Source organism: Tamandua tetradactyla, chromosome 9 (genome assembly GCF_023851605.1).
Source record: "Tamandua tetradactyla isolate mTamTet1 chromosome 9, mTamTet1.pri, whole genome shotgun sequence".
NCBI lineage: Eukaryota > Metazoa > Chordata > Mammalia > Pilosa > Myrmecophagidae > Tamandua > Tamandua tetradactyla.
This window is the reverse complement of record NC_135335.1, coordinates 73,121,256-73,193,344: the sequence shown is the minus strand read 5'-3', so window position 1 is coordinate 73,193,344 and position 72,089 is coordinate 73,121,256. Positions and strand designations below refer to the sequence as shown.

Here is a 72,089-nt window from a genome sequence, read left to right as displayed (position 1 = left end):
AACATGACTTTCTTTGATTTTATGTTCTCTATTATATTATTAAAGGAGTGAAATGTCCATTAGCCAGAAACTGCCTGGGAAACTCTTGAGGTGAGGGGCTGTGCTAGTTTGAAAGGATGTATGTTCCCTAGAAAAGCCACATTTTGATCAAAATCCCATTTCATAAAGGCAGAATAATTCTTAATCAATACTGTATGTTTGAAACTGTAATCAGATCATCTCCCTGGAGATGTGATTTAATCAAGAGTGGTTGTTAAGCTGGATTAAGTGACAACATGTCTCCACCTATTTGGGTATGTCTTGATAAGTTTCTGGAGTCCTATAAAAGAAGAAACATTTTGGAGAATGAGAAAGCAATTCAGAGAGAACAGAGAATGCTACAGCATCATGAAGCAGAGTCTGCTAGCCAGCACTTTGGAGATGAAAACAGAATACACCTCCCAGGGAGCTTCATGAAACAAGAAGCCAGAAGAGAAAGCTAGTAGATGACACCATGCTTGCCATGTGCACTTCCAGCTGACAGAGAAACAGTTACTGTGTTCACCATGTGCCTTCACACTTGAGAGAGAGACCCTGAACTTCATTTGCCTTCTTGAACCAAGGTATCTTTCCCTGGATGCCTTTGATTGGACATTTCTATTGACTTGCTTTAATTGGGACATTTTCTCGGCCTTAGAACTGTAAACTTGCAACTTATTAAATTTCCCTTTTTAAAAGCCATTCCATTTCTGGTATATTGCTTTCTGGCAGCTAGCAAACTACAACAGGGATGCTGAGACTTTTAATTCTTGTTTCAAAAAATAAATAAATAAAAAGAACCACAAATCATAGGGATTCATAGAATGTTTAGATACCTGGGTGTAATGAGAGGATTACTAAGAATTTAGATTATTTTTAGTGAATTTTGAAGAGTACACAAGAAAGTAATTTGTTCTGGATAGAATACCATAAGAAGTAGGAAGTATTTTGTGACTTAATACCTTATTTTTGTTTTTCAGTAGACTGTGGGAGGAACTGACTGAAGATAAATCTTTAATTGGTAAAGAAGCAACAGCCAACTGTGATAGCAAAGAGTGTGATTATTTTTGTAGTTTGGGTAGTGTTTTTGTTTTGGTCTGTCTCTAGATGTGATTATGAGTGGTTTTCTGATAAATGCCAATGACTACTTTTCCTGTTTCTCAGAAAACTCAATACAACACAAAAAGTTATCGAATAAGAAGTCTCAATTTAAGGGTAGGAGGGTATTTAGATGAGCAGGACCATACTCCATGAAAAGAAACTGTGACCAAGATCTTAGGGAAAAATGAAACTGCCTAGGTGACAAGTTGGCAATCAAACCAATGACCAAACCATTTCTGAAGATTTAGTTATGCCTGCTGTGATGTGAACACACAAGACTACATGAGCTGATTCAGCAGTACCGAATTCTGAGTTCAGTCATCTATATATAAAACACAGAGAAAGTGAGTAGGAATGAAGAATCCTGCGTAACCAGGGTCTGAGATAAAGTGGCTTACTTCAAAACTCTACTACTGATGAAACTAGGATTTATTTTTTTAGGTACTGTGCTGGTTTGAAAGAATGTATGTCCCCTAGAAAAGCTCTGCATTCATCAAAATGCCATTTTATAAAGGTAGGATAATTCCTATTCATACTGCATGTTTGAAGCTGTAATCAGATCATCTCCTTGGATGATGTGATTTAGTCAAGAGTGGTTGTTAAACTGGATTAGGTGACAACATGCCTCCACCCATTTGGGTGGGCCTTGATTGGTTTACTGGAGTCCTATAAAAGAGGAAGCATTTTGGAGAATAGAAGAGCCGGAAAGAGCAGAGAATGCTGCAGCACCATGAAGCAGAGAGTCCACCAGCCAGCGCTTTGGAGATGAATAAGGAAAACGCCTCCCGGGAAACTTCATGAAACCGGAGAAAAGCTAGTAGATGACACCTTGCTGGCCATGTGCCCTTCCAGCTGAGACAGAAACTGTGACTGTGTTTGCCATGTGCCTTCTTACTCGAGAGAGAAACCCTGAACTCCATCGGCCTTCTTGAACCAAGGTATCTTTCCCTAGATAGATGCCTTGGATTGGACATTTCTATAGACTTGTTTTAATTGGGACATTTTTCTCCATCTTAGAACTGTCTAAGCCATTTATTAAATTTATTAAATTCCGCTTTTTTAAAGCCATTCCATTCCTAGTAAATTGCATTCTGGCAGCTAGCAAACTAGAACAGGTACTGTTAGAAAAATTCCAGTAGTTGGTTGAATTTTTCCTAAACATGGAACAGATTTGTATCACTGACACTTTATGTATGTTAAGATACTAAATATAACATGCTTTTATGATCAATTAGACATTCTTCCATCCTTTATAGGTGAAGGAACAGGCTCAAATAAGTAAGACAATTTGTCTAAAGAAGCACAACTTTTAAATAATGGAGCCTAATTATTTAGTAAGTCAAATTCTTTACTGTTGTACAAATTCCGAAATAAGCCCCATCCAAATCATATGCTTGCTTTCCATATTGTACTCTTTATTACCTCTGACTCCATAACCTAATACATTCATATTCATATTATTAGCTTCTTTCCAAAGGAATGACCTCGATATGGACTTTTCCCACATATATAAGAATCTTTTTATTATATTAGAAAAACTGTGGGTTTACAGAACCTGCATAAAATAAGATTCCCACATACCACCATATTATTAACACCTTGCATTGGTGTGATACATTTGCTACAATTGATGAAAACACATCTTTATAATTGTACTATTAACTATATTCCATGGTTTAAATTAGATTTCATTGTTTGTGTAGTATAGTTCCATTGATTTTATTTTCTACCTTGTATTCAAGTACCCTATGTAAAACCTAACATTTCCCCTTTTAATCACAGCACCCAATATTTTCCCTTTGAGATTATGATCACAATTGTAATTAAATAAGTTTTAAGTATTTAATTATTTAATGAATGTTTCCTAAGAAAATTATAAAAAGGGACTTCAAAAATCTGGAGTGTGAAAAAATACTTGGTAATATTAAAATTTAGTACAAATCATAAAAACCAAAACTCACTGTTGAATTACCACCTTCTAATATTAGTTATACATTAAAATGACAATGCATAGAGATCTAGTTACAATGAATAATGTACTATTATTATGACTTATAACTAATATTTGCTTAGCATTAATTTGAATTATTAAAATATAAGTATCCCAATATCCTACAGCTTGTTTAACATAAGTCTTGCCATTGACGGGATACTAAGGCAGAGAATGAAATGATCCTCTCTCTCTCTTTTGTATATCTTAGGAAATAAACTTAAAATACATTTAAAGGCAGAGAATGAAATGATCCTCTCTCTCTCTTTTGTATATCTTAGGAAATAAACTTAAAATACATTTAAAAGAAATAATAGTTCATTGACTGTGGGATTAAATGTCATAATATCTTAAACAATGCAGACATTTCTATATTCCTTGCCAATGGTTTCATGAAACAGTTGAAATTTAATTTGTGCCTTGAAGTCATTATATTTCTTTAGTGATCTATATGCTTTGTAATGTGAAATAATTACAAATCTAAAAGCCTTACACCTCTGTATTTCTTATTATTACTAATCAGCTTCACATGTGTTTGGTTATCCAATTATCTTATTTATAACTATATAGCTACATTCCATCCTGCACATTACTAAACCCTACCAGAGTAGCTTATTTAGAAAAGGTATTACCATCAAATTCTTATTATTCCTCGGAGGAGAGACACTGACTCTCAATATTATATACATTAACAATGAAAGAGCACACTAGTTTAAAGTATACAATGAAATTTTAAATGACTTTAAAAGTTGGGAGGAACTGAAAGTCATATTTGAAAATTGCATAATTATTTTCCAAAAAAGGGAGACCTGAATATTTTCTAATGAATCAATAAAGACACATTATTTTAAAGTCGTTAATGTGTCATAATACTACACCATTTTTAGTGTTTCAAAAGAAATCTGAATAAATATGGTTGAATATAAATGAGGAATTTTACAATTTCTGTTCAGATTTTAGCCTTGCTCTGACTTAAGACACAGGATTTTAAATATAAAAATTTAATTAGACTATTATTTTCTTCATGATTTGATTTAATTTCCTAATATAGCCAACATATACTCTCCTCTAAAATCCTTTACTTACATTAAGGGATTCCTAGGTTATATATTTTGGTATAATTTGATTCTATCTTCTCCAAGCTTCCTACTATAGGAACATTAGATTAGCTTCTAAAAGAGAAGTTTTGGCAATATTTTCTGTCAGTGTGCTTGCTGTGTTGATTGCCTTTGCTTTTACATGAGAAATACTATAATGTAGAGTCTAAGCACAAGGAATCTGGAGGCAGATAGACCTGCTTAATAACTAATATCCGTGGCTTACTATTTTGTGTGATCTCAAATTATTAAACCTTTCTTTTAAAATTATGCTTCCTCATTAGTAAAATTAGATTAATACTGAAAAACTCAGATAATTATTTTGAGTTTTATATGAGTTGTTAACTAAAAGTATGTAAAAGGGAGTCTGTTCCATAGTAAGAATGCAACACACTTTGGACATTATATTGTTATTCCATTACTTTCTGCCATTTTATTTGTTTTCTTATCACTGCTTTTCCATTTCATCATTCCTATCTTCTGTCAACAGGGCTATGCTGAATATTGCAAAATGTCACATCTGTAGGCTACTATTCTAAGCTTTCAAAAATCCTGCTGTATTATGTTTGGAACAAGTAGAAGGGCCAAGATCGCAGGAAAAAAAAAAGCTGTAAGTAAAATTTCCTGAACTGTAGATGCCAGTGCCCTTCACCCACTAGCATTGCAGGCTGTTCAGTAGATACTCTCCTGTGGGAAAACGAAGCAGTCTCTACTAGAAGCAAGGGAAGAAGAAATCTAGCAAACTCAAATTTTGGATTTAATTAACAAATTCAGATTTTGGATTTAATTAACAAATTCAGACTGCTGCATACATGCTGCGAGCACAGATAACCCTGGAATAAGTGCAAAAAGAACCTTGAGGAGTTTCCAGCAGGGAAGAGGCAGGAATGAGGAAAGAAAAAAAACAGAGACTTTTGGAGCTGAGCAAGCTCAGGATACTGGAAAAGGGCTGTGACCCAAGAAAAAGGGTACACAGAGCCAAGTAGTAACTATAGCTTTTAATTGGCAAAACAAGGGGACTGGGGACCAGTTCTGAAAAGGTTTTTTTTTTTTAATTAAAGAATGTCTCAGGCATTTACAATTGTTAGCACTGATGTAGGAAAGTATGTCTGAGAGATAAAATAACTAGTCAAGGGAAGAAGCTACTTCCCTAAAAGGCATATCTTCTTCAAGAAAAGGTGGTCAGGGCCCAGTGAAAGTGGCAGTTGTCATCTTGAGAATTAAGACCTCATAGGCCAAAAACAAAAACAATTTAAGTCCATTTTCTACCTCACTTTCTGTCTCAACCACGCCTCTGGCAGGGACAGGGTCTCATGAGAATTAAAGGCATTGCACGACTATACTGATGGGAAACTGTGAACTAACAAATGCCACCTCTGGGCAAGACAGAAAAAATCACAGAGGCAAGAGGCTTTTCTGGAAAGATTGGCAACCTGCTGGATCTCATTCTCAGTGAAACTTGATACTGATTACACCTTCATCTTGAGACCTAGGCCTGTTTTGTCTTGGGAAATCTGGTTGGAGTCAATCATATCTGGGGACATCTTCTTCAAAGAAAGATTTCATATAAGCTGAGCAGGAACCAGAAAAACAAGAGCTGAAAAATTCTGATCAGTTAAGCAGAAGCTATACTACAGGTCTAGAATAAGTTGAAATGAATGTCAAAGAATATATGGACAACAAAGCTAACCAACAAGAAAACTCTCAGCTAAAAGAGAAAAAATATTACTTCCAGAATAAACTAATCAAGGAAATCAAGATGCCTAGACACCTGCAAAAAATTTTTCGATTCATGCTAGGAATCATGAACCTATGGCGTAGTCAAAGGGACAACCCAATACTTCAAATAAGATACAGGAGTGGAAACAACTGATTAAAGATGTTCAAATATTTTCTAAATCAAATAAATGAGTTGAAGGGAGATGTGATCAAAGAGATGAAGATTATAAAGAAGATATCGGGCAATGATAAAGAACTCAAAAGCTTGTAAAATCAAATGGCAGAACTTATAGAAATGAAAGTAATGATAGGAGAGATGAAAGATGCAATGGAGGCATAAAAACATATTTGAAGATGAAGAGGCAGAAGAAGGGATTAATGAACTAGAACATATGAAATCCTACATGCAAAAGGACAGATAGGAAAAAGAATGAAAAAATATGAGCAAAGTCCCAGAAATTGAATGAAAATATGAAGCACATGAGTGTACATGTTATTGGTGTCTCAGAATGAGAAGAGAAGGAAAAAGGGGCAGAAAGAAAAATGGAGAAATAATCATTGAAAATTTTCTATCTCTTATGAAAAGCAAAAAGTATAGATCCAAGAAGTGCAGCATATCCAAAACAGAACAGATCTGAATAGAACTTCTCCAAGACACTTACTAATCAGGTGGTTAAACGTCAAAGACAAAAAAAGAATTCTGAAATCAGCAAGAGAAAAAAGATCCATCTCATGCAAAGTAGCTTACAAAGACTATGTGTGGATTTCTCAGCAGGAACTATGGAGGGAGGAAGGCAATGGTATGAAATATTTAAGTTACTGAGAGAGAAAAACTGCAAACCAAGAATTCTATATCCTACCAAACTATCATTAAAAAATGAGAGAGTTTTAAATATTTTCCAGCAAACAGACCCTGAGAGACATTGTAAATAAGAAACCTGCACTACAACAAATGCAAATGTGAACACTACAAGAAGATAGGAAAAGACAAGAGAGAGAGGTATGAAGAAGAGTGAAGAAATTAAGATGATCGGTAAGGGTATAAAAAGAGATAAAAAATACAATATGACATATAAATTCTGAAAGACAATATGGTAGAAAAATTGTTGCCTTCATACGGATAGCATTAAATGTCAATGGATTAAACTCTCCAATCAAGGATTTAATCAAAGATTTAAAAAGCAGGACTCATCTGTTATTTGCTGTCTCCAAGAGACTCACATTAGATCCAAGGATAAAAACAGGTTGAAAATTTAAGGTTGGAAAAATATGTTTTATGCAAACACCAACCAGAAATAAAGCATCTAGACAGAGGATCAGTAAGGAAAAGAGATTTTGAATAGTATGAAAATTGAACTAAATTTAACTGACATTTACAGAACATTGCACTCCACAACAACAGGATGCATATTTTCTCAAGTGCTCATGGATCATCCTCCAGGACAGACCACTGTTGGGTAGCAAAGCAAGACTCAATAAATTTAAAAAAATTGCAATTATACAAAACCCTTTCTCAGATAATAATACAATGAAGTTGGAAATCAATAACAGGTGGAGAACTGGAAAATTCACAAATATATGAGGCTAAATAACACAAGCTTAAACAAGCAGTGGATCAAGGAAGAAATGACAAAAGAAATGAGTAAATATCTCAAGGAAAATGAAAATGAAAACACAACATATGAAAACTTACAGAATGCAACAAAGGAGGTGCCCTATATGCCTATTGAAAATAAAAAGAAAGAGTAAAAATCTAGGAATTAATCATTCACCTGGAGAAACTAGAGAAAGAACAGCAAACTAACTCCAAAGCAAACAGAAGGAAAGGAAAAAACAATGATTAGAGCAATAATAAAGAAAATTGAGAACATGAAAATAATAGAGAGAATCAATAAAACTAAATGTTGGCTCTTTAATAAAGTCAGTAAAATTGATGGACCTTTAGCTAGGCTGAAAAAAAGAGAGAGGATGGAAACAAAATCAGAAATGGAAAAGGGAGCATAACTATTCACCCTGAAGAAATAAAGAGATAGTGAGAGGATACTGTGAGCAACTATATGCTAACAAACTAGAGAACTTAGAGGAAATGGGCAACTTCTCAGAAAACCATGAACAGCCAGCATTAAATCAAGAAGAAATATAAGAGTTCAACAAGCCATTAATAAGTAACATTTCAAATCAGTCATCAAAAACCTCCCAAAAGAAATACCTAGGGCCAGATGACGTCACATGTGAATTCTACCCAGCAATGAAAAAAGAATTAGTACAAATCTATAAATTCTTCAAAAAAATGTAGAGGAGGGAAAGCCACCTAATTCTAAGGAGACAACAACAACCCAATACCAAGGTCAGAGAAAGGTAACGGAAGAAAAGAAAAGTACAGACCCATCTTTTTAATGAATATCGATGCAAAAATCCTCAATAAAATACTTGCAAATCAAATCCAGCAGAATATTAAAAGAACTATACATCATAACCAAGTTGTTTTAATTTCAGGAATTCAAGTCTGGAAAAACAACTCATGTAATGCACCACATCAAATAAATCAAAGCAAAAAAAAAAAAAACAACAACACATGATTCTGATTGATGCAGAAGAGGCATTCGACAAAATTAAACATCTTCTCTTGCTCTTGATGAAAACATTTCAAAGGCTAGGAACAGAAGGAAAGTTCCTTAACACGATAAAGGAACTGTTTGAAAAACCTACAGCGAATATCATATTCAATGGTAAAAACCTCAAAGCTTTCCCTCAGATCCGGTATAAGACAAGGATGCTCACTGTCACCATTGTCATTCAACATTGTGCTGGAAGTTCTAGCTAGAGCAAATAGGGAAGAAAAAGGAGTAAAAGTCTTCCAAATTGGAAAGGAGGAAGTAAAACTTGCACTGTTTGCAGATGACATGATCCTATATGAAGAAAATCCTGAAAAGTCTACAACAAACCACTAGAGCTCATAAATGACTGCAGCAAAGTGGGAGGATACAATATCAACACTCAAAAATTGGTAGTATTTCTATACACTGTAATGAGCTAACTGAGGAGGATATGAAGAAAAAAATTCCATGTACAATAACAATAAAAAGAATAAAATATTTAGGAATAAATTTAACCAAGTTCATAAAAGATCTATACATAGAAAACTACAAAAAACAAATTGCTAAAAGAAATTAAGTAAGCCTAAATGAATGGAAGGACATACTGTGTTGATTGACTTTAATACTAAATATAGCTAAGATGTCAATTTACCCAAATTAATTCATAAATTCAATGCAATACCAATTAAAATCCAAAAGAACATATTTCTTAGAAGTAGAAACACCAATAATCAAATTTATTTGGAAGTGTAGGGTGCCTCAAAGAGTGAAAAATATCTTGAGAAAGAGGAGTGTGGTGAACAGTGGTCAAAACAGCATGCTACTGGCATGAAGATAGATATCTGACCAATGGAATTGCATTGAGTGTTCAGAAATAGACCCTATTATTTACAGACAAGACCCCTATCACACACTGTTCTAGTTTGCAACCTGCTGGAATGGCTTTTAAAAAGCGAAACTTATTAAGTTGCAAGTTTACATCTTCTAAGGCCATAAAAATGTCCAAATTAAAGCAAGGCTAAATAAATGTCCAATCTAAGGCATACAGGGAAAGATACCTTTGTTCAAGAAGGCCAATGATGTTCAGGGTTTCTCTCTCAACTGGAAAGGAACGTGGCAAATACAACAATATCTGCTAGCTTTCTTTCCAGGCTTCTTGTTGTATGAAGTTCCCCTGGGGATGTTTTCCTTCTGTTTTTTTTGGGTGCATGGTCCAGGAATCGAACCCAGGTCTCCCCACATGAAAGGCGGGCATTCTAACCACTGGATGTATTCCTTCTTCATCTCCAAACAGCATAATTACATGAAACCTTGACTAGAGAATGAGATCTTTTATATTGTACAGGTTAGTATAATGCCCTGATAATCAGGGAATAATTTGGACAGAAAATAAAATGTACTGGCAAAGTCTGCTTGAGGCACAGGGGACAAATTTGGAAATACTAAACTTCCACACCTAGGGAATTTCTGATATTCTTAGAAACATTGGGGATTCCTAGTTTAGTAAGCCAAACTCTCAATCTTGGAGCTTACCATTGTGAAACTTATTCCTGCAAAGGGAAGAGACTAGGCCCACTTATAATTATGCCTGAGTGACTCCCAAAGAACCTCTTTTGTTATTCAGATATTGTCTCTCTAAGTCAACTCTGCAAATAAACTCACTACTCTCTCCTGCAAATGGGATGTGACTCCCAAGAGTGCAAATCTCCCAGGCTACTTGGGACATGATCTTGGGGTGATGCCTTGGCATCATGGGATTGAGAAAGCCTTTTTGACCAAAAAAGGGATAAAAACTGAAACAAAATAAGGTTTCAGTGGCTAAGAGATTTCAAAGTTGAGAGTTCATTCTGCAGATTATTCGTATGCATTATATAGATATCCCTTTTTAGTTTCTCATGTATTCAAATAGCTAGAAGGAAATACCTGAAGTTGTTGAACAGTAATCCAGTAGCCTTGATTCTTAATTATGACTGTATAACTAAATAGCTTTATGGTGTAACCATGTGATTGTGAAACCTGACGGACACTCCCTTTGTCCAGTGTATGGGCAGATGAATAAGAAAATATATAAATAAACAATAGGGGGAATAAGGGATAAGGGATGTTTTTAATGTTCTTATTAATTATTTAATCAATTTTTTTTGAGTAATGAAAGTGTTCTAAATTTGATTGTGGTGATGAACGCACATCTTATGATAATACTATGATCCATTGATTGTATACTTGTGATTATATGGTATATGAATTTTTTCAGTAAAATTGTATTAAAATTTCATAGGGTTCAATAAATGATTGTTGCTTGTTTGATTAATATGAATTAGAATTTACCAGGTATTGTAATAAACTTTTTAGAAATCTTTTAGTACATAAACCAATGAAAAGTATGGATAACACTTTATTTCTTAAAGAATAAATCACTTTCTCATTAAAAAATAAAATCTTCCCTAAAAACTACATTATAGGATTAAATGCATAGATAAATTTGACAGAGAATGCCTTTTATTGAAAAAAAAATATCAAAAATGGACATATAATTTTCAAATTTAAATCTTTTTGATTCATCTGAATAATGTAAGCTGTATTAACTTGCATATTTTATATTATTAAAAAATGGCTGCAATCCAAAGGAACTTCCTATATCTTTCCCCCATCCCATTTTATTTGGTTTATTTTTCCTCATTTCTAATTACTAAATGTTATCACAGCAGATATGAAAAATGTATATCTTGCATAAAACTATACAATATTTACATTTGCTAAAATCATTCTCTCATTGTATTTATAAATAGTCAAAACTTTGTGCAAGTACATAATAATGACCTAAGGACAAAGTGAGAAGAGAATAAATGAGAAAATAAAGAAACTGCTGACTAGCTCATTTCTCTTTAACTAAGGGCGAGAGGAGAATATATGAAGAGGAATTTCAGCGTGAAGGATTTGGAATTACTTCCTGTCAACAGGGGCACTAAAATATATGTTTTTTTGATTGAACAATAAACTGAGGCAATAAAGCAGTAAAAAATCCAATAATGTCTGATTACACAAATATTTTATATGCCATAAGTAAGTCACATAAGTAAGTCCATACACAATTTAAAGCAAACACAAGCCCACAAAAATTTACTGTACCTGAGGCTAAATATTTTGACCATTACACTTTGCCATGAATTATACATAAATAATTGTTAATCACCATATAATGTAGTCTTTGACAAAATATTTAAACTATTTCATTTGCTATTTGGGCACACATTGTGTTTAACTGAATCTAATTTATCTCAGGATTCTTCCATAAAAATTTATTGAAGTTGATACCAAATCTGTATCAGAGATAGAATTCATAACACTATATATCCATTTACTACATGATAATTCGTTATAACAATTAAAAAATTGAAAAGTACTTTCCACAATTATCTGATTGTTTGATGTATATTATGATATTACTCACACTGTGTCTCATGAGAAGAAATGAGCCTATTTGTATTTAGTGGCTTCTGAAGGATATACTAATCTAATGAAATTAAAGCAGGGAAGAAAATAGGCTAAAGTACAATATTTGTCCTAACCTGTGCTAAGAAGAAAAAATATCATATAATTAATTTGTTAAAACCATCTTCATGGTGCTGGATCAAAAGAAGCATTAAAATGCAATTAAGGGGGGGTGCAAGGATAGTGCAGTGGTAGAATTTTCACCTGCCATGTGGGAGACCTGGGTATGATTACTGGCACATGCACTTCCCAAACAAACAAACAAACCAACAAATAAATGAAAAACCACAGAAACGAAAATTCAACTAATGGGCTACGATAAGGGGATACTTACATGGAAAAAAAAATAAATTGTGACCCCCACCATGCAGCATACAAAAAGAACCTGCAATTAAAGGACTTGATATTCTTTATGGTAATCAGGGAGATTATTGATTAAACTACTCAATGTCAACACACATTAATATGAAACTGGAAATAATCAAAGGCTCATTGCACTGTAAATTTGAACTTACATTTTAAGACTAAATAATCGGCTAAAGCCTTATGAAGTTTTTAAATTTATTTTTCATGGATCAAGCAAACTGGTTATATTTGTCTTAAGTGTTTTTCAGTTAAAAAATAAAGATGCATTATAGTCACTTATTTTCCTGCTAGATTTTTGACAGAAACTGGAAAGGCTTCATTTTAATAGAATATATATAAATATATTCTATTGTTATGTTACATACATTATATATTGTATATTTTCTATTGTTGCATTATATAAACCAATTGGGTTACTAAATATACAAATTTAAATTTTTTTGGAGTAATGAAAGTGTTAAAAAATCTATTGTGATGATGAACACACATCTATATAATGATACTGTGAATCATTGATTGTACACTTTGGATGATTATATGGTATGCGAATATATATCTCATTAAAATTGCATAAAAATGATCCCATCCACAATAGGTCTGCACCCATAGGAATGGATTAAAAGAACATGACATATTCTGGGGTACCTAAGGGTCTCAAACCAGCACAGACAGACAAACTTATTCCTGACAAAATAAGAAAGAAATATTCCTAAACATTACCTTGTTTCTGGAACTGTTCAGTTGGTTATGGCTGCTGGTTTTTATAACCACCACCTTCCACTAAACCTTCCGTAGTCCCTTCACACTCAATAAGCACCTCAGCTGGTTGTGGCTCTCTGCCTGGTAGAGTGAATCAAAAGGGCTGGATCATTAGTTGTCCTACAAGAATTGTGTTGTTGGAGTTATCTATTGATCTTAATCACAGGGCATGGCGATACTATGAAACATCCTAAAAAATTTGCTGAATTCCAGGCAAACTCCTCTTTACTGCCATTTTTAGTTGGAGTTCTAATTTGTCCTTGGTAATCAGGATCCTTGATTATCAAGGATTACAATCAATGCTTGGTAATCAATATAGTAACTCCTTTGTTTTTTTTTTTTTTATTTTTATGTATTTTTTTTTTACATGGGCAGGCACCGGGAATCGAACCCGGGTCCTCAGGCATGGCAGGCAAGCACTCTTACCTGCTGAGCCACCATGGCCCGCCCAGTAACTCCTTTCTTTGCTGGGTGTCAGTTTTAACATCCTCAATGGAATCTTTGCATGTCTCCTAGTGGAAGCATGCCTTTCTTTAGAAATAACAACTTTAGTGGAGCATAAAACCATGGCCTCACAAAGCAAAATTTGTGTGTGTGTGTGTGTGTGTATGTGTGCATGTATCAATAAGAGGTAGTAATGGGTAGTGCCATTTCAATTTCCAAACTTTGATTCCTAGATCCATAAATCCTGGCAGTGGGGGGAACACCACTATTTATTGGATACTGATTTGGAACATAGTCAATTCCCTGAAGAAAATTGTTCAAGTCCTGCAAGGTTTTGGAGTGTTCAAAAGGGCATAATACATTTCTATCTATCAAGATGCTACAGGATGATGGGTAGCATGGTATGACCATGGAATTCCGTGAGTCTGGGTCCATTGATGTACTTCATTTGCTGTGAAATGAGTTCCTTGATAAGAAGCAAGTCTGTGTAGTATATCACAATGATGGGTAGGTAGTCTATCAATTCAGGGATGGTAGTTTTGGCAGAAGCATTGCATTCAGGGAAGGCAAATCCATATATAGAGTTGATGTCTATGCTAGTCAGAACTAAATACCATGCTTTCCATGATGGAAGTGGTCCAATAAAAATTTTGTTTCCCCTTGCAAAAAAAATGAGCAACCACATGTACTGCTTGGAGTTCTGCCCACTGGGAGGATTTCCCTTCACCGCTGCCCTGCAGATATGTCACAAAAAGGATCAAAAGTGCTTCATCTGTTCACTTTCAAGTGATGCCTTCAGATCATGCAGAACTGTCTTAAAACAGCCTGACTTTTTTTTTTTCCTAGGTAATCTAACCTTAGGGAACTCCCCAAGAGGACATAGTAGGGGCTGGGAGAGAGAAGGTAATGCATCAAAAGTTAGTGATGCCATTTGGGCTGCTCCCTGGTGTAATTTCCTTGTACCTTCAGGACCTACTCAAACCCAATCTTGTATCCACCACTTCCATTTGGTAGTGGAGTGCTGCTATACACATCACACTTTTTGGATTGGTGGGTCAGAAAACACCAAGTATATGATAGGCATCTCAGGTTTCATGGTAACTTGCTGGCCCATTATTATCATTCAGTCTCTTCTAAGGCTCAACTGCAGGTCAAAAGCTTCTTCCAGAAGAAGAGTAGTTAACTGCAGAGAATAGCAAGTCTTTGATCCAAATTCCTAAGGGTTCCCACCATAATTCACCTACAGAGGCCTACCAAAGGCACTAAACAGTATCTCTGTCACTGATGCTTCATGTACCATTGGATCTGCTGGACTATATGGCCAAGGTGGCTGAGCAGCTTTGCATGACGCCCTGGACCCATTGAAAGATTTTCTTTGTTTTGGGCCCCATTCAATAAATAGGCCAGAGAAGCACATCCAAATTAGGAATACATTGCCTTCAAAGTCAAACTTTGTGCTTCTATTTTGGTTGTATTACTGGACAAATGCAAAAGCTTATTTTCCCATTTGAAATGATACCTTGGCATGCCCCATATCATATGATTCCTACATAAAATTAAGGACCTTAGAATTTTGTTGGATTTATTTCCTACCATCTGATATACAAATGTTTATAAATAAGCCTGAGTTGTTGCTAACTTCTTATTCACTAGACCTAATCAGCATAATGTCATCAGTGAAATGGACCAGTGTCATGTCTCATAGAAGGGAAACGTAATCAATTTCCCTGCAGACTAAATTATTACATAAGGCTGGAGAGTTGAAGTAAGACTGTGAAAGTGTATTGCTGGCTTTGGAGCTGCAAGCAAAATGTTTGCAGTGGCTTTTACAAACAGGTATCAGGAAAAAGAAAAAAAAATCCAGATCAATACCTGTATACCAGTTACCAGCGGATATAATAATTTGCTCAAGTAGTGATAATAGATCTGGAACTGCAATTGTAATTGGAGTCAATTCCCTATCACATTTTCAATAATCCGCTATTATCTGTAAAGACCCATCTCTTTTCTGCACACTGAAATAAGACAGTTGAATGGGGATGTGGTGGCATCAGCACCCCTGCAAATTTCAACTACTTGATAGTACTTGGTGGCACTAATATCTGTCATCCCTACAGGAGGGTTTAATATAGACACTTTGATTTGGCATCTGCTTGACCTCTCTTACCATTATAGCCCTCATTCCAAGGAGTAAAACCAATGTGCAGATTCTGCTAGTTGTTGAAGATGTCTATTACAATTGTGCATTTTGCAATTCGAGAAATAACCACAGAATGAGTTTGGAGACACACAGGACAGAACCAATCTAAAATTTCAGTGACCTCCCTAAGCCCCTACTTTGACTAGGGGACTACAGTGACATTTTGGGTCTCCTGTTATGAGTGTCAGTTCAGAGGCAGGGGTCAATAATAGCCTTAAAAGTTTGATTATTTCCTTTTCCCAAATGCATAATCATCTGTGAAGATTCTTTGGGGAAAATTAGGGAAAAGTTAAACAGTATAAATTTTTAGTAGTACAACAGCGTCTTTCCTCAAGGGTACTTAGCCTCCCATTTAAAAAAACCCTGAGTCTTCAAACTTCATAAAGTCTGGGAATTAACTACTCTGCTTTCCTGCTTCAAGTAAGATTGTTGTTCCCTTGACTGTTTTGCTTATTCTGGTCAAGTAAGAGTTTAGTAGACAGGTGTCTCAGTTTGCCAAAGCTGCTATTGCAAATACCATACAGTGCACCAGCTTAAACAACAAGCATTTATTGGGTCACAGTTTTGAGACTAGAAGAAGTTCAAAATCAAGACATTGGCAAGATCATTTTTTCTCTCTGAAAACTACAGTTCTGGTGCTGGTTTGCTGCAATCTTTGGTATTACTTGGTTTACATCACTGCCTCCTGTCACATGACAATTCTCTATCCACTGACTCCATGCTTCTCCTTATGGTCTTCTCTAACTTCTGGCTTCCAGTTTCTTCTCTTTAAAAACCTGTGAGTAATCTGGATTATGACCCAACCTCATTCAATTGAGCCACACCTTACCAGAAATAATATCCCCAAGAGATCTCATTTGCAATTGGTTCACATCCACAGGAATAAAGATTAAAATTAAGAACTCATCTGTGTTGTGGTAAATGATGAAATCTACCACATCTGCCCTATCTAATTTGCATCTAGGTACCCCATAATCAATTAGCCAAACCATAGGTCACTGTGAGTCAGACATTGTGAATACTGTTTTGACTTTGCTGTCCATCATGGTAACAATGTCCACAGTGTCTTTGGTCATTAAATGCTGTTATTTGACTCCTGCCACCCGAAGTTCTGACCGTTCCCATTGCATTTAAGGATTCCAGTACAGTGGCAGCAAGTTCTCACTCTAAAATCTGACGTACAGAGAAGAATAAACAGAGAGCTCATCAAGGATGCTAAGGATTGTCTCACAAATTCTTACAATTGTGGTGAAAGGTGTAACCTCTTGATACTCCCAGGCTGGTTGAGCATGTCTTGTATGAAAAACTCACTGCAGCATTCCAATATGGCTATGGTTTTCTGTACCTTTTCTAAATGATACCAAAGCAGTTCTGGCATTTCAAGCTCATTTAATGTAAACCACTTCTGGGTTCATCTTTCAGCCAACAAACCAAACATACTGTTAGAGCCCTTTCTAACCACTTAAACTATAATTTTGGTTCCACAAGGTCTGTCTACTGGGCCCATGTCAATAAATTTGACTTGGTCCATCTTTGTCTATATTCCACCATTATCCCACACCACTGTATCCATTTTCATATATATTCCCCAGATTTCTCTGAATAGATTAGAAAAACCACAGTTCTTTTCAATTATTTTGCATATTGCATGGGTCCTACTTTTCACCTTACCTTTGGAGTCCTGCTTCCATTTGAGTCTAGATTCTCATCTAGTAGCAATGAGTTATAGCAGAGGTAAGTCTTGATAAGAATAAGCAGTGTCTTCAAAAGCAACTACTGCAGAGGAAGCTATTGTCTATTCTTCGGAGAAAGCAGGTTAACTTCTCTAGATAGGGATGGAAGGGCTGCTGTCATAGCAGTGTCCAGATTATTTAGGCAGAGCTTCACCAGCAACTTTAAGCCCTGAATTAATCCATTTCTTTTTCCACTTTTGCTAGCACAGTTGTGGGTAACCAAGCATTTTAGTTCAATTAAAATGCTCTACTATATCAAAAACATTGCAACCCAGAATCTTTTCAGCTATAAGTATTTCTTCTGGGACATGCAAGGGTGATATTTTGCTTAGCTCTATTGCCACATCACACAATGGTCTAGCATTGCTGTCTTCACCAACTGAATAGAATGACTTTAAACCTCATCAGTTTATAGAAACAATTTCAGAAAAATCCAGAACCAAATCTTCCTTAAGATTCTGTTCCTCCAGGAACAGGTATATAAATCATGAGGCAAAGAAATCGAATTAGCAGGATATGTGGAGATAGATAGACATTTATTGCAAGGAATGTGATGCATTATGTGATGTGATTCTGGGGCTTGGATAAGCAAGCCAGAAAATCACAGGGCAGGCTGGAACTCTAGCATTCTTCTTCAGGAAAGCTCCTTTTGCTGTTAAAACATTTTAACTGATTGAATCAGATCCATCCCAATTATCGAGAATAATTGCTCTTAAATACAACTGATGATAGATTTCAAAGTGTAAAAGACACAAAGTGAGATGAGAGAGAAACAGCCAAGAAGCTTGGGTTGTGACTTATTCCCTTCATTAAAATCCTTTAAATCTTAAAATACTTGGTGAAACTATCCTTAAATATATAGTAAAGAGGTTGAATTCCTTAATTAAAGCACAAATGCAGTAGAGTTAGCTCATGGAAACACTAGCATTGGAAACAAAACAGACTCAAACTCTGAAGGTTCACAGAAATCTTGGGGAAAGTTGGGACTTGCTGAGATTAACAAAACAGACATTTCAAAGAAGTTTCACCTGGAGAGCAAATACAATTCTTTATTTCTTTTATTTGTTAAGGATTTCTAACCTATATAATCTTTAGCAGATAAAATATGTTCTTGCACATTCTAAAGACAGATTCTAATCTAAAAATCACTATGCTTCCCAGTATACCAGAGGGATTAAAACTCTACTAAAAAAAAAGTTTTTTTAAAACTTTTTTTAAAAAAGAGTTTTACAGGATTGGAAGGATGAAAAATATTATACAAGTAATTACAGTAAAGTGTTACGAATGATGTGATAAAGCTAAGTGCAACATTATGGACAGCAGGAAAACTAATTAAGATGAGATATCGAGAAGACTTCCCAGAAAAAGTGATTTTTTATAACAAAGACCTGAAAGACGAGTGAATTATTCAGTATAAGAACTGGTATGGGGTATGGGAAATTGCAAAATAGTAAGATTGGTGTTATTTGGAGGACAGAGTCAATGACTAAATTTACTTTGATATGGATCCATTGATCTGACTTATCCTTGTAGTTTTCTTTTTTTCTCTTTAATGAGGCTCAGAGACCGTGGTTCAATAAAATAGGCAGAGAGTAGGAATCATCAAGAATCTCAGAATTTCTACTGAAAGAAATATAGTAAGGAGGTGAAGCATTTTTAAAATTGAGAGAAAACTATATTCAAACTATAATTTCTGCTGAGATTTTATGAACACTGCTTTGGAAGGAAGGAAGTTAGCAAGCTTGAGGAAAGGTCATTATGATCATAAAATGGAAAGTCATAGTTTATTTTAATTTTCATTGGTGAAGGATTTCTGGTTGATGCGTTGCCTTGACTTTGGCTTGCAGATTGACTTCTGATATATGAAAGAAGAGGTCACTGAAGTTCTGTTCAAGGAACTAGAAAACCAAGCCATTCAATAGATTGCCATATGGATTGGCATGTGAAAGCAGGCCACTGGAAAGAAACAAAAGAAATTTTGGAGTAAAGTTTTCAATGTTTCAGGATATAATTTACTGGATGTTGAAGCAAGGGTAGGGTTGGGTGTGGGAGATTTTTTTTTTCCCAGTAGGTGTGTTTATGTGAAGAAGGGATAGGGGAAAAGAGAAGATTAAAGATTTAGAAACTTAAATCTCAAAGATACAGCTGTTTTTAGGAGACAGAAAGAGGTTAAAGCTTCAGAATCAACATTCACCATGTAAATAAGACCATTTGGACAGATCCTGGCATGTGTGGGGTATGGGAGGACAATAGATCTCCCCTATTGTTGTTTTCTATAGGCACTGCATTAATTAAGGTTTTCTAGAGAAACAGCATCATAAGGTATATGGGAATATATATTGACAGATTCACTTTAAGGAATTGGATTACTCAATTCTGGTACAAATCTGAATTCCCTAGGGTGGGCCAACAGGGTGGAAGTTACAATAAATGCTGACATTGAAGTCTCGAGTCTGAAATCTTTAGGGAATCCCAGCAGGCTGGGAACTCACAGAAGAGGAGAGGGTGTAGAACTTGAAGCAGATTTACCTCTTCTGGAAAATTAAATCCACTCTATTAATGGTTTCTACTGATGGGTTGGGGCCCACCCACATTAATGAACATAATCAAGTTTACTTAAAGTCATTTGATTATAGAAGCTAATCACATCTATAAAATACATTCATGGCAACACTCAGGCCAGTGTTTGGCCAAATAACTGAACGTCATAGCCTACCTACGTTGACAACTAAAATTAACCATCGCAGGCAGCATAGATACTCATTTTCCGAACGAATCAGTTTTATCCTGCTTCCATGTTTTTATTATTACTGTTCCCTCTGCCAAGAATACCTGACATTTACTGACAAATGACTAGTCATTTCTGGATGTCTGGAGTAAAGAAGAGACCTTCAAACTCTACACGATCCTGAAAAGACCTTCTTCCTTCCCAAGTCGTCCAAAACCTCAGCCCAAGAACCATCAACATCATTCATTATGCTATTTATCTTTGTTTACATTTATCAAAAGAAACTCAGCATTCCTAGATATTCTTTATCCACAGGCTCCAGTTCTTATGAAACTCATTGAGTAAGCATTGAGGTAAACATACCACTACATCCCAGTCCTTGTGCTCTTCTCATATATATTTAGCTTTAGATATTTATTATCCGATATTTTATACATTTTACTTATTTATTAACCTACCTTCTTTTGAAAATATGTGTTAGGAGGGCAGGATTTTGTTAGCTTTATACACTGTTGTATCCTCAGGATTTAAATTAATAAGTAAACATTTGCTGTATGAAATTAAGTTAACATTTCTTGCATGGAAACAGAAAATTTTAGAATACAATAGGTTTTTCTTTATTATTAATTAGTAAAACAATGTCAAAGCATTGTGAAATAATGTCAAAACCCTTATCTTATACATGATGATAAAATAGTCACAAGTTGATTCATATTAAATATAAATTGGCATAATAAAGTAAAACTTTCAAGTTTAGATTTTATTCTAATGAAAGCACATAAAAATCAGTTGTATTGAATATGCTGAACTGATTGAAAACATCTGTAGATTGCCTAAAGATTGACTTATACTATTCTTCTGAGGTAATAAGAAAACTTATCATGAGGTGTCAGTCATTTTCTTAATTTCTCCCTGCTTACTTCCAAGCAAGTATCTTTCATGGATATAGTTAATTAATACAAGGTCTTCTTTATATGGAATTTTTAAAATTTTCGTGTTTTCTTCTTCGTATCTTTATCTTTTGTATTGATAATTCAGTTTCTTTTAACAATATTAAAATATTTATTAAATATTAACTGATAATTTAGTTGTCTTTAAAGATATTAATAAATATTTATTAATATATCAATAAAACTTACTATTTCTCCCAATATTCTCAAAAATTCTGGCTATAATATTCTACAATGCAGCATAACAACTTACAATAATCTACCACTTTCAGTCTCAGCTATTAAAACATAGGCCGAAGCCTTGAAGTTGATGCGAAGAATCTAGACATGCCCTATTTGTCTACATGAAGATGAAGTTTCTTTTCAATTGTTTTTATTAGCAATGAAATGATTTGTATTTTGGAGATTGTATTTATTTATATAAGAAATAGAGACTCAAAATCTTTACCAGATGTTATCTTTTAATAAGTACTCCTCCTAGAAAGAATTTCCTTTATATAATGTTTGTTTCCTATGCTTTGTGTTTATATTGGTGCCTTTTATTTCTTCCCTCTAACAGAACCCACCATTTAAAGCAATATGAGAGTATTAGAATGTGGCAAGATTGTGGATTTTTTACTATAGAAAACATATCCTTGATAGATAACTTATGAATTAACATCCTTTTCAATGTAAATTTGCAAGGCTAGTACCACGAAAATCTCTTCCTACTGTGATCCCGAAAATTATGAGAGGCTTTTATACTATAACTCAGGTCTATTTCAGAAAGCATGTGAAGAATATAATGCATAGTAAATGAAAAATATAATGATAATTTCTTGTTAGCCAATAAATAAAGCAATAAATGTTCCCACGTAGAAAATTTACCACCCTCTAATGTTGGCATCACATGTTTTAACTCTTATTCACATCAGGAAACTAAAATTTGAACAGGAAGAGTATCTCAGTATGAGAATAAAATCTTGGCATGTCTTACAAAAAACTTTAAAACCAAATTAAATAAACCAGTAAAATAAAGCAAAAGGCAACAACAACCCAAGAGTTTGACTTTATTGTTTATAATGATTCAATTTTAAGGACACTGATGATTTTTCCCAGGAAAAAAATAAAAAACACAAAAATACTTGCAAGTGTCTTCTTCCAGAAAAAAACGGCAAAATAATCTTCTGCAGATAGATAGCTTAGTATGTATTACTTTGTATATGGGAAGGTTTCATCAATTTTTCAATTTTCATCAAATTTATTATTAAAATCTAACTCAAGTGACCAAAATTAAAAACAAAATAGCATATTAAATGAGACATAAATTCCCTTTCTTACTTATCTATTACAATATAAGTTAACTATATGGAAATAGTACATTTTTCTTGTCTATTCCTTCACATTATGAGAAAAAGTGAGGCCAAATAGAGCTTAAACTATTTAACAACATCAAATAATATAGCACTGTTCAAAGGATTCATAAAGCAGCAGTTTTTGGACCCAAGGTCAATCAAAGCTCTTTCTCATGGGCCATTCTAACAGCTTCAACATCTTGCCAAGTGGGTGCTAAGCTCTTTTGACATGTTTGAGGTGTGTTTTACAAAATATATTAATGTATTTATATATGCATTCATTCAGCATTCATTTACTGAGAATATGACCTGTATCTCAATCTCTCTACATTTAAAATAGATAGCATATATAAACATTTGAAATATAATGTAATCAGCAACTATTGAGCTATGTGAATCATACATTGGTATAACTACAATGGATAAGGTCAATTTACAGGTGTTAAGGGATTTTTCCTGAAGAATGGTGAATTCACCAGAGAGTTGGTAAATGAAGGACACTCTAGCGAAGGTGAGAGGCATAGCTGGGACACAGGTGTTGAAATGAATTGTATGCTTAAGGAGTTTTAAACATATGCTGCTGAAGGTTCATTGAGTTAGCTAAAAGTTAAAAAAATGTTTAAAAACACAAACCTGGAGTTGGATGTAGATGTCATAATTTATTTTATTCATTCAGTTATCATCCCCTAAGTACCTATGCTGAGCCATTGGGAAAGGTTGGGAGAGGAGCAATTCTAATCATTAATAAGATGAGCATGAATTACTGCCACAAAACTTAGAGTCCAATGAAGAAAGACATTATTAATCAAAACACATACAAATGTGAAAAGGCTATTGTGGATAGGGTGACCTCTGGTTATTTATTGCTGCATAATAAACTACCTCCAAATTTGGTGGCTTAAAAAACAAAGCATTATAATCTTTCATGGTGAGGTACTGTTGCTGTTATTTTGTGTTTGATGACTCAAGTCGGTGGTTCGCTCAGGAAGTTGCAGACAGATGGCGGGGGCTGCAGGTAACTGAAGACCCACTATGACGTGGCCACCTGGTTTCCATTGGATACCAGTTGCTGTCTGAGAGGTTAGCTGGATCTTTGGATGAGAGCACCTACTGGTGGCCTCCCCGTGTAGCTTGAGCTTCTCACAGCAGGGAGGCTGGATTCTGAGAACGACCATTCCAAGATTCAGGAAGCACAACTTGCCAGGAGAGTTATGTCAAGAACCCTCATATTCTAGGTGTCAAAGCAGTCAGGCAGCTTCCCTGGAGTCAACAGGATGGAGACATAGCTATTTAAAAAAAATAAAATCTGCTCCAGAGATCCTTTTGTTTAATACTCAAACTGGGATATGTTTAATAATTAAAAAGAGCATTATTCCCTACATATTTAAATATGACACATATTTATAGTTTTCCATATTCTGTACTCACCTGCCTGTCTAGTGGCTCTGTGGCCTCTTGGATCTGTAGGATGTGGCATGGGCAACAGTAAGCAGCCAGCAACAAGCCAGAAGATTTTTCCACCACCACCCTTACTGGAAAGAGTTAGATGTCCTTAACTATTCATAACTCTGAGCATTTTGCTTTAATAACATGCCTTACATAATGGCTTTGAAAAGAAGGCGTTACTTATGTTGCTTCTAGAAAGGGTTAGGGAAAAGGAATTATCGTTAGTCATTTTCTATATTCAATCTGTTAATTGATCATGCATCTCACACAGTATTAGATGAACACATGGAAGAAATCAGAAATAAAATTAGATGTTGGTCACATATGTTCTGGCTTACTTTAATGCAACTATTAAAATGATACTTAATTTAAAAAGAACAAACCAAGGTTATTGCTAAACCAGACATGGAGCTGGGATTAGGTCTATTCTGGCCAACCCACAGGAAAAGGGGCACATGAGAGTAAAGTGGCAAAAATTGAATGGAGAACAGAAAAGAATTTTCTGCCCAACTGAGCTTTTTAAACTTCATTCTTAGGCTATAGACAGTAATTAAAGAGATGAAGCATGAAAACGCAAAATCAGATCGACATTGGTATCATATCACTTTTAAAATAATTTTGATATTAAGGTAGTTTTTCAACTAAATGAATGACTGGTATTAGAAATTCCAGTTTTTCTTCACCAGAGAATATAGAACCAAATGTCTTGCATGATCTCTTTACTGATTGTTAATATTTGAAATACTCCAATAAATATCTGTACGAAAAACTGCAATAATTCCAGTACAAGCTCTAGCAAAAGAAAATGGTGGGGGCCAGGGTGGGGAGTAAACAACCAAGAAGCATAGAAAGAATGGACCCTATCTTGTGTCAGCTGCTTCCTCACCAAGAACATATATTCTGGAAAGTTTCATATCACAAATTTTATCTAAGAAGGGATCAACTTAGTATTTCTGAATAGTCTTTCTCATAGAGACTAGGCTGGCTACTGTACTGTAAGGCCTGATGTGTCCACACTACCTTTTCATGGTAATCATTGTCTACTTAGAGGTAGGATTTTGTCTTTATTTTTTCAACTTTACCTTATTGAGAGGTAGATTAAAACTCCCCCTTCTTGTAGCTGGTACACAAATATGCATTGCTTCCTTACAGTTTAGAAGGTAGAGAATAGAGCAACTTGCAGAAAATCTGGAATAACTAGAATGGTCAGGAAAGGAAGAGATGAAAAAAATCTTACAAATGATAAAGTCATTACCTGAGAATGAGCTGTATCTACAATTTTCAGGTTGTAATTTTCAGGGTTTCTGTGATATTAGTCTGCCATGTGGTATATAGGCTTTTTGCATCCAAGTCCACTCAGTAAAAACTGAAAGCATAACCTTCGATGCTTATCTCCGCTCTTCCTTAGACTAGAAATCAGAACATGAGGATGTGCCAGATGCCTGACAATTTCTTCCAACTCCTCTCTTTGGTTGTCTTTACTCACCTAAGAAAAAGACCAAGCGATTTCTTCATATAATCACACTGATCCAGTTATTTTTGTTTTGTTCTCTTTGCATTCATACTTTCTTATTTTCATGACTTGTATTTGTTTCCCAACTCCCTAGATATAAAATTTGCAGTGTTAATTTCATCATGCCTCTACCATGCTTAAAAACCTTCCACGGCCTCCTATTTCTCTTATAATAGATTTCAAATCCCTCACAAAGAATTTCAAGGCCTTATTTCTCAGGCTGTAGTTCATTATTTAAATCTCCTTGTTCATTACTTCAGCTCATGAACTCAATTCACTTGCTGCAACAGGCCAAATGATTTCCTGCTCCAGGACATTGACACATGCTCTTCTCTATGCCTGGAATCAATTTCTGTATAGTCTGGTCTATACTAGGAAACTCTATTCACTTTCATGTTCATCTGAATGTTCATTTTAACTTCTTCATGGAAGTCCTTTGTCAACCATCGAACAGTTAAGAAATACCAGTTATGCTCTCAGACCTGTCAAAGATGGAAAATAATAGGTCTGTACTAAAAATTGCACCAATAAAATTAAGGAATCAAACAGTAAATTAATAAACATGTTTTGACACTCGCCTTTCTCTATTCAGAGCAGGAAGCTGCATTATGCAAGCAGAGATATTATTCACTCTTTTACTTTTAGTTTTTCTGCTTATAATGAAGACAGACAAGAATGAGTGAAAGAATGAGAAAATGGGAATAAAGATAGTAGAACATATGGGTCTCCTAGTTCAGGCAGTGGCGGTAAAAAATGTCCTGTGTCTTTGTGACAACTGATGTGGGAATAGAACTCCCTGCTATTCCAGAAAGTTATTGCAATTGCTTGAATGAAAGTGGTGCCCAAAGCAGTCATCCTCAGTAAAACCTGGCTTCCAACACCGTGCAGATGTCTGAGCGGCAGTTTTGTTGTCCCTTGTGATGGATGTTTCATCAGCCAGACAGGCAGTGGGTTCACTAACTTTAGCAAGTTCACGCATAGTATGAATCTCTCTCTCTCTCCTTCTACTTGATATTACTATAGTGAGTGAATATTTAATATCCAATGGTTTCAATGAATAGGCAAAAACAATGCTGATATTGCACAAAAATTGCAAGAGCTTTTGAAGAATGTAAGCAGGTATGATTCAGAGAACAGAACAGTGCTTTGCTCAGAAATGTGTGTGGAGGGAAGTGACATTTAAAAGTATGTGAGATCATTAAAATTTGAGGTGATATATAGAAAAGGTTAATCTGAGATTGTTACTTTTCAACACTGTGTTGAATTATATTTTCATGCTTAACATTGATTTCATTGTCTAAGTGTAACAAGAGGATTTTGTTCTTTAAGGTGTACAGAAAATGGGTTCATTCTGTTTAAATATCTATCTAATACTCAACTAATGAAATCCACATTGTAAGACATATATAGACTACATATCCCCAAATATTTAAGATTTCAGAAAATGTTTGGCAAGATTGTGGTTACTATTTTTTAATGTTTCATCTGTACCCTAGAAATTTTTATATAGAAACAAAATCATTAAGTTAGAATTATTACACTTAACAAAAGCAAGTGAATGTAAACAGTTTCTCCAAAGATTATTTATTTTGATAGAATTAAAAATGCAAAAAGAAAAAAAATCACACACATTTACTGTATTGTGCAATATAAAATATATACAATTATTCTCTAGGGTAAGAACTTGGTTTACTGTTTTTGTTGTTTCATCATTTTCAAAAATTGAATATAAAGCAAAATATTGCTTCTCAGGAAAAATGCATACTGGTTTACAAAACAGGAAGTTAACTGATGCACATAACACTATTCACTTTGCATATTTCAAGATACAACCAGTAGAGATCATTTTCATAGTGATCATGCCCAATGGTTTATGTATGTTGCAATGCAAAGACTATTGCCTTTGTATTGAGAAAAACCTGGGTTCAGTTTCCAGCTCTTTATATGCTAACTAGGTTACCTTGTCCTATTTATGTACTGGATTCAAGATTTTTTTCTGTAAAATGCAAAAATAATATCCAAGTGTAGTTAGAACATTAGAGGTAATGAAGTATCATTACTATCATCTACTATATTTTATTAATTATTTTTATATAGACGTAGGGATAAAGAGGAGATTCATTTTTTGAAATCTATAAATATGCTTTATGTTTCTACGTTTTCATATATAGAACCTTCTCCTAGTTAGCCAGAAGTATTCAGGGAATTCAGATAGTAATAGCAGGAATGTAGGGGAAATGATAGAATCGGAATCTAGCATTTGATAAAATAGAATTTCTGAATAAATATATATATATATATGCTAACTGGATAAGTGATATTTACTGCAAGTCATGGTTAGGGGCTATTTAGTATATAAAATAAAGGAAAATTCTTTCCCATGCCAATCATGGGAAATCCATCCCACTTTTAGTGTGGTGGGATCAGAAGGGCATAGGTAGATTTGGCCCCCAGTGATCCCAGCTTCTGCTGTTCACACTGTTATAGATTTCACTCCTATTGAGTGTACATGTGATCTCTAATTTGTTCTAACAAGAAGAATATGGCAGAAGTAGTAAGATGTCACACTTGTGACTATGTTATGTCATATATAGCTAGCAAATTAGAGACTTACCTTTTACAGCTAACAAAGTGATTGGCTATGTTGGAGATCCCCACATGTCAAGGATGTGGGGATAGCTTCCAGGAACATGGCCTCTAGGATCTCAGGGCTTCCTCTATCCCACAGCCAGACAGAAGATGAGGCCTTCAGGCATACGGTCACAGGAAAATTAATTCTGTCAGCAATTTCAATGAACTTGACTGTAATTCTTCCCCAGCACAGTTGCTTTGTTTACTTTGAAGTTTTTAATACAAAATCTTGATTCCAGGGCATGCAAGTGTAGTTCAGTGGTACAATTCTCCCCTGCCATATGGGAGGCCTGGGTTTGATTCCCAATCAAGGCATTTCCCAAAAAAGAAACAAACAAGCAAAACAAACAAACAACAAACAGACAAATTTCATTTCCAAATGAAAATAATGCCCAGTTGAAACCTTGTTTGCAATCTTCTCCCTGAGTAGAGGATCTACTGAACTGTGCCCAGACTCCTGACCCACAGAAACTGATAGAGTAAATCTGCATTGATTTAAGCAATAGTCTGTGGTAGTTTATGTTACTAGAGAGAGCTGCTACAGCAGATAAATAAGGAAAGAAATCCTGAAATCCTTCTTGTAGATGAGTTGTCCTGGTCATGTACTAACTGGAAGGGGAAACTCAAATTCCTTTAAGATCCAGTACATGATCAAGAGGCAAAGGTACATCATCTGTGTCTGGTCAAGTCAAGACCATAAAGCACAGGGGCAGACTTCACTAGCTGACAAGGGCTTACACACCAAACTGGAGACCAGAGGAAATCTAGAGTGAAGTATGTATAATTGAGGTTCCCTCTCTTTCACTTCCATGTGATATTCCATTCATCCTACTAGAAGAAATAATTCAAAATTTCAATTTGATCCCATAAGTAATAGATGTCAGTAAGCTGGTTAATGTTCATAACAACACTTGGATCCATTATTACATGGTGATTTGAGAGCAAAGGTTTGGTACCAAACTGACTGGGCTTGGATCCTAGGTCTTCCATGCTCAAAAAGTAGGATCATGGATAAGCTAAATTGTCTAATTTGTCATCTGTCAATTGGAAATAAAAATATTATTTTTGGCTAAGGTTCTGGTAAGAAATAAATGAGTTATTAAACATAAAGCATGTTGAACACACACTGACATGCAGAAAGAGTGGGTAGACCGTGTCTGTTCATTTCCTAGGCCTGCTGTAACAAAGTGCCACAAACTGGTTGTCTTAAAACACCAGAAACTTAATTCTCTCCCAATTCTGAATGCTGGGAGTCAGAAATTGAGTGATCACAGTGCCATACTATCTCCAAAAGCTCTAAGGAACAATCCTTAATTGTTTTTTTTAGCTTCTGATGACCTTAGGTATTCCTTAGCTCCTTGCAATACAGCTCCAATCTTTGCTTCCCTATTTATATGGTCATTTTCCTTCTGTACGTCTCTGTGCTCACGTGGTATTCTCCTCTCTGTGTCCCTTTTCCTCTTCTTAAAAGGACAGAAGTAATATTGTATTACAGGGACCACTCTACTCCATCATGACCTCATATTAACTCATTATATCTGAAACGATCTTTTTTTTTTTTTTTCAAATAAGGTTGCTTTCTGAAATGCTGGTGGTGAGTACTTCAATATATCTTTCATGGTGAAAAAAATGCATCCCATAATATTATGTGTTTCCTCATCCAAACTGTACACTTTTGGGAGAAAAAGATGGTTGCTATTTATAATTACCCTGAATCAAGTGAGAATTGTTAGTGTCCTAGGTGAAAAGGGACATATGTTCACCTAATTAAACATTACCTGTGTGTATTCTCGTTATTAATCTGCTGTGATCCAACCTTCATTTCACATATGTACTTCTCAAATTGAGGGGCTCCTTTGTATTGAGCAATGTTATATCTTGTAGCTCAGGAATGGTGATAGACTTCAACAGCTCTGCAAATGATTTACATAATTTTACAAAAGAAATTGTGGTGAATAGGAGATTATTTTTATTTTGTGATTTTCTACAATTTTCTACTTTCTATGCAAAGAAATTATTTTTATTATTTGCAGTAAAAAATTTCTCATGCAGACTTCATATAAGGTATTTAAAGCAATATGCTTGTTATTAATTATTGTAAGTAGAAATAAGAGTATGCACAATGGTTAGGAGCACAATCCAAAAATTGCACTTATCTTGTAAAAAAGAAATGAAATGAGATTAAGAAACCAATTTGCATTAGCAATTTAAAGCTCTAAGTTTTTTGTAATCACAGGTTTAATCTGTTCGTAGATATTGTTTATCTAATGTACTACAAGAAATAAAATGCTAATTAAATTGGAAAAATATGTCTTCTTTCAAAAAATAGAACTTTTAAAAAAATATTATAATTGGTGTATTAGTTCATAAGCCACCAGAATGCAATATATAGAATTGGAAGGGCTTGTATAGAAGGAATTTATAAAGTTACAAGTTTATAGTCCTAAGCCTATACAATTATCCAAACTAAGGCATCCATAGAAAGGTACAATTCAGTAATGCTAACGGATCAGGAGCACTTCTGTCAGCTGGAAAGTCATGTGCCTGGTATCTACTGATCCCTTACTCCTGGGTTCCATCTGATTTTAGCCTCTTTCCTTGGGGAAGCCTCACTTTGTTTCTCCAGGGCTGGCTTTCATCTCTTGGCTTCCCTGGTTCTCTCCAGGTTCTGGTTTGCTTACCATCTCATGGTGACTTCTGCTGGGCTCCAAGTCTCCAAACAGCTGTGTCTCTGTTCTCCAAGTGTCGGTATCTGTTTGAGTTCTGGGCTCTGTCTGCTCTGTTATTTCTAAGGTTCTCCAAAATGTTTCCACTTTTAAGGACTCTGGTAATCTAATCAAGATCCACCTAGAATGAGTGGAGTCACATTCCCACCTAATCAAAAAATCACAACCACAATTCGGTGTGTCACAGCTCTGTGGATATAATCTAATCAAATGCTTTTAGCCTACACTATTGAATCAGAAGGAAATTGTTGCTCCCACAAAATTGAATCAGGATTAAAGCATGGCTTTTCTGGCCTACATCATGCTTTCAAAACAGCACAGTTTCTTTAAGTTTTTAGTACAAATTATTGATTCCAGGGTGTGCAAGTTCAGTTCAGTGGTAGAATTTTCACCTGCCATGTGGGAGATCCGTGTTTGATTCCCCATCCATGCACTTCCCCAAAAACAAACAAACAAGCAAAACAAACAAACAATAAACAAACAAAAAAACTTTGAACAAATGATGCTGCAATAACAGGATACTCACATGGAAAAATAATGAAATGTGACCCCACCATATACAGCAGAAAGAATATTGATTCCTGCATGTGGTAGTGAACTCTTTGAATAAAATCAGACTAGTTATTAACTAATGAAATATGAAATAATTTTTATGGGCACCATTCTGGTTTTAGATTTTAATTTTTTTTTACTGTAACTAATATATTAATTTTAGAATGCACTAACAATATTTGCATTGGCTTTGAACATCAAATGTCTTGCAATAGCGCAAAGACCTAGATTACTTCTGTGAAGAAACACATATACATTTTTTACTATGGATTGCAAAATATGATAGGTCCTTGAGATAAAGACATTTTTACAAAGTCCCTATCATGGTACAAATCTCTACTGCTAATAGAATAGAAAAACATCCATACTAGTGAATTTGTCATAGAAATATTTCTTGTGTCAGATTTGAATAGAATTCCATAAATAGAAGTTACATGGTAGAAATTCTAGCAACCTAATCTTAACCTAGCCCTATAAAGCTTTTTTTTTAGATATTTTATATGCATGTTGGTTGGAAGGTAGAAAATTACTAGCACTATACTGCACACACAGTGTGGGCATGTTGAGTAATGAGTATGAAAAGGGAGGGCTAAATGATAAAAATAACCAGTAAACCAGGAAGAAATTATTTATTTTTTTATTCTAAAGCCTTATTACTAGTTGATAAGCAATGAGCAGCCAAAAGAAACGGAGTAAAATATTAGTGTGTAAAACTCAGTGGAATTTTTTATCAAGAAGGGATAAGTGTCTGGAATCTTCCATGAATTGTATTCTTTCGTTGACTGAATAACATTTCCATCAAGAATGAAACAATAGCAGTTCTGTCAATTAGGTATAAAGTTCTGCTGGAAAAATTCTACAGTAAGCTCTCCAGTCCTGGGAGAAATTGGAAATCCTATTAAGCTAGAACCAGTAAGTGTAGTCCTCCATTTTTAGCAGCATTCCATTTTTCTCAACTTGCCAAGAAAAATTTAAATCTCAAAATTCTCCCTAGCCTGTATTTCTGACTTCCTATAAGAAAGTCAAAAAGTCATTTACTCTTCTATGCACTCCACACTATTTCTCAGGAGAAGTATTCATCTGTCTCACGTAAGTACTTGGCTTAATTTATATTAGTACAGGACTTTTCACTTTATATCATATTTCATAAAAAAAATCAAGCTTTTATTTCATCTTCATGTACTTCCTGCCAATTGCTTCACCTGTTTTATTTCATAGTAACATTTTTAGTATCAGTGTCATCATGAGCTCTCAAGAAATAGCTTTCAGGATTGAATATCAATACAGTGCCTTGATTTGTTTTCCTTTGGCAGTCAGAAACGATGAATTGAATGTGTATATTTTAGATACTGCACATATTATAACATCTCATCTCTCAAACTTTATATGAGAAAATAAGGGAAAAGGTTACGTGCAGATTTTTTATTATCACTTTCAAAGAATTAAGCTCAAATATAATAATGTGCCATCTCGGAAGGTCTTAAAATGTGGGATGGATATGATGTGTTCTTTCATTATAAAATTGAAAAAATATCAAATGATTACAATTTGGGACATGATTGGACTCCCATAATTTGGAAAATGATCTATAAGCAAAATGCACTGGCAAGCCAGAGTAATCATACAAGAAACATATATACATAAACACAACCTAAAACATACATTATATTTTAACTCAGGTTATCAAAGTATAAGTATATAAATTTCTGTGCAAGCATAAGAAATCTCTCTATAGTATTTATGCCACAGGGCTATACAGCTACAGGTTTTGTTAGCAATATAATAGCACAGTGTGCATGTGTTTCTCACAGTTCAACTGCTAATTTAAAAAGTAAACAAAATCATGGTATTCTACTTCTCTCCTTACTTTTATTTAAATTAATATTTTCCATGAAAAATTTGAAATTCCAAATTGATGAAGTAATGTACATCAGGAATTTGATATAACATACACTATTTTATGATAAAATGGTAACATTTCAGAACAATCGTGGTTAAAAATAAAGACAAAGGCAGAATGATAAAGCACAATATTTTTTAAATGGATGATTCACTTCACGGCCCAGAAAAACATTTCAATCTATTACTCACAATTAAACTGAAACAAATTACTTTGGTTTCTAGCATGTGACATACTAAGGGAAACGAAATAGGCTCAATATCTAAAAATTACAAAAAAAAAGTAATGTACGTTCTTGACTGAGACTAAGCTTTTTAAGAATGGAGAGGTGGAAAATGTGTATCATTAACAAGTAGTGTTTACATTAAACTATAAATTGCAAATAGAAAAATGTTAACAGCAATTTGCAAATTAAAATAATTTTAATATGAAACTAACAAAGCAATAGCTAAAAGCAAGCATATTGAGAAAGGGATGTGAATTATACTGATATGAAAGAGGATAGATAAAAGGAATGGACACTTTAGAACATAATATATCACCTATTTGAGATACTATCATTGTAATATTTCTCTGTGAGATTTGTCCCCTGTTAATTAATTCAAACATGCCCTCTGAAATACCATTTTACCATTAATTATTATATTAGAAACATTTTAGATGAATTCTTCTTTCATTCTCTTAACTAGAAATGAATACTGCTTTGAGTTTTCTCATCCTCTCATACCCCATTTACTCTGATCCTTGGGAATATGGACGATCATGTAATGCTGCTTCTCTTAGTCTTCCAATTCCATCACCATTGTTCCTGTCATCATGCCACAAACATTATCCACCATGGTCCATGTCACCTGACTTTTGCATTCTTGATTGCTGCCTCCACATACATCACCCTCCTGTCATGAGTTAAGTATTCATCACTTGATCACATACTCACCATTCCACTTTGAGTCCTATTACCATGTGTTTTCGTTGGCTAAAGCTGCTGAAATGCAATATACCAGAATTGAATTGGCTTTTGACATGGAAGCTTTATTAGCTTATAAGTTACAATTATAATGCTGTGAAAATGTTCACATTAAGACATCAAAAGGAGGATACCTTCTCTGGGGAAAGGCTACTGGAATCTGGGACCCCTCTGTCACATGGGAAGGCACACGGACAGTGTCTGCTGGTTCTTCTCTCCTAGGTTTCACTGCTTTCAGCTTCTGGTTTCCGTGGCTTTTCTCTCTCAGCAAATCCAGGAGATTTTTCTGTCTAAACTTCTCTGGTTGTTTCTCTCTGAGCACTCTGAGCTTGTTCTTTGTCCTTTATCCTCTCATAAAGTACTCCAGCAAAAGGAGTAAACCTACACAAAACTGGTTGGTTTATGGGCTTTCTCAGTAAATGGGCCATCTGTTGCCTCCAAACATCTAAGAAACTCAGCAATCCCTGAGCTTCCTTCTGAGGTGGCAGGTCCCTAAATTTTCTCTGAAATTTTATCCCACCTTTTGGGAAACACATTGTCTTAAGTTACACAGGCATTTCCTACATCTTGCTTACTAGCTCCAATCATGCTATCACCACTTGAATGGAACAGCATGATGTTTCATGTAATATCAAGATGATCATGAGAACAATAAGCTTGATATCAGAAAGCTGGAGAACTGAACTTAAACAGTGGTGTTGTACATCTGTCCTTTTCCTATAAGAATACATGGCTTATGATGACATTTTCTAGTCTATATAGGGGAAAAATTAAATAAGAGCATTTTCATAGCAAGAATCAGAGATTTGTTTGGTCCCACTAAAGATAAAACAACTAAATACTGAAATTGACAATAAAAAATATGGAAAAAGATAACCAAAAGCACAATTAAAATGAATTTAGGTGTAAAAGAGAGACAAGTCTTGTTGAAATAAAAGAAAAGGTTTTGGATTCTGTAGGAATGTCTTCATTTAATACATACACACAGACACATACATATAGATATCACCTTCAACAAAACTATGTGAAAAGGCTTTCTCATGAATCACAAACTCTAATTTCACTGGGTCAAACCACTGATATCAGTAAGACAAATGCAATATTAGCAGGTGTGTGCGGGAAAGCAAAGGTAATAATATTCATATTCTTTATAGTTCTAATAACTAGAAACCTAAAAATTGTCAACTCCTCATCAACCCTCCAAAATGATGATTTCCACCTATGAATGGAGGAATAAGCAGCAGCAGAACAACCTAAACTAGGAAGAGTTTCTAAAGAACTCCATTTGTTGGCAAAGGTCAGAAAGCTCGAGACAAATTGTTACCAACTGTAAAGGATTGGTTCTCAACATTCTTGGAAACATTATTCAAGAAAAAAAAATTAAAGAATCTATTGAGGGTGGAATCAAACATTAACAGAAGAAGAATACTGAAGGCAAGGAATGTTATGGATACCAATAGGAGATAGGTGTAGAGAAAACAATTCAAAAAATAAGGGGGATAGTTTCATGGACGGAATGTATAAGGAAAAACGGCAAAGGTTGAAATGCAAATTTGGTTGGATATAATGTATGAATGTATAACGATAATTTAATTGTTAATCTTTGTCACCTTTATGAATATTATTAACTTGTCCAAAATTTTAGGCTCCCAAATTGTAATAAAAATGTTTGACCATTTATATTTTATAAGTCTAGTATGAAATAATTATATAGTACAAAAATATATTGAGTCTGGAATCTTTGGCATTTCACCATTTTCTTTGCTTTTAAGCAGAACAATTCCACTTCTCTCTGAAGGCACTGAGATTAAACCAGAAACATATTATCAACTACATATGATAAAATCACACATTCTCTGCTCCTATAGTGTCCATGACCATTATGGATAGACTCCAATAAAAAAGTTTACAACTTGAAGCACTCAATTTCTTTGCAATACAGATACAATTTTTTTTTTATGTGTGTGTGTTGTGGGGGGTGCTTCTATTTTCTGGTTTGTAATGTATGTTCTTGCAAATAAATGAGAAAATTTAAACCGTGATTCTACTATCATTGATTACCATCAAAACAGCATTTTGTAATTCATAAATCCTTGTGAAGCCTATTTTGCAACTTGTCATATTTTGTAAATCACCACTTTCTCTGCAAAAAACTTAGAAAGTTGTTGGAAATACGAAACAGCAAAGCATATTTTAATTGTAGGAAGAATTGTACTTTTTTATATGAAGTAGATAAAATGCACATTTATCAGAAACATAACAGTTTTAGCTAAGGAACATTCAGACATACTTTTAAAATAGGGCTATCATTGATCTGCACAGATCAATTAAAAATAAATCATGACTAGATATAAAAATCTGCTCATTGGCATGATTAAATAAGTTTGGTTATGATTTATTTAGTTTATATACCTAAGTATTTGCATTGTAAACAGAGTTAGTGATCTCAATCAAACTGGGAGAACTAACTCTTTTACTCTCAGGGAAAACATATTTAAAACCTACATGGAACACTCTTGTGGAAAATGGTCATAAAACATGATGCATACTATTTAGTATGGTAATAGATTTCTAGGCGAAGTCAGAAAGAAACCAAATACTTTTTTACATAATAATAATAGTCGTGGATTGCTAAGAGAAAAGGAAACATCCAACTTATTTCTTGATACCATACTAGCCCTAAAAATGAATGTCTGTGCTTGACAGATTTATGAGTGTTTGACACAGCAAATTTTAAACACAGGAAACAATCACGGCTTTGGTGATTTTTCATTAACTAAAAAAGGAAATCTGGCTGTATCCAGTCTTATTCACGGTTTTTACGATACCATAACCCTTTGGTAAGCACCACTGATTCCATTACTGTATGCCAGGGCAATTACTCAAGAAGGACTCTGTACGAGATTCATAAGTAGGAAAACAGAAATAGATCCAGAAATTGAGATGCTACCCTATGGAAAAGTCTGGATCTTTTCTTGGAAAAAAATCGGAGGGATTCTTTAAGGAATGAAGGCAGAAGAGCTACTTTTAAAAATTAAACTGAGGAGGACAAACCAGAGAATCCTATGTTTTCCTGACTTTATCATGAGCTTCAGGTCTTCTGTTTGAGAACCCTGGGGAATCCCTATTTTAGTAAGAGCTTTCAAAGTTCCCATTCCACATATTTCCTCTTAGAAATAGTTGCCATTCTTCAGTTAAAGAAAATTGCATGTACCAGGGAATGCAAAGAAGGAGATCAAAGCCAGCCTTATCCTATTATAAAGAGACAAGAATAATAAGTAAAAAGATACATAGGACATAATTTTTGGTTTTCTGTTCATAGAAATAGAGGCTAATCACTGTTTGGAGAGGACATGAATGGATATTACCATGTCAAGAAACAACATCTATTAGCTAGGCAAGGTATTGTGATGACCAAAAATTTCTAGTAGGTATTAACAGTTAAAAATCACATAAGAAAGTCAATTCTAAAACATTTAGTATTTCTTTCACACTCAATGGTTCTTTTACTTTGAGTTTCCCTTTCTCTTTTTTGTTTGCTTCTTGCTTGCTTTTTTCTTTTCTTTTCTTTGTTAACTATCACTGTTACAAAAAGAAAATCCAATAGTAAATAAGTAAATTTAAATTAAAGTTTTCTAGGATATATCAAATATTAATGCGAGACACAGAATTATCCCATCATGATTGTGGAATGTCCAGGTAATGTCAACAGTCTTGAGTGAATAGATATTCAGGGTTTTGAGAGTAGAGTAAAATGAAAAGACAATACTTTAAATATTGAGTGAAAAGAGACCAAAGGGGATTTACAAATTTCATTTCTACTGAATTTTGAAAATTTTGAAAATTGAAACTTTTGTTTAACATTCACTATATTAAAAAGCACCTTTTTTTCCCAGTTGTACCCGGAGAGGAAGATGGGAGTTATTTTTGGTTTTGTTTTAGTATGCCTATTTTTCTCTTATGTAGCTGGTATTTAAATAGAAGTCTCATGTAACTGGTTGCTACTTGGAAGGGCACTCATGGTGCCAGGCCATCCAGAAAAAATTCAGCTCTCCTGATGGGCACATATTAAAGTACAAGCTCACTGTCTTATGCATTTATTGACATCATATCATGTGCCAGTTATTAATGTCAATTATTAGAGCAGCAATAAAAAGTTGAAAATATCTTCAACCCTATTATTTTCTGAAAATATTAACCAATATATATATATATATATATATACAAGGTCTTTGAGCTCTATAAGCACAAAATAAGAATGGCATATATTCTTAAATGTGTGTATATATTCATGCATAGTATTTTAAATTGGTTACTTTGTATAAGCTGAAATGGATCCCTTGTTCTATGAAGACTGCCTTTGAAATCGATCCACATCCCTTGACTATGTAAATTGCACAGCAGTTTTTCACTTGACCAATGTGATACTCAAACAAAATGAAGGATTTCAAAGTCACACTGAAACTGCCAAAGGGAAAATTGCCTTACCTTTGCATGTATAATTTGATTCTTCTATCCATAATGATTATGTGTGTCATTAATGCTTAAGTACAGTGTATTACTTGAGGTGAAAATTGTTCAATTTTAAATGGAATAACTGATCTAAAATGTAGCAGTTTCTCTGAGAAAAATTGAACTGGCTTATCGAATTTATATATTGGTTTAGAAAGAATTGAATTTCGTTTCTATAAGTATAATTTATAGTCCCTTCTATACTTAACTTTACCAATTTATTCTTTCTCACAATTCACACTATCATTTTTCTAGAAGCAATGCTAAAATTTATGTAAGAATTTAGTGGTTTGGGCTAACAAGGCAAAGCATGAAATATAAAATTATTCAAGAATGAAATTAAATTAGGAGTCTTTTCTTAATATTTCCTGTTTCTGTTAATGTTTTCTTTTGATGTGAGAGAATATTTTGACTCTTTCCTTCACTCCACTATGCCCATGAGGATTCCTTCCATAGGAGGAAATCTCCCTGTTCCACAAGTTCAGAGTAGGACATATTTATAGCATTTACTTTTTGCTTCCTGGTACGTGTGATTACAGTGCCTTCTCCAAAGAGCCATAAACTCTATTTTCTTCCACTTCTGCTGCCAAAGAAGTTGGTCCACTAAGACTTATAAGCAGCTTAGAATGTCTGTTTAATTGTTGGTCCCATGCGGAAAGCAGACCAAGGAATACTCGTGTTTGCCTTCTCAGCAGATATATTTTCTCCACGTTCACATTTCTCTAGTCTTAACTAGGAAAGTAAAGCAATGTGCTTCTTACTCTCAAATCAGAAAGACACACAAGTCTTGTTTAGACGAATATCAACCATGTATACTGAATTCTTAAAACACAATAATAACGAAGGAAAAGAAAACAAATTTCAAAATGGACAAAAGCTCTGAATAGTCATTTTTCCAACAAAGATGAGTAAACAGCCAATAAACACATGAAAATATTTTTAACACCATTAGCTATCAGAGGATTGCAAATAAAATCCAATCCACAATGAGATATTACTTCACACCTGCTACGATAGCTATAATCCCAAATGACATATGTCACAGTAAACTTTGGGGAGGAAGTTCAGAAATTGGAACCCTCAAACGCTGCTGGTAGTAATGAAACAAAATAATGCAGCCATTTTGGAAAACTGGCAGTGCCTCAAAGTGTAAATACAGAGATTACCTATGTTGACCCACAGGATCGAACAATTCCATTCCTAAGATACACTCAAGAGAAATGAAAACATATGTTCATGCAAAAATTTGTACACAAGTATTCATAGCAGCATTATTCTTAAGAACAAAAATGTAGAAACAACCCAGATGTCTAGCAACTGATGAATTGATAAAAAGCGTGGCATAGACATACAAAAGAATATTATTTGGCAATAGAAAGGAATGGGGTATTAATACATACTACAACATGAATGGCCTTGAAAAAATATGCTGTGTGAAATAAGCTAGTCACAAAAGGCCACATATTGTATGATTCTGTTTATCTTATAAGTCCATAATAGGCAAATCTATAGAGACAGAAAGATTACTGGTTGCTTGGGGCTGTTGAGTTGAAAAAAACTGGAGTGCCTGTTAGTGGGTCTAGGTTTTTTTTTGTAAGTTCATGAAAATGTGCTAAAATTGATTGTTTTGATGGTGCACAAATATGTTATATAAAAAACATCACTGAATCGTATAATTCATATCTCAATAAAGCTTTTTGCATTGTTTTTCAAAAAAACATGTGTTTTTATTGGATGTGGGTGGAAGCTCTGGGGATGAATAAGTAGATTTTATAGATATTCCAGATGCAAATCTACCAGACAGTATTCTATTTAATAATGTAAAAGAAGAGGAAGAACGTGTATGCGAACTTCTTAAGGAATTTTGACATCTTTAGGATTGATCATAACTAAATTTACTTGGTCGCAAATTTAATTCCATTCTATTCATTCATGAAGTATTTATATTACATAATTCATATGTTCGTCATTATGAGACCTTATCACGCTGTGTAGGGAGAACAAAATTTCATCCAACCCAGTAAACTCAGCCCATTTAATATCAGCATTTTAAAAATCTCTTTTTGTAACACAGACTTTCAGATAGATCCTCCTCATTCTTACAATTCTCCAGTACAGTAGTTTGGTGTGACTTTTTAACCCAGTATCTGCATCTTCAGTTGTCCTAATTTCTGTTTTCTGAAAGTTTATCAATCTCTTGCACCTCTAATTATAAGCATAGGTATATGGTAATTTATGTATCATTACTTCATCACACACAAATCTTGGGGAATTGAGAGTTACTCCTTAAGCTTAAATCTTAAGAAAAATCTCACTACTGATTCTAGTCTACCATACAAAAGAGCGTTGGGACAGTCAGAGTCTGGTTTCAACTAAAACCTTGCAAATTTCCCATACTACACTGAGATCACACCACCAGTCCCCCGTAGGCATGTTTCTATCATATCACCTGTAAAACTGAATAAGAATATGAGGAAAAAAAAGTAAATTTGAATACTGTTTTTTTCTTATTCTAATTCTGTCATTATTTTTCTTCCAACAGCACTATTGCAGAAGTGAAGATATCCCCCATGTGGATGTTCTGAGTTTAGTCTACCCAAGGTATGAATAAAGCTTTGTGAGCTATATTACCAAGTTTGGTTCTGATATATTCAAGAGAAATGAATCCATAGAGGAAATATGCTCACTTGCTAAACAGCATGATTTTCTGAAGATATGCTTGCTATGACTGCACAACTAATCAGGTTTTTATTTGCTCAAGAAAGTAGCTCAGTTCCCAAAACCTCCCTAGCAGATGAAAGGCTCTAAAGGAATGTTATTTAAAGGGAAAAATATATTATATTATGTACATACAATGTTTTGCCACCCAGTGACATACAAATCATATTATGACATGATAGAGCTGGCCTAGCTCGTGAGAGCCAATCTAAAATTTTTTGAGTCAGTGGTAAACATAACCATTATTAAAAAGAAATGCTATAAACTTACACTTACATAAATTATAATAAAACATGAAGAATGAATACACAGAACTCTTCACTTCCTAATAATTTTACTACATTTTTGCTCTTATGCATGCTCTTGAGTTTATTTAAACTGGTGTATCTACGTGGTGGTAACTATTGAACATCTCTTTCCAACTCCAAGTTCACAATGTGACTTTGGTTGCTTGAAATCATCCCAGTGAGAATATTTTCATCACAGAAATTATAGTATATGCATCAACTGCTTATATGGGATTTTCAAGAAAAACTTTTATATATTTTGAATTGTTTATAGATTGTGTGCAACATCTCCTTTATAGCTGTAAATTTTATAATAAACATATACATATACACATGTATACATTTTCTGTAAAACCAGTGATTAAATATTTACCAGTGTCCAGAAATGACCATATCTGATCATTATTTTTAAGAACACTTTGAGCACAATGTCATTGTTTCTGTTTGGGGAGGATGTATTGTTTCTCTATGGCTGCCATAACAAATTGACAAACTTTGTTTCTTAATTACAAAAAAATGATCATCATACTTCTATGTGTCATAACTCTGACACAGACCTCAACAAACTAAAATCAAGGTTTCTGCAGGTTGCACACCTTTTTCAAATCTTCAAAGAAAACTCTGTTTCCTTGCTTATTCAAAATGTTTTCATTTCAGAACTAAGTCCTCATTTCCTTACTATCTGCCAGTTTAGAGCCATTATCAGTTTCTAGATGTCACCTCATTCCTTGTTCTTAAAGCCCATGGTAGATTAAATTATGTACCCCAACAATCATGTGTTCTCAATCTTGGGTGTGAAACAAGTAAATAGGACCTTTTGAAGATGTTAATTTTAGTTAAGGCATGTTGAATTGAACCAGGATAGGTCTTTATCCAGATAACTAGATATTTTATAAAGAAAAATCCATAAGGAGAAGCAGGAAGCCAGAAGTCAGAGGAAATGGAAAGACTAGAGAGAAAGAAGAGGACATTGCCATGTAATAGAGGCAGAGATGCAAGCCAAGGAAGCTTAAGGATTGCGGCATGCGAGCACCAGAGGCTATCAACTTTGGAGGAAGTAAGCTTTTTTTCTCTGAAACCTTGAGAAAATAAATTCCAAATGTTTAAGCCAACACATTGCATTGTATTTGTTATAGTAACTCTTCCAAACTAAGGCAGTCCATGTGCTGGTTTGGAGCTGTTATATACCCCAGAAAAGTCTATGTTCTTTTAAACCATCCCTGTGGGTACAGATCTATTTTGGGTGTGAACTTTTGTAGGTTGTTTCAATTAGGATATGACCTACCTATTTCAAGGTGGGTCTTATCCTTTATGAGAGGATAAAAGGCAGAAACACAAATAAAGAGGGGTTAGAGAAAAATGCCCTTGAGATGCTAAGAGAGGACCACAGATACTCAGAAAAAAAGGCCACTAGAATCAGAAGCTAAAAACAATGGAACCCATGAGAAAATGACCAGTAGATGCTGCCCATGTGCCTTCCCATGTGAGAGGAACCCTGAGGCCAGCAGCCTTTCCCAAGAGAAATTATCTTCCTCTGGATGCTTTAATTTGGAAATTTTCATGGCTTTAGAACTGTAAATTTTTAAGTTAATAAAACCCCATTGCAAAAGCCAACCCATTTCTGGTATATTGCATTCTGGCACTTTAGCAAAATGAAACAGATTTTGGTACCAGAAGAGTGATGTGTTGAGATTTGCAAATACTAAAAATGCTAGAATGGCTTTATAAATGGATAAGGGGAAGATTCTGGAAGAATTGTAAGAGGCTTAATGAGATATCCTAGGTTGCTTTGAATAGACTATTCGTGGATATATGGACACCAAAGGTACTTCCAGTGAGGCCTTAGACAAAAATTATGAATGTGACATTGCAAAGTGGAAGAAAGGTTACCCTTGCTTTAAAGTGACAGGGAATTTAGCAAACTTGAGTTCTGATACTAAATGGAAAGGAGAATTTGAAAGCTGGGATACTTAGTTGAAGAGATTTCCAATCTAAATGTGGAAAATGCAGTCTAGCTTCTCCTTGCAGCTAATAGTAAAATGCAGGAGGAAAGACAAAAGCTAAGAACTGAGTTTTGGGTATAAATAAACCAGAAATTGAAGGATTGGGAAATTCTGAGTTTTTAGAAAGCTAATTCCAAGAAAATAGATCTACATGAAAAAATTTAACCAATCAGCCTTTGGAGATGGATTATCCAGAAATGATTTGTGGTAAACCCTATTGTCTGACAGTTGAGACTTCTGTGTGCTGCATACAAAACCAACGAGATTTTTGTGCCATTTGTATGAGCAAAACCACTGCCAATCTGGACTAAAAGGTACAGTAAAGGGACATATTGAAGGAAAAATTACTTCAAAGACAGTACCATGGAAATTAAGGTCTGGAGCAAAGAAGCCTCGGGATTGGAAAGTGGACCCAAATATGCACATGGAAAGAGTGAGTTTACCCCAAATTTTGCAGAGAGTGGGCCTTCTGTCTAATTGTTTAGGAAAAGTGTTACTACACCAGGGCTCTCAGGTGCCTCGGGAATTGAGGAAAGCTTGGGTGTGTCATTGTTGAAGAAGAGTACTGCCACTCCAGGTTTCAGAGAGGTGGGAGCACCTTTTCCTGTGATTGGGGAGTACCCGGCCATGACCCACTGTTCAGAGAGGGGTGGGTCTGTGTCCTGGAGTTGGCAGAGAGTCCAGCTGTTATCCCAATGCTTGAAGAGTGTGGAACGGAGAACACAGCTAGCTCCAGTGTCTGGAGATGTTGGCGGTCTCACCTCAGTGTTTGGAGAAAGTAAGAATGCTGCACAAGGTCTGGGAAAGGGTGAGACTGAATCTGAATCTGTCTCAAGTCCTGAAGATAAAATCTCATTCTATAGCTGACTTGGAGACATTAAAATCTAATGGAGTATGTTTTGTAGGTTTTCAGAACTGTTTGGGATATTTGACCCATTTTCTTTCCAATTTCTCCCTACGGAAATGGGAATATTTATCCTATGACTGTCTCTCCTTGTATACTGGAATCAGATAACTTGTTTGAAGTTTCACAGGTTCACAACAGAGGAAAACTGTGCCTTATGATAGACCATGTCTGTAATTGATTTTGATAAGACTTTGTAGTTAATATTGTTGCTAAAATGATTTAAGGCTTTTGAGATATTGTGATGAAATGAATATATTTTGCATATGGAAAGAACATGTCTTTTTGGGTCCAGAGGGTGGAGGGTGCTGATTTGGAGCTGTGCATACCCCAGAAAAGGTCATGTTCTTTTGCTTGTTTGTTTTGTTTTGTTTTGTTTTTTGCATGGGCAGGCACTGGGAAATGAACCCGGGTCTCCGGCATGGCAAGTGAGAACTCTGTCTGCTGAGCCACCGTGGCCTGCCCAGGCCATGTTCTTTTAATCCATCCCTGTGAGTGGAGACATATTAGGGTGCAATTTTTGGTTCAATTGGGATCTAACTCACCCTATTCAAAGTGGTTCTTATTTCTTTACTGGAGCCCTTTATGAAAGGATAAAGGCAGAAGCACAAAGAGAGAGAGAACTTAGAAAGAAATGTCCTGGAGCTTCTGAGAGAGAACCCATAGACACTCAGAAAGAAGCCACTGGTATCAGAAGCTGAAAGAAACAGAGCCCAGGAGCAAAGGAACATCAGATGCTGGCCATATCCCTTGCCATCTGATAGAGGAACCACAGATGCCAGCAGCCTTTCATCAGAGGAGGTACTTCTTCTTGATGCCTTAATTTGGAAATTTTCATGGCCATAGAAGTATAAATTTATAAATTAATATGTTCTCATTGCGAAAGCCAACCCATTTCTGCTATATTGCATTCTGACACTTTAGAAAACCCAAACAATCCCTTCCTCCGTCTTCCAAACTAACAATGCAGCAATGGTGGTGGAATCCCTCTCAGACCACAGCTCTCTGCTTACTTTTCCGACTGCATCTGGGAAAGATTCTTCTCTTTTAAGGACTTAAATTGAGCCAACCCAAATAATCAGAATGATATTTCCATTTTAAGGTATCTAACTTTAATCACCTCTAAATCCCCTTGCCTTGTAAGTTAACATAATTATAGGTTCTGAGGATAATACTTTTGCCTATGAAACCAGTTTAATTTGATTTCTCTACAGACATCTTATTGGCAATTGAATTTGTTAGTCTGAAACTTAGAAGTAAAACAATACAAAATAAAAACATTTTTGAAGGTATTAGTAAATAAATGATAATATAGCCATTGAACTGGCTGAAAAAAAAAACAGCATAAAAGAGTGGTTTAAAAAGAAGTCTTTTCAAGCCCTAAGAAACACTGTATCTAAACATGAGGTGTCAGAATGAAGAGAGTTGTATTGTGTTATGAAAGCTAAAAAAAAAAAAAATTATATGGAGAGAATTTTAGAGAGTGGGGAATGGTTTTTAAAGTACAAGAAAGATCAAGAAAGAAAAATGGGAAGATATCTTAAATTTAGCCTCACAGATATCATTGATAGATTCTGATAAAACAGGTTTCATTGGTTTGGGGTGTAGAACACAGAAGTGACTGGGTTTCCCCCTGAGTTGTATTCGATGACATAAATAAAATACATTTATTTCTAAGTTTAGCTCTTCTGTGGAAATGAGGGAAAGGTTTATGGCTTCAGCGGATTTAGATTTCAGTAAGAATGTAGTACTTTTTTTAGTTCTATATTTTCAGTTGAGAAATACCTGTGTGTATTTATATTCTGGTATGAATAAGAAATTATAAAATGGCTATGAGAAAGGGAAAGATGAAAAGTTTATAGCAAAATGGGAAAAGAAAGCAGCCTAGAGCTTGGATAGAGGAATCGTTTGTTAATCAGCAGAATGGCACCCTTATGTGTGATATGAGGAGACGTAAGTATGCAACATGTGTGTAGATGCTGGCCAGTTTGCTGAATTGTAGTTGAAATTTGAATTCTTTTCTTTTCTTTTTTTTTAGCTTTTTGTCGATTTATTTCTGAAAAAAAATTGCAGAGTGAACTTTCAGATCAAGGGAAGAACTAGATAGAAGTTTGAGAATAATAGCAAATTTTTTTGTTGTTGGCATTAAAATCCTTGAGAGGGAATGTACTTAAATTATATTAGTACGTCCAAGTAGTATTAAGAGTACAGCTAATATTCTGATGTTGAATTTACAATTATAAAAAATAATCATTATAGTAAGATTTTCTCTAGCCCTTGTTGGCTGCTAAAAGAAATCAGAGAACACCTAAATAAATGGATAGACAATCTGTGCTCATGGACTGGAAAGCTAAACATGGTTAAATGTCATTTCCACCCAAATTGATCTACAAATTCAATGCGATACTTATCAAAGTTCAATAAGCCTCCTTTTCAGAAATGGAAAAGCTAATTATCAAATTTATTTGGAACAGTAAGGAACCTCAAATAGCCAAAACCATGTTGCTAAAGAAGAATTAAATGGGGGGACTCACACTTTCTGACTTTAAATCAGATTATAAAGCCACAACGCTCAAAACAGGATGCGACTGACACAAAGATAGAGATATTGATAATGGAATAAAGTTGAGAGTTCAGAAATAGAACCTAACATCTACAGTCAATTGATTTTCAACAAGCCTCCATAGTCCACTTGATTGGGACAGTACAGTCTCTTCAGTAGATGGTGTTGGGAGAATTGGATATCCATATCAAAAAGAATGAAAAAGGACCTCTATATCATACCCTAAAATTAATTCAAATGGGTCAAGAAACTAAATATAGGAACCGATTTTATAAAACTCCTAGAAGAAAATGTAAGGAAATATTTTCAAAATCTAGTGATAAGTGGTAGTATCTTAGACGTTACAGCCACAACACAAGCAATTAAAGAAAAAATATATAAACAGGAGCTACTCAAAATTGAATACTTCTGTCCTTAAAGGACTTAATCAAAACAGTGAAGGGGCAGCTGTCTCATTGGGAGAAATATTTGGAAATCACTTATCTGATGCGTATTTGACATTCAGAATATATAAAGAAATTCAACAACAAGAAAGCAAAGAACCCAGTTTAAAAAACTGAGCAAAAGACCTGAATAGACATTTTTCCAAAGAGGAAAAGCAAATTGTAAAAAAGCAAATGAAAGATGATCAGAAAATCAAAACCATACTGACATACCATTTCACACCTACTTGAATGGTCTCTATTAAACAAACAGAAAACTAGAAGTGTTGGAAAGGATATGGAGAAATAGGAACACTTATTCATGGCTGGTGGGAATGTAAAATGGCATAGCAACTGTGGAGGATGGTTTGGCAGTCTCTCAGGAAGCTGTCTATAGGGTGCTGTACCACCCAGTAATCCAACTATCAGTATATATCCAAAAGATCTGAAAGAAGGGATGTGAACAGATATTTGCACACCAATATCCATAGCTGCATTTTCACAATTGCCTAAAGATGGAAACAACCCAAGTGTCCATCACAGATGAATGGATTAACAAAATGTGATATAGTTGTATGATGGAATATTATTCAGCAGTAAGAAAGAATGAAGTCATGAAACACAAGACAACATGGATAAGTCTTGAGGATTTTATAGTGAGTGAAATAAATCAGACAAAAAAGGTCAAATATTGTATAATCTTACTAGTATGAATTAATTATAATATGTAAACTCACAGGCTTTAAGTTTAGAATATTGGCTACCAGAACACAGAATCAAGCTAGAGAATGGGGAACAGTTGCTTAACACAAGTAGAATTTTTAACTTGGCCAAACTTAAAGGTTTGAAAATAGATAAAGGTGATGGTAGCACATTATTATGAGAATAATTTACAATGCTGAAATGTGGTGACTGTGGTAGAAAGGAGAAATTTACAGTCATGTATACCACCACATGGATTAGACATATTAGAGTTAGTGGTTAAGACATGGGAATGGACACTGGGCCAAGATGGCAGCTAAGCAATGTGCGTGTTTTAGTTTGTCCTCCAGAACAACTACTAAATAACCAGAAACAGTACAGAACAGCTCCCAGAGCCACAATAGTGACCAGACACACAGCGTACCCCAGTCTGGACCAGCTGGGCCAGCTGTGAGTCTCCGGACCTGTGAGCTCCCCAAGCCGTGGCAGCTGGCACCCGGCACCCCTCCCCCACAGGCGGCTTCCCAGAAGGAAAGGAAAGATATTCTAACAGTAGCAGGGACTGAGTCCAACCAAACACCAATTGTGGCATTAATAAACAAATTCTGACTACTAAAAATAGGCCCCCAGCTCAGGCGAACCTGGTCAAGGTGGAGGTCACTTATTGGGCTAACAGAAAAAGAGGAACGGGGACCAAACAGAGGTTTTTTTGCTGTTTCTATGGAGGCTTGGCTGACTCTGGATTCAGTGGTGGGACTACTCAGGCTGCAACTGCCCCAGGCAAAGGCAGAAACAGACTGCTTTCAGGGATGTCTCCCGCCTGTGCCTTTCCCGGGGGGGGGGGTGAAGCCCAACTTAGGTGGAACCCCTCTCTCAAGGAATTCAGACCCCAGGGCTTGGCAATTTGAAGCCATTAAAACCAGCCTACAACCTCTCCTCTGTCTCCACCATGCCCCCAGCAGGGAGAGCCTTCCAAAGTTAAAGGAGCCATAACATCTTTTGCTGGTGGGACCCACAGGCAGATAAGTGTCACATACTGGGCAGGACAAGAAAAACAGAGCCCAGAGACTTCACAGGAAAGTCTTTCAACCTGCTGGGTCTCACTCTCAGGGAAAACTGATACAGGTGAATCCTTCCCTCTGATGGGAGGCCAGTTTAGTGTGGGAAAACCCGGCTGGAGTCTGTAATACCTATGTAGACCCTCCTAAGGGTGGGGAGGGAAAAGGCACCTTACAAGCACAAGAAACAAGAAAGCAAGAACTGAAAAATTACCCTCTATTAAACAAAACTTAAGCTAGAGACCCAGAAGAAGCTGAACTGAAGGTCAAAGAACAGATAGACAACAAACTCATCTGGCAAGAAAACCCTAGGTAAGATAGGTGAAAATAATCTCCAAATAAACCAATTAAGGTAATTAAATGTCTAGATGCCAGCAAAAAATAACAAATCACACCAGGAAAATTGAAGATATGGCCCAGTCAAAGGAACAAACCAATAGTTCAAATGAGATATAGGAGCAGAAACAACTAATTCAGAATATATGAACAGAAATGGAAAACCTCATAAAAAACCAAATCAATGAATTGAGGGAGGACATGAAGAAGGCAAGGAATGAACAAAAAGAAGAAATGGGAAGTCTGAAAAAATAAATCACAGAACTTATGGGAATGAAAGATACAGTAGAAGAGATGAATAAAACAATGGAAACCAGCAATGGTAGATTTCAAGAGACAGAGGTTAGGATTAGTGAACTGGAGGATGGAACATCTGAAATCCAAAAAGAAACAGAAACTATAGGGAAAAGAATGGAAAAGTATGAGCAGGGGCTCAGGAAATTGAATGATAATATGAAGCGCACAAATATACGTGCTGTGGGTGTCCCAGAAGGAGAAGAGAAGGGAAAAGGAGGAGAAAAACTAATGGAAAAAATTGTCACTGAAAATTTCCCAACTCTTATGAAAGACCTAAAATTACAGATCCAAGAAGTGCAGCACACCCCAAAGAGAATAGATCCAAATAGACATTCTCCAAGACACTTACTAGTCAGAATGTCAGAGGTCAAAAATAAAGAGCGGATCTTGAAAACAGCAAGAGAAAAGCAATCCATCACAGACAAGGGAAACCCAATAAGACTATGTGTAGAGTTCTCAGCAGAAACCATGGAGGCGAGAAGACAGTGGGATGATATATTTAAATTACTAAAAGAGAAAAACTGCCAACCAAGAATTCTATATCCAGCAAAATTGTCCTTCAAAAATGAGGGAGAAATTAAAGCATTTTCAGAAAAAAAGTCACTGAGAAAATTTGTGATCAAGAGACCAGCTCTGTAGAAATACTAAAGGGAGCACTAGAGACAGATACAAAAAGCCAGAAGAGAGAGGTGTGCAGAAGAGTGTAGAAAGAAGGAAAATTAGATATGACATAAAATACAAAAGGCAAAAAGGTAGAGGAAAGTACTACCCAAACAGCAATAACACTAAATGTTAATGAATTGAACTCCCCAATCAAAAGACATAGACTGGCAGAATGGATTAAAAAACAGTATCCTTCTATATGCTGTCTACAGGAAACACATCTTAGACCCAAAGATAAACATAGGTTGAAAGTGAAAGGTTGGGAAAAGATATTCCATGCAAATAACAACCAGAAAAGAGCAGGAGTAGCTATACTAATATCCAACAAGTTAGACTTCAAATGTAAAACAGTTAAAAGAGACAAAGAAGGATACTATGTACTAATAAAAGGAACAATTCAACAAGAAGACATAACAATCATAAATATTTATGCACCAAACCAGAATGCCCCAAAATACGTGAGGCAAACACTGCAAACACTGAACAGGGAAATAGACACATCTACCATGATAGCTGGAGACTTCAATTCCCCATTCTCATCAATGGGCAGAACATATAGACAAAATATCAATAAAGAAAAAGAGAATTTGAATATTACAATAAATGAACTAGACTTAACAGACATTTATAGGACATTACACCCCACAACAGCAGGATACACCTTTTTCTCAAGTGCTCATGGACCATTCTCAAAGATAGACCATATGCTGGGTCACAAAGCAAGTCTCAACAAATTTAAAAAGATTGAAATCATACACAACACTTTCTCAGATCATAAAGGAATGAAGTTGGAAATCAACAATAGGCAGAGTGCCAGAAAATTCACAAATACATGGAGGCTCAACAACACACTCTTAAACAACCAGTGGGTCAAGGAAGAAATTACAAGAGAAATCAGTAAATATCTTGAGGCAAATGAAAATGAAAAAAACAACATATCAAAACTTATGGGATGCAGCAAAGGCAGTGCTAAGAGGGAAATGTATAGCCCTAAATGCCTATATCAGAAAAGAAGAAAGGGCGAAAATTCGGGAATTAACTGCCCACTTGGAAGAACTGGAGAAAGAACAGCAAACTAACCCCAAAGCAAGCAAAAGGAAAGAAATAACAAAGATTAGAGCAGAAATAAATGAAATTGAGAACATGAAAACAATTGAGAAAATCAATAAAACCAGAAGTTGGTTCAATGAGAAAATCAATAAGATTGATGGGCACTTAGCAAGATTGACAAAAAGAAGAAGAGAGAGGATGCAACTAAATAAGATCAGAAATGGAAGAGGAGACATAACCACTGACCTCACAGAAATAAAGGATGCAATAACAGGAAACTATGAACAACTTTATGCTAATACAACAATGTAGATGAAATGGACAAGTTCCTAGAAAAGCATGAACAACCAACTTTGACTCAAGAAGAAATAGATGACCGTAACAAACCAATCACAAATAAAGAAGTTGAATCAGTCATTAAAAAGCTTCCCAAAAAGAAAAGTCCAGGACCAGACGGCTTCACACGTGAATTCTACCAAACATTCCAGAAAGAATTAGTACCAACCCTGCTCAAACTCTTCAAAAAAATTGAAGTGGAGGGAAAGCTACCTAATTCATTCCATGAAGCCAACATCACCCTCACACCAAAACCAGGCAAAGATATTACAAAAAAAGAAAACTACAGACCAATCTCTCTAATGAATATAGATGCAAAAATCCTCAACAAAATTCTAGCAAATCTAATCCAGCAACACATTAAAAGAATTATAGATCATGACCAAGCAGGATTCATTCCAGGTATGCAAGGATGGTTCAACATCAGAAAATCAATTAATATAATACACCATATCAACAAATCAAAGCAGAAAAATCACATGATCATCTCAATTGATGCAGAGAAGGCATTTGAAAAGATTCAACATCCTTTCCTGTTTAAAACACTTCAAAGGATAGGAATACAAGGGAACTTCCTTAAAATTATAGAGGGAATATATGAAAAACCCACAGCTAATATCATCCTCAGTGGGGAAAAACTGAAAACTTCCCCCCCTAAGATCAGGAACAAGACAAGGATGTCCACTATCACCACTGTTATTCAACATTTTGTTGGAAGTTCTAGCCAGAGCAATTAGACAAGAAAAAAGAAATACAAGGCATCAAAATTGGAAAGGAAGAAGTAAAACTATCACTGTTTGCAGATGATATGATAATATATGTTGAAAACCCTGAAAAATCACCAGCAAAACTACTAGAGCTAATAAACCAGTACAGCAAAGTGGCATGTTACAAGATCAACATTCAAAAATCTGTATTGCTTCTATACACTAGCAATGAACAAGCTGAGGGGGAAATCAAGAAATGAATTCCAGTTACAATTGCAATTAAAGAATAAAATACTTAGGAATAAATTTAACTAAAGAGACAAAAGACCTATACAAAGAAAACTACAAGAAACTGTTAAAAGAAATCACAGAAGACCTAAATAGATCTATGTACTATAGTTAACAGTAATATCTTAATAACATTTGTCAACAATAACAAATATACCACACAAATACTCTGAGTTAATAATAAAGGGCAAAGAAAGGGTATGGGATGTTTTGGGTTTAATTTCCTTTATTCTTAATTTTTTTTATTTTTTTCTTTTCTTTTTTTTTGGAGTAATGAAAATATTCTAAATTTGATAAAGGTGATAAATATATAACTATGTGATGATACTGTGACTAATAGATTGCTTACTTAGGATGGTTTGTATAATGTGTGAATATATCTCAATAAAATTGCCCATGTGGAAGGGAAAAAGAGAAAAAAGAAAATTATGGAAGAGAGTGGTGAAATCTGAATAAAATCTAAAAGTTTATTAATACCATTCCCAATATTAATTTATTGCTTTTAGAAACAGTACTATGGTTATGTAAGATGACATTAGGTAAAGCTGGGGGAAAGCATACAGGAATTTTCTCTTCTATGTTTGCAACTTTTCTCTATGTTTAAAATTATTTTTTAAATCTAAATATATATAAAAATTGACAGAACTAAAATGAAAAGTAAAAATATTCACAACTTTAATACTCTAATGATTGCCCAAGGACGATCATGGATTTTGTAGAATCCTTATCATAGATGAATCAACCTTGACCAGCTGACTCCAAAGTCAACTAGCAAAAGTATATGGCTGTATTCCATCTCCTAGATCTGTTTCTGAATGCTGCATGATAAAACACCCAAAAACACACAGAATTAAAAAAAAACCTGATCATTCCTTATTGCTAATTTAGCCAAGATTAGGCTGAAGTGACTCGGATAGGGAAGTTCTGATTCTCATACTTTATCCTTCTCCAGGAAATAGAGTCTATGGATGGACAGTTTATTATTATCACCACTAAACTCTGGCTGAAAACAAAAACGATTTATTTTCACATATGCAGCTATGGGTCAGCAAAAAGTCTGTCAATGAAGGTTAAGGTCAACTGGGCAACTCTTCCATCACAGTTGGGTTTATTCACTTTTCTGTGGGTCATATTGGAATCTCCTGTTCTTGAACTGGACTGAAGCTGAGCTCCCTGAGTTTTCATTTTCATTATCCTTTCTTTGTGACTCTCTCAGAGATCAGCAGCTTTGCCCAAGAATATTCTGCTAATGGAATGACAGAAGGAAGTACAAGAAATCAAGTGAAAACAGTTAAGTGCCCAAAGTAGAAGGCAAGAATGTATTCATCACTTTTCATTGGGAAAACTACAAATTCTTATGACAGAGAATTTGTATACAAGCAGGGGTACAAAATGGTACCAAAATGTGATCTACAGCAAATAGATTCCAAAAACTCTCTTGTGTTTTATTTTTTCTAAAATATTTTATCACAGGCTTAAATCTGACTGGAGTTTATTTCTTCATATTACATTGAGATTTACTATTAGAATCAGAACTTTCTAGATATACTCCAAATCCATTTTTTTTATTTTATTGTATAGTATGACATACATACAGTGAAAAGAAATAAAAAAAAGCAGTAGTTTTCAAAGCACTCTTCAACAAGTAGTTATAGGACAGATCCCAGAGTTTGTCATGGGCTACCATACGATTCTCACCGATTTTTATTTCTAGCTCTTCCAGAACATAGGAAGGATAAAATATTTTTTTATCATCACATTTGAAAGGGTAAAAAAGTTTTTATCATCACATTTGACTTTTTTCTTTCTTTTTTTGTGTGGGAAAAATAGCATATATACAAAAAGTGCAATAAATTTCAAAGCACAACACCAGAATTAGTTGCAGAACATATTTCAGAGTTTGACATGGGTTACAATTCCACAATTTCAGGTTTTTACTTCTAGCTGCTCTAAGATACTGGAGACTAAAAGAGATATCAATTTAATGATTCAGCATTCAGATTTGTTTGTTAAATCCTATCTTCACTGCATAACTCCACCATTGCCTTTGATATTTTCATCCCTCTCTTTAGGGGTGTTTAAGCTATGGCCATTCTAACTTTTTCATATTAGAAGAGCCTGTCATTAGTATGGGATGTGGACATGGAACTATCTGTTGTTCTGGAGATACTGGAGCCTCTAGGTTTCAGGACTTATCTGGAACAGGGACCTATCTGAAGGTTATAGGTTTCTGCAAAGTTATTCTAATGCATGGGACCCTTGTGGAATCTTATATACTGCCTAGGTGTTCCTTAGGACTGGCTGAAATGATCCTGGTTGTCTTTTTGCAGGTTATGATATGTAGCAAGGTCTAACTGAAGCTTACGTAAGAGCAACCTCCAGAGTAGCCTCTCAACAGTATTTGAACTCCTTCTGTCACTGACACTTTATTAATAACATTTCTTTCCCCCCTTTTTTTCAGGATGGAATTGTTGATCCTGTGGTGGCAGGGCAAGATTCACCCCTGTGAGTCATCTCCCACATCGCCAGGGAAATTTTCACCCTTGGATGTCATATCCTATGTAGGGGGGAGGACAATGATTTCACTTGCAGAGTTGGGCTTAGTGAGAGTGAGGCCACATCTGAGCAACAAAAGAGGTCCTCCACAGGTAACTCTTAGGCATGCCTATTGGCAGTATAAGCTTTCTCCACTACCTACATAAGCTTCACAAGAGTAAGCATCAGGATTGAGGGCATGGCCTATTGATTTGGGTATCTTTAAAGTTTGACACAGTATCGGGGGATTCCTTAACAGTCGGGTGTAATAGTTTCTTATTCTTTCTCCCATCACTCAAGATACTTTGCCTATCGTTAAAGTTTGACACAGTATCGGGGGATTCCTTAACAGTCAGGTGTAATAGTTTCTTATTCTTTCTCCCATCACTCAAGATACTTTGCCAATACTTTTTGATTATCTGCTTAATATACTCTAGGATGTATCCAGGTATTAAAATAATCTATAGAGGATTAAAGGACCTCTTTCTTATTCTGGGCTCCCTGTGTTTCAATTATTCAAATGAGCTATGCAGATAGGGTGAGTTAGATTATGTGCTACAGAAAATTCAAGTTCCAGGCCAAATGAACCTTTCTTCCTTTAGTCTCAAAGAGTACGTGTGGTTCTAAAATATACACTGTCTTCCTTACCCCTGTGTTCTGAATTACCATAACCCCAACATGATTAGCTTCATTCTAATCTCTAAATATTAGAGATTATATATATATATATATATATATATATATATATATATATATATATATATATATAATATATAATATATATATATAATATATATATATATATTATATATATATATAACAGCCTCTCAAAATCCAGAAATAATAGTCACCACCCAAGACTAAATGTGTCTGGAATAAAAGCTTACAATCTAGGTCCCTGTTTTCTTATAAGCATTTTTTTAAAGGAGCCCATACCATTGTTGTTCTTTTGTTTCTGGCTTATTTTGCCTTACCAAATGACCCACATGTTCATTCACATCGTTGGATGTCTCATAACTTTGTTTCTTTTTGTAGCAGTACAATCTTATTTCATAAGTATACACCATTGTTTGCCAATCTACTCAGTCAGTGCATCCTTCACCCACCTACATTCATTGGGTATCATGTATAGTGCCCAAAGTTCAAAGTCTACCAACATTCTTAATTTTAGATAATTTCATTGTTCCCAAGAGAAAGAAAACCAATAAATACACCTTTCCCAAATAGGAAATCTAAACCTCCTCTGAACTCTTGTTCCTCCCCCTATTATTTACCTCTGCTGTTTCTGTGTAGTGCTGATGTTTTCTTTTTGAACATAGCCCATAGCTTGCAATAGCAGTTTCCCCTATACCCTGGACTTAAACACTCTTTGTACATGAATCATATCTTTGAAGTAATTCTTACAAGAACAAATTCATATTTCTAGTGTTAATTAGTGGGACACGTAGGTCTATACATTCCCTTTCAATCTTGTTCATCCTCAATAAGGTAATATTACTTAAAGACAACCTTTATTTGTATCTATTCCCTTACATTGGAGTTCAACCTCATTAGCTAACAGTTCACCTATTTCTAGCTTCTATTTATTTCTAAGTCTGCTATATTCTGTATTATAAACCCTTGTCTTTACTTTTACCGTGGTCATAAAAGTGGAAACATGCAGTGTATAGTATGTTTTTGTGTCTGGCTTATTTACTCAGCATTATGTCCTCAAGGTTCATCCATCTTGTCATGTGCTTCAGGATATCATTTGCCTTACTGCTGCATAATATTCTATCATATGTATATACCACATTTTGTTGATCCACTTGTCTGTTGATTGGCATTTGGTTTGTTTCCATCTTTTGGCGGCTGTGAATAATGCTGCTATGAACATTGGTGTGCAAATGCCTGTTTGTTCATTGCTTTCAGCTCTTCTGGGTATATACCAAATAGTGATATTGCTGGGTCATAAGACAACTCAATATTTAGTTTCCTAAGGAACTGCCAAGTAGTCTTCCTTAGTGGCTGCACCATTATACATTCCCATCAGTAGTGCGTAAGTACCCCAGTTTCTAAACATCCTCTCCAACATTTATAGTTTCCTGTTTGTTTAATAGCAGCCATTCTTATAGGTGTGAAGTGGTATCTCATTGTAATCTTGATCTGCATTTCCCTTATAGCCAATGAAAATGAGCATCTCTTCACGTGCTTTTGAGTCATCTGTATTTGCTTTTCAGAAAAATGCTTATTCATAACATTGACCCATTTTATAATTGGGTTGTTTGATCTTTTGCTTTTGAGTTGTATGATTTCCTTCTACATTCAGGAAATCAAATATTTGTCTGATATGTGATTTCTAAATATTTTTTCCTACTGAGTTGGTTGCCTCTTCACAATTTTGCAAAGACTTTTGAGGTGCAGAAGCATTTGATGTTGAGGAGTTCCCATTTATCTATTTTTTCTTTTGTTTCTTGTGCTTTGGGTATAAAGTTTATGGAAGCTACCTCCTACTACAAGGTCTTGAAGATGTATTCTTACATTTTCTTCTAGAAGTTTTATGGTGCTAATGCTTCTATTTAGGTGTTTGATCTACTTTGAGTTAATTATTGTGTAGGGTGTAAGATAGGGGTCCTCTTTCATTCTTTTGGCTTTTGATATCCAGTTTTTTCCATGCCCAATTATTGAAAAGACTACTTTTTCCAGTTCAGAGGATTTGGGAGCTTTGTCAAAAATCAGTTGACCATAGATTTGGTGTTCTATTTCTGTGCTCTTGATTCAATTCCATCAGTCAATACTTCTGTCTTTGTGCCTGTGCCATGCTGTTTTGACCACAATGGCATTATGCTGGGTTTTAAAGTCAGAGAGTGTTAATCTTCCCACTTCATTCTCCTGTTTTAGTATTTTTTTTTTTTTTTAGCTATTTGGGGTCTCTTTCCCTTCCTACTACTATTATGATTCCTATTACTTTCTGAAATGATTAAATAAATACCTATTCATTTTTCCTATGAATTTGGTAATTATCTTTTCCAAGTCTTCGAAGTATGTTGTTGGAATTTTGAATGGGACTGTGTTGAATCTATAAATCAATTTGGGTAGAATTGACATCTTAACTATATTTACCCTTCCCATCCTTGACCAGGACATGTCTTCTCACCTATTTAGATCTCCTTTGATATCTTTTAGCAATGTTATGTGGTTCTCTATGTATGTCCTTTATGTCCCTAGTTAAGTTCATTCCTAAGTACTTGATTCTTTTAGTTGCTATCTTGAATGGAATTTTTCCTTAACTGACTCCTCAACTAGGTCATTGCTTGTGTGTAGAAATGATTTTTGTTGATGTGCTGTATTATATTAATTGATTTTCTTGTGTTGAACCTTCCTTGCATTCCTGGTATCAACCCCACTTGGTTGTGGTGTATAATTCTTTTAATATGCTTTTGGATTCAATTTGCTAATATTCTGTTGAGAATTTTTGCATCTATGTTCATTAGATAGAGAGACCTGTAGTTTTTCCTTCTTATAGCATCTTTACCCGGTTTTGGTATTAAATGATATTAGCTTCATAAAATGAGTTAAGTAGAGTTCCCTTTTCTTCATTTTTTTTGGAAAAGTTTGAGCAGGATTGGTGTTAGTTCTTTTCAGAATGTTTGATAAAATTCCTGTGAAGCCATCTGGCTCTTCGTGGGAAGATTTTTGATGACTGATTGAATCTCTTTAGTTGTGATTGGTTTATTGATATCTTCTATTTCTTCCTGAGTCAGTGCAACTTGTTTGTGTGTTTCCAGGAATTTGTTCATTTCATATAAGTCATCTAGTTTGTTGGCATACAGTTGTTTATAGTATCCTCTTATGATTTATTTTATTTTTTCAGAATCTATGGTTATGTACCCCTTCTCATTTCTTATTTTGTTTATTTGCATTGTCTCTCTTTTCATTTGACAGACTGATTATTATATGTCTTGGGGAAGGCCTATTTGGGTTTATTCTGGTTGGGGTTCGTTGGGCTTCTTTGACTTGTACATTTACGCCCTTTATAAACGTTGGGAAGTTTTCTCCCATTATATCCTCAACTACTCTTCCTAGCCTTTTACTCCTCTCTTCTCTTTCTGGGGTACAAATGATTCTTATTTTTGTGTCCTTTGTTTTGTCTATCATTTCCCTGAGATCCAATTCAAATTTTTCCAACTTTTTTGTGACTTGCTGTTTTGAGTGTTCAAAGTCAGTTATCCTGTACTCTACTTTGCTTATTCTTTCTTCTGTCTCTTCAAATCTGGTGTTGTGTGCATCTAGTATATTTTTTTTTATTTAAGCCACAGTGCTTTTAATCTCTGTGATATGTTTTTTCCTATTTATTCTTTCAAATTCCTCTTTATGCTCTTCTACTATCTTCTTGATCTCCTTTATGTAATTTGCCATCCCACTTATTTTATTAAGTAGATTCATATGAACATCTTTGATTAGTTGTCCCAATGTTTGTGTCTCCTCTGGTGCTTTAATTTTGTCATTAGGCAAGGCTATCTCTGTATGCATTGTGATATGCTTAGTGACCTTCTGTTGCTTTCATCACATGTAAATATCTTGATTAATTTTCTTTGGGAGTTGATTTCTTTCAGCAGTCTAAGGCTTTGTGTTTGCAGGATGGATGTGCTGCAGGGAGCATGGTATGGGGTGGGGCATAACAGTCTGGGGATTCAATGATGTGCAGGTATAGGTGCAGGTTGGGGATGTTATGCTGGTGCTTGTGGACATAAGTACCAAACTGCCAGGAAAAATGTAGCTGTGCAGAGTCACCAGTCTGTGGGCATAACCCTGGTGTGCACCGGTCTAGAGCATGGGGCCCTTTGTGCACATGCATAGGTCTTTGATACCAAGTCAGTATTATGCCTTCTTGTGTTGGGGGCAGATGTAACCTGAGTGTGAAGGGCAGCACTTTCACAGAGCTGGGAAGCATGACTGAGGGCTGTGCACATACGTGGATCCAAGACTGCAGTAAACTGTCATTCCCAGAGCTGAAAGACTTGATTGAAGGTCTGTGTGCATGTGTGGGTCTATAAGTGCTGTAAACTGATGTGCAGAGATGGGGGGCGGGCTGTGTGACACTATGGGTAGGGAACGGTGGTATCCTAGGTATGGAAAGTAAAGCTCTTAGTCTTTATGTATTGGCAACAGCCTGTAGGGAACAGGAAAGGGGAGGTAGTGCTCGGGAGAGAGGCAGGAGAGGTGAGTTGGGCTGCATGTGGGGTGAGGTGGATATGCTTATTCCAGACTGGTGGGGCAGGGGGACCTGGTGTGCAGGGAATGGGAGTGAGTGATGGGGCTCAGGTGTGTGGGTGTGGGGCGAGTCGCAGGTCAGGGGGCTGTGCTGGTGAGGGTAGCGCATTCACAGCCTGGCTGACTTCCTAATAGCTGTCTCCCTGCTGTCCCTGTGCTCCTATGGGTTCCGTGCCTCCGCACCGACTCCAGCTTTCTGCTTCCCAATACCTTGGCCTCTGCAACTAGGGCCACCCTATGTGGTGCAGAAGGCTCTCCCAGGTCAGTTGCATTCTTGAATCACCATCTCAGTGGCCCTCCTGCCCCTCCTCTAACTTTTTTGTGGAGCAGGGCTGAACTCGAGCTACTCTATTCAGCTTTCTTCCCAGAAATCCTCCAAATCCATTTTTAAAGAAAGCTTTCCTGACTTTCCCATCTATAAATTACATTTTGCCTTCTTAATCTTTATAGCACTTTATTCTGAACACAAGTATAAATGTAGCTCTCTTGGGGTATTGCACTGTATCCATTTGTATATATTTCTGCAAATCCAGTTCTTATCTTAACTTGGTGAAAGCACAAGAAATTACCACTTTCATCATTGCAAGAACTCAAGGCTTTAGCATATAATCCTCCCCATTGTATTTGCTCAATATATTTAATTTAGTTAGTATATGATACCAGTTAATAAGACAATATTTCTGTTCTTGAATTAGCAATTTAATTATCTCAAGTCATCAGATTCAAATTCCTTCCATGCATTTAAAAATAACCTATGGAACTGAACATTAGGACCTTCTGACATAAAAATCATGTTTATTTTTGATATAACCTTGCAAAAATAACAAATTTTGAAATCCTGTTCGAATCTTTCTTTGCTAACGTTTTCTGGATTAGAAGTTTACATGACTTTGACACTTCACCTCTGAAGTTCTTTACATGACTTGTTAAAAAAGATTTCTAAAATCTATTATACAAGTCATTGCCTTATAGCGAACATGACATCTATAAACCAATTCAAATGAAGTATTACTACTGTAAGAATTTCATTTTGTTACCTAACCATGTAAAATATCATTTTATATAAAGTCTATTATTCATATATCTCGGAATGCTATATTTAGTCTATTAACAAATTTAAATGTCTGCTATTTGATTCATGTTTTGAAATAGAGAAATAATTATTAGTAAATATATGTTGAGTGATCAAAAACATAGTTTTAGATAATAAGAGGTACAAGGCAGTGCAGTATCAAAAACATCTGTTGGCAACCACTAACTAATGCATACTGCTGTTCAATATAGAAATGTCAGTAATTTATCTGGCAGCCAGACTCTTCTTTTAGACTGCATGCTATTAAATGTGATATTCTTGAGTTGAGAAGGATTTGCTTTTTTATTACCAAGCTTATGTTACATGTCATTATTTTATATTCTGATAGCATTATTCTCTCATCTTAAATTAAGTTTTATCTGCTATTTTAAGTAGCCAATAGACATTGGAACAAATTATTATTCAAGGAGAAAAACGGGGAAAATTGTTACTTGATGCTGAATTGAATTTAAAGAATCCGTTTAATCAGCAAGAAATATTTACAGTACTGCACATCTTTAAGTCGAAAGTAATTTTCCTCATGTTGGATTAGTAGCCATTAAGCTAGTTAAAAAATATTCATCTACCCAACATAGTTATTTATACAGATATGTAACAAAGTCATGTTAAATTGCTTGGTTAAAAGTAGTTTTGCATTCTGTATCCAATTACATGTTACTCAGGCTTGACTCAATCAATCGATCATGAACATATTTCTTTGAATTATTGCTACTTATAGGATAATGTGCCCCTTTAAATTTACATATAAGGTATATTTTCTGCTCTCAAAGTGCTTTTAGGATAAATGTATGTGCCTGATTTTACTTTGTACCGTGGAAGAGTCTAAATTCTATCCTAGAAAAATAGATGTTAGAGACAGAGTTTTCTCCTATTATCTATTCAGCACTTGTTTTCTCTTAGTAGGACAAGACAAATGGTAGCTAGGTTATAAATAAATGATAGCAATGTAGATAGATAAAGATGTCATATACAACATCTTCATGTCAATGTCAACTTGTCAAATGATTGCTAGCGATAATAATGACATTGGTGGTTCTCAGGAAGGAAATTATCTCATAAATTATATATTACGCTAGTCAGGGAATGCTTCCTGAAGAGAAAAGGTGTCAGTATTTTAACATAGATGGAGAAGCCAAAAAACAAAATATCAAGACGTGTAAATATTATAAGCTAAATCTTATAGTCAAAGAAGAATGTGGTTTATAGAAAGGTGGTTGTGGTGAACAGACTCTAGAAGGATCCCATTAAGATCCAACACTTAGCTTTTATGTCCTTGTGTGATCCCCTCACTTGAAGAATCACCGAGATTAGGATCTAACAAATAGAAAAAGGCAAATCTGATGGGATGTACATGATTTTTACATGTTTGGGTGATGTCAAGTTCCAACTTGCATTGCTAGAGGACTCTCTCTTCCTTTTTAGCCTAGAGGAATCAAATTGCCATGTTGTGTGCTGCTTCATGGAAAGCAAGGAGCTGAAGGCTGTTTCAAGGTGACACCGAACCAGAGATTCAGCATCCTGCAAGAACTGAATGCTGCCAAGAACCCTGCAAGCTTGGGAGCAGATTCTTCCTGGGGCAGCCTCAGATGAGACTGTAGGCCCATTTAACATTTGATGCAAATCATGTGAGACACTGAGCAGATGATTTAACCAAGCTGTGACCAGAGTCTTAACCAACAGAAAACACCATAAGATAGTAAATGTGGGTTGTTCTAAGCCACTAAGTGTATGATAATCATGTCTCACATCACTAAACATCTAATTCTGTAACTAAAGATTTGAATCTTATAAGTGGCAAGCCTCTGATAGAACTATCAGAGAAAAATTGAAAGATTGATTGTGATTTACAATGCTCCGAGAATGTGGAGGACTGTGAATAGTAATATCGTTTGAACATTTTCCTTAAAGCAGTGATGGGAAGGGTGGTCATTAAATATTCTGCTAAAGAAAAGGATAGGATAAAAAAATGGAAACAGTTTCCATATGCATGAGATAAAGACATCAGGATTTGGGAGGCTGCTTAACTATCTTGAAAATGAAGTAGAAAGGCATGGCAGTCTAGGCTAGGCTAGAGGTAGCAGTGGACACTAACCGGAAGAAATCAAGAATTATAGAACAATTTATAGATTGCTTGTATAAAGCGAGAAGGGGTAATATAAAAATTGTAAGAACATTTTTGCGAAACTGCTTTTAGACTTAGATATTTAATAAAATGAAGGAGAAAGTAGAGGAAATTGCATTGACTTGCCAGGGGAAAGAGCAGGAAGGAGAACATGCTGAAATAATTTTTTTGTATATGTTATGTTTCAGACACTAGAAGGACAGCATAAGTATCAGTATAAGGACTTAAAATAAGAACAAGAATTCATTTTGAGGCTGGAGGAATGTATGTGAACACCATTGAAGTATTTATGGGAATTTTATAGGAGAGAAATAATTTCCCAAAGAGAAGGGGACTGAGCTCAAAGAGCTGGACTTAATGTAGTCAAGGATTGGCTAAATTATTTTATATCTTTCATTATTTGAAAAATATTATAATTCTATTTTCATAATTTTACAATATTTCATATTTCTACAGAAAATTGTTCTCCATGATTTCTCTTTCATATTAAAAAAAGAATTGGAAAAAAGGGTTATAAGAAATGTTGCTTCATAAATTTCAGTGTTTGCATTGTACTAACATAAGAACAATATATTTCACTAAGGAGTATAAGATAATGAAATAAAATGATTGGTTCTAAATCTATATGAAAACACTTAAATATTGATATAATTGCAAAGAAATGTACCTTCATTGTGATTTGCGTCAGAAGAATTACTCTCATGTCCCTATTGTGACAAATAAGAAAACAGGAGGAAAATGCTTTTTAAAACATTACATATGAATCATTAAGTTAAAAATTGATGGCTCTTTTCAGAAGGTGGGTTTCCAAAGGTGGAGTAAATACTAGCATCATCATAGACCGGGAAGCATACCAAAATGCAAATATCAGAGGCTTTGCTTCTTGGCTTTTCAAATTCTCACATCTTATTCTAGATTCCTCCTTCTATAGCTTCACTACCAAAAGGACAGTGAGGATTTGAACTTGAAACAGTCATTGTTAAGTCTTGGCAAGAAAATCCTAAGTTCTAGCTAGTAAATGGACAGAAAATTGGGTTCTGTACAATGTGTTAGATTTTTATGTGCTTTGCAGTTCTCAATTTTTTTCTTTTTACAGATATATATTTCACCCACTGGTTAAAAAAATAAAAGAACAAGCTTCACCCTCAAATGCTAACTTAGAGTATACTGACTTTAACCACATAAACTTAAACAGTGTTTTTTCCTTTATAAGAATGCTTACATTCTGCATTATTTTGAACAGACGTATATATGCTCAGTCTTTTGTGGACCTCTTTGTACAATTGCATAAATGAATATGTAGTGTATAATTGAAACTAATATGTGCATGTAAAACCTCTAAAGTTAACCTTATCATCAAAAACAGTTCAAGACTTGCTCAAAGATAGGCAGGAGCTCTTCTTTGTGCTATAGGTAAGGTATCACCACATATGATCTGCTTGCTCCAGCACAGCCATTTTTCCATGCATAGCTTATTGTCTTTATGTCTAAAACCCATTCCAACTCTCAATTTTGAGCTTTTGAGTGAACACTTGCAATCTCTGAACATAGATTTTCCTGTATTTTATGTCGTTACTGTTTTCTTTTTTCAAATAATTTCCTAGTAGGAAAGCAAGAAACAGTTACATGTGAAGCTGGTTATTTGATATGATGATTTAGGAGTGTAAACAGATACGGTAGACATGCCAAATGAAGGGTTTCTTCTAATTTTCCCAATAGAATCGTATAAAGGGTCGATGCATTCTGGTATATATTATGCAAAACATAAAGCGCTTAGTATTTCCACATCACAACTAAAAAGGACTGAAGTCATTGAATTCCAGTTGCCAGGTGTATGTAACTCAAGTTGCATGTTGTATACAGTTTATCAGATTTAGATGCACGCAGTATGTTGTCACCTAGGATTGCAATTTTTATTTCTATAATTAAATATCTTACTGCTAGCTGTGTTGGAAAACTAACACTTAAAGGAAATAATCTCATCGACATATGTGCCAGGATTGACTTTCTAAGGATATCTTCTTAAAACACATATACAATTGATATTTTTGTCTCTTTATATATGTACATGAGAGAGAAAAAAATCATAGCACGATATCTGAGAGACACTGATGAGATGAGTGATAGAAATATCATTAAAAATAACTTCTGTGGATTTTGATTAGGTCAAATTATCTATTACCTAAATTTAAATCTGCGAATGTAAAACTATCACACCAGCATTTCATCTTTATGTGAAACACGTCCCTCTGAATTAAGTATGCAAATGCCTTCAAAGGTCTTTGGAGAAAACATGTTCTAGGTATCTATCTTCATGCCTGTGTCAGAAGAATTTAAATCTTAAAAATATATCTTATGAAATTTTTACATGCACTCTTAACATGACAAATGCAGTGACTTTAACTTCTGAATAAAATGCTAATTCTTTAATTTCTTGTACTATGTGCCAGCCATAATAGTGTGATACTGAGTCTCTTACATGCAGAATATTGAGTTCTGATTGTACTACTTCTTAGCTAATCTTTGGCACTCATGTAAATTTGTTGCCTAAATTTTATCACTGTTAAATTGGATATAATAAAAGTATTCATACAATTTTAGGAGGGAGATAGAAGATCATGTAAGTTAAGCATGAAAACCCCTAAAAGATTGTATATATATATATATATATATATATATATATATATATATATATATATATATTTTATCACTTTGAGTTTTTGTTTCAGATTACTATAATCTTCCTTAGACAAAACTATTTGGGGTATATTTAAGGTTAGCCAAATTAGCCATGTTATTTATATATCTTCCATGGTTCAGTGTGAAAAAGCTGTTTATTTGTATTTTGGGGGGGCTATGAAAACTTGAACGACTTGGGAAAGAAACTGCCTACTTATTAAGATGCTATAGTTCTGAGTATATAGCATTTCCTGAGCGGCACTGAGGCAGATTGAATTATTACAACCTTTCTGAGCTACTTACTGTTAATGGGATCATACATCCTTGTCCTGTGTTAGGTGATTTTGTGATGTTTCCCTTAGAGTAGAAAGTGTGTGCATTCCCACATCATTGACTCTGGTTTGTCTATGTGCATTGCTGTGACCAACAGAATGTAAGCAGCTGTAGTTTGTTCAGTCCAAATAGATTTTTAAGAGGAATTGCCTCATGCTTGCCCCTGTTAAACTTCTGCTCTTCAAGCAAATCAGTCCCAGAGAGCAGATCCTTTTGCAGCCAATGTTCAGCTGAACCAAACAGAACTACAGGCCCAGGAAGAAGAAATAAACTCATGTTCTTGTAAGTTACTAAGACTGGGGGTTACTTATTACCACAGTGGAAGGTGTGTACATAAAGGTGAAAATAAAAAAGGAAATTTATTTTAATTCTGCCTTATAAGAGAAAGGGAAAGAAGAACGAAATAATAATTTAAACAATAATTAAAATTTATTTGCCTTGCTAATATGCTGGGGGTCAGAAAATCATAAAAATGATGTTTGTTTTATAGTGACAGTATAAAATTTTATGCTGCATGTTAGGCTAGGGGTATGGGGAAAAGATGGATGAAGAAGTAGCCATGACCATATTTTATAACTGTAAGGATTTGAAACTTGGTGATGTGCCAAAATATTACTTTTACTCTTTTTTTAATTTTATTTTTTAAGCATTTTACTGTGAAATAGACGCAGAAAAGTAATGGATTTCAAAGTACAATTTAACAGTAGTTATAGAGCAAACTTCAAAGTATGCTATGGGCTACAGTTCCATAATTTCAGGATTTCCTTCTAGCTGCTCTCTTTAGAAATAAAAAAGATTACATGTGCATGTGATTTTCAAGAAATATAAACATTTCAAAGAATGATGTAGTATTCTTCAATAAATATAACAAAATTGCCACACATTACATCTTGAGTTTTTTCTTTGGTTGCTCTTTTCTCTTTCAATTGAGTGCATTTTAGACAGATGGAGTAAATATACATTTTTTAACCACGGAGTATGATAAATTCTGTGTGATACATCACAACATATTCTTCAAAATTTGGAAGCAAATTAATATGGACCTTAAATAATGATGGAATTCCAAACAAAGAATCTTGTGTAACTTATTTCTAAACCTTTATCCAGGTGGGCTATTTCCTCTTTGAAAGGAGTCCATATTTTCTGAACAATGGATTGAGTGTCCTGCTGAAAAGCATATATGTTTCAAAACAAGCTTAACAAATAAAATGCAGTAACTTTTGTAAGTGGGTTAAAGATTTAGAAAATACTATTTGAACTTCAAATTTCAGAAGAATGATATATAATGAAAAAAAAACACCTCTTTTCCCTACAAGTTCTAGATCAATATTTCGCATAAGATTAATTTGCAATTTATTATTTATTTTTTACCAGTACATGTATGCGTATATTTTTGATTAATCTCAAAAACATGTTTTGTAGCCTTGGGTTTTTATCTTATGTGTAATACATAGATTATTCTTGGAATATTTCACATGTAAAGTTCCTGAATTTTAAAAATCTATTTTCAAATTATGACAACTTTATATTTAAATCAATCATTCATTATTTTGTTAGTTGTGCTTTTCTTATCCGTTAGCTTTCAGTTTACTGAAATATGAATGTTTTAAAAATTCCAAGCCCGGTTCTGAATTTCATGAACAAGTTGGTATCTTTAGAACGCCTAGTCAGTTTATTCAATTTCATCCTCAAATAACTGAATAAACCTTTACAAATCTCTGTGGCAAGATAAAATCATAGACCATGGTCCTCCAACTGGTTATGCTTTTACTGTTGTTGTTGCTGTTACTTGATTTTTACTTTTTACTTTTAAAACATTCTCAATTTTTTTAACCATGAATTTCTTTGCAAAAAGCAATACATTGCTCATATTTGAAAGATTTTTTACTCAACAATATAGTTTGCATTCCTCAAGAGTTGCTCTAAGTTAATGGTATTCAAAGTAAAATCCCACTCTAAAAGAAGTTTTGAAGAAGCACGTTGGGAAACTTAATAATATAAATATTTGACTTCAGAATAGTTACTTTTTATGCTAGCTAAACAAAATAATAAAGTAGGAAGTTTACATCTGCAGCAATTTTATTAATGAGAGAATAGCAACTGACAGAAGATTGGAGAATTCTAGAGGACATTATTTATTTATTTATTTCATATTCAACAAAACTATCGAATATGCAGCAAAATATGAGTCAAAATAAACTAAAATAATATTGGAAAGTCTTGTACACAATCTTAGATAAAGAATACATAGACATGGTGGGATAATGGTTATCATGAATTTAGAAGTATAATTAAAGGACTCAATGAAGTTGATCAGCCACATCTTGGGGACCACAGTTTACTCCTAGGTTGAAGCTGCAAGAAAGACCTTCTTAAGTAACAATGGGGACTTACTATTAGATTCCCCTTGAATAAGCAATGACATTTGTGATGCTTAATTTCAGGTGTCAACTTGACTAGGTTGTGGAATCCAGTTGTTTGGTCAAGCAAAACACTGGCCTGATTGCTCCCGTGAAAGCATTTCGTAGACGGATTTGTATCAATAACAAATTTGCATCTACAACTCATTGTATCTCTGTCCAAAAGAGACATCCCTCAGAAATTTGGCATCTGGTCAGTTGGAGGTCTTAAAAGCCAGACCTGAGCATTTCAGAAGTCAAAGAATTTCTGCTTCCACTTCACTCAGCCAGCTTCTCTGGAAAAAATTAACTTCCTCTTTAAAGAGTTTCAAGCTTGTGGCCTTCCCTATAGAATTTGGATTTGACCTCCCATAGTTACATCATGTGAGCCAATACCTATTGATCGATTGATCGATAGATTTGTACGTTTGTGTGGACACAAATATATATCCTGTCAGACCTATTTCTCTGGAGAACCCTCATATAACAACAGAGGCAGAAGCAAGATGGAGCTCAGCCACCAATATATATCAAAGAAATCTCCATGTATACCCCAAAAGGCTGCTCATCCAGCACATTTCCCTCTTTCCTTTTGCAAGCTCACATCTGCAATAAGAAGCTACAAGAAATACCCAGACATGGAAGCAGTCAAGCCTGCAAAAGGGATGTATTTATTATCCTTTAGATAGATTTTCTCATATCTATATATTGTGATTTGAGTAGGTAGTACAAACATATGGTTAAAAAACTGAGATTATAAAATGAATAAACTGTGACACATACAGCATGTGCTTAGTAACATAGATTTATGTTATTGTTTTAGCACTTGTCTTTTAAACCATATAATGGGAAAAAGAGGATTTACATACTAAAAATACAATAAAACTCTTCTATATTTACCTAAGTAGCTACCTTTACAAAGTGTGGCTATCTAATAAGTGCTCTTCATTTCTTCATATAGCTTTGAGTTACTGTCCAGTGTCATTTCATTTCAAAATGAAGGACTCATCATATCTCCTGGTCTTCTAGCACCAAACTCTCTCAGCCTTTGTTTACTTGGGGATATCCTAATTTCACCTCCAATTTTGAAGGATATTTTTGCTGGATATAGCATTTGTAGTTGAAGGTTGTGTGTGTGTGCATGCACATGTTTTCTAGTCCTTTAAATATGCCATTCCACAACTTCCTGTCTTCCATGTTTTCTGATGAAAATTCAGATTCTAATCATATTGAGGTTCCTCACATACAATATATCACTTTCCTCTTGCTGCTTTAAAGATTATCTATCTTTATCTTTTGACAGTTTGATTATAATGTTTCCTGGTATAAGTTTACCACACTTAGAGTGAGTTCAGTTTTTGGTTGTGTAAATCCATGTATTTCATCAAATTTGGAAAGTTTTCAGTCATTATTTTTTCAAATGTTCTTTTTTATTTGCCGTTTTTCTCTCTCCTCGCTTTCTGGTACTCTTCCAACATTGATGGTATGCTTACTGGTTTACCAAAATTTCTTAGACTATGTTCATGTCTCCTGTTGTTTTTTGCACCTCACACTTTCAAGTTTACTGATTATTTTCTCTACCTGTTCCAATCTGCTATTGAGCCCTTCCAGTGAGTTTTTCGTGTTAGTTTTTATACTTTTCAGCCCCAATAGAATTACTACTTAGCTCCACAACAGGTCTATTATAATTTATTTTTATTGATGCTCTGTCTAGTGAAGTGTTGTTCGCCTAGTGTCATTTAAATATTTTTCCATTGTTTACCTTTTTCTTTTTCATATTAAAACAGTTGATTTAAATATTTGTTAAGCAAGTCTAATGTCTTCATGTCCTCAAGAGGGGTTTCTATTAATTTCTTTTATTTTTTTCTGTAAATAGGCCACATAGTCTTATTTGTATGACACTTAATTTTTTGTTGAAAATTGAATATTTTGAATGATCTGCCCTTCCATGTTTGATGTTGTCATTTCCTATGGATTGTGTTTGCTTCTCTGGTTAGTGACTTTTAAATTATTTTGGTGAAGATTGTAATCTCAATTGCATGTGGTCTCTGAAATATATAAAGTTCTGGAACCAAAAAAAATTCATTCTTTGTAACTTGACTCTGTGAGTGCATTGACACATCTTCAACAATTAGTCAGCCCTTTATACTTTTGCTTTAAACTGCTTCTGTAGAGCTTGAAGTTCAGTTAAACATGAAAATTTAAGACCTTCCTAGGTCTTTTATGGGAATCTATGTAACTTTCCTTATTCTCCAGTAAATGTGAAAGATTTTCTAATCCTTTACTTCCCAAAGCATCTCACTCTCTTAGTTTTCCCCTCAGACCTCTCAGTGTGTCTCTTGTCTGCTGTTGATACATTGTGTTTCAGGCCTCATTTTATAGTTAATTTGCCTCTGATGTTTCCATCTATTGTCTTTGTCTTCATTAAAAATTGTTTGTTGTTATAAACTTTAGACTATTTCCAAAATTAAAAGTGATAAAGTCCAAGAAAGACTATAAAGGTTCTAAAAAAAACCCAAACTTTTGGTTTCCAACCTCTACCAGGAAAAATAAAAAATCAACCATT

General features: G+C 34.8%; 1 long non-coding RNA gene across 1 annotated transcript; it reads left to right on the top strand.

Annotated features, from left to right (window-relative positions):
• The first annotated feature begins 34,112 nt into the window (after positions 1-34,112).
• Positions 34,113-64,594, top strand: LOC143646155 (uncharacterized). The gene is made up of 4 exons (XR_013157347.1): positions 34,113-34,201; positions 41,318-41,376; positions 55,571-55,614; positions 63,413-64,594. It is a non-coding gene; the product is annotated as an uncharacterized LOC143646155 (long non-coding RNA).
• The last annotated feature ends 7,495 nt before the right edge of the window (positions 64,595-72,089 follow it).